The sequence below is a fragment of the Saccostrea echinata genome, unplaced genomic scaffold (genome assembly GCF_033153115.1).
Source record: "Saccostrea echinata isolate AGI-Se365-2 ecotype Australia unplaced genomic scaffold, CSIRO_AGI_Sech_v1 ptg000009l, whole genome shotgun sequence".
In the NCBI taxonomy this organism is placed as follows: Eukaryota; Metazoa; Mollusca; class Bivalvia; order Ostreida; family Ostreidae; genus Saccostrea; species Saccostrea echinata.
Window position 1 is genome coordinate 1,884,965 of NW_026889758.1, and position 72,089 is coordinate 1,957,053.

A 72,089-nucleotide genomic window follows, 5' to 3' on the forward strand; every position below is an offset into this window, starting at 1 on the left:
ACAAAGGTGAATTACAAGATACACCTCAAATGCTACAAAGTATTACACATCAGTTGGCAGTTAATGTATCACAAAATATTAAATAAAAAATAATGCTTATGTAGACATTGCTTTGCTGCTTCACAATACTAATGCAGTTCCCTCATAAAAATCTATCTACATTAATGAAAAGGGGAAACTTGTCGCAAGGGAAACTACTAAACCATCTGTCAAAATTGATAGCATTGAGAAATGGATGGATGCTTTTATCATATATAGCAGCATCTACTCAGCATTTCACCTTGATCCAGTGCAAGCATTATCTCAAATACATGCATAATGTTAGGCTGGGTGCATCGAGGGTTGGTGGTTTGGGTCTCAAAAAATATGACGAGCAATTCTGTCTTTGTCGTAGCCTCAATCCAACAATTCCATGGGGAAATGTAGACAATGAATTGTGGCTTATTTACCATAGTATTCGAAAGTAATAAAATGTTTACAGGACATACGGTGTGGTAAATATATATATATATTACCGGACTAAGCATTTGCCTACAAGACCGACCTTTTTTCTGTAAATTCATATATCATTATGATACAGAGATTTAAAAGAGTGTGTGTGTGTGTAGGGGGGGGGGGTATTCTTACTGTTAGACCTTAAATAGTTGAGATTATGAAAAAACTGATTTTATTGAAATGTACAAACTTATTTTAAAAGGTAGTATACAACTGCATACAATTTTCTCTTTTTCTGGCTATTTGACACATAAAAACGAAATACACAGTGTCAAAGATTTTTAAAAAATTAAAATGCACTTTAAAATGCATTTTTTTCTTTCCTGAAGCAACTCATAATGGTTACTCTTGTTTAATAATGAAAATAATTTTCCCCAACCTTATGAGCTATCAATAGATCTATATTCCATGATAAAGGAAATTCGAATTAGAAATAAACGATCATGACAGGGTTGTTATAGATTAAAGTTAATCTTGCATTACTGCATGAATGGATTGAATAAAGGATATTTGTGGATAATAAGACCATCATATGTACATATAAATTAAGATTTTTAGGCCTTATTTTTTTTCATCGGACAATCGGTCCTGAATCCTGAATTTTTTTACCGACCCAAACCAAATTTTACCTGTAAAAACCGGTCCGGTGACTATCGTATAGACTGAATTTTACGTGTGCCCAACAAATGCATTTCAAACCCCGTTCACAGTCCCCTGTCTGTCATCATACACATGTTTTGATTACAATTATAAAGGGGTTTGTGTGCGCCCAATATGATCTTATAACCATGTTTGCATCATATGTCGAGGTAACCATTAAGTTTCACAGTTCCCTCGGGCATCTTCATACCTTCGAGATCAAACTCAATCAGGTCATTACGGGTATAAGTATGGTCAGGTAAATACCAAAATTCCTACCTCAACATCAGTTACCAGTTTCGTCCTCGAGCACCATAGGCTCAAGTCTCCAGAGCAAAGCTTCCAATGCATAAGTTGCCCAGCACTAACTATCATTACTCGTATTCCACCAGACTTATGGGATTTGGTAAAAACACCAATTAATGTTGACAGGTTAATTAAAAGTCTTGAAGCATAACCAAAGAAAACCGCAGCACTTGAATTAAAACAAGGATTTTATTGAGGGATTTAAATTACATAACAATGGTCCAAGGATGCATTCCATGTAAAAAAAAATTTACACCAGTCACTGATCATCTTGTGAAATTGTTGGATAAAGTTAGGAAAAAGGTAGAGATGGGTAGAATTATTGGCCCTTTTCTGGATATTCTATTAGCTAATCTCATTATTTCACCTGTAAGAATAGTACCAAAGTCTGATGGAGGTGGTGTATAGTCATTCACCTTTCATATCCAAAGTTCAAAACCATAAATCACCTCATAGATCCAGATTTATGTTCTGTCCATTACTCAACATATTTGACAGTGTGGTTGAAATGCTTATCTTGTGAATGGGACCTTGCAAGTAGACATCAGAAGTGCTTTTAGATTAGTTCTTGTAAACCCTAGTGATTTTGATTAATTGGGTCTTTCAATTGATTCTTTATTTTACAATTTTACATAGATAAGTGTTTACATATGGAGTGCTCAATAACTTGCAAAATTTTGGAGAATTTTTCGACATTTCTGCATTGGTTAACAGAGTAAGATTCACTGGATCACTATCTGAATGATTTTATTTTTGCTGGAAGGTTAGGAACAAATAATTGTCAAAAACTAATGTCAGAGTTTATAAATTTGTGTGCCGAGCTTGGTATTCCATTAGCATAGGAGACCATTTGCCCTGTTTCTGTACTAACATTTCTAGGAAGAGAAAATTGATACAAATGATATTCTAATAAGGATCCCTCAGGCAAAAGTGGATATTCTAAAACAAATTATACAGGAATTTTTGGCAAGGAAATAAGTTTTATTGAAAGAACTAGAATCATTAGTAGGGATGTTAAATTTTTTTTTTTTTTTTGGAAAAGCAATAAGGTCCAGTAGGGCCTTCTATCGTCAATTTTATAAGAATGAGTGGTGCCTCAGAAGCTCACCATTATGTAAGGTTATCAACTGAATTGAAAGAGGATTTATATATGTGGTCTAAGTTTCTAAGAGGAGTTCAACTGGATTTCCTATTTTCCAGATAAAGAGTGGATAAGTTCAGATGTACTAAAATTATATAAAGACAATGCAGGAAGTGCAGAGCTTTGGTGTGGTGTATATTTTCAGGGTAAATGAGTGTTTTCCAGTGGCCATTAGCATGGCAAAGGACAGATATTCTTAGAGATATTACGTTTCTAGATTTGGTTTTAGCCATTTGTTTATGGGGTCATGAACTTAAGTGTAAAAGGGTTTGTTTCATATTGACAATCTTGCTTTAGTCAGTATAGTAAATAGGCAATTTCAAAGTCCAAGAGAGTAATGAAGCTAGTTGGGCAATTGATATTAATGCATATGGAGTGTAATTGTATTTTTAAAGCTAAACACATCATTAGGAGTACTAATAGCATTGCCGATTCTATTTCTCGCAAGTAGTGGTGGCGGTTCAGGGAATTGGCTCCGGAAGCAAAGGAAAGTCCAGAAAACATTCCAACCAATTTTCTTCAGATGATTTACAGTTGTAAGTAGAAAAGCTATTGAATGCCTCCCTATCAAAAAAATATAAAGCTAGCATATGATACTGGAATAACTGCATTTCAAAAAAGTAGAGATGAATTTAGTTTTTCATATATTTGGCCTCCACCCCCCAGAGCAGGTTGTACAGTTTATAACACATTTATCTCTTAAGAAGTTCACTCATCAGCTGCGAGATTGTAATTATCAGGAATAAGTTTTGAGTGCAAGTTCAGAGGTCTAGTTGATATTACAAAGAGGTTTTTGTTTTGATTTGTAAGATGTTAGAAGGCACGAAGAGGTTATCAGTTAAGAAAGATCAATGACTTTCAATTACCCCTTCCATATTGTGTAAGATAATTCAAATCTTATCATCAGTATGTACAAATTCGTACGAGTCTCGTCTCTTTCAAGCGGCATACATGTAGTTTTTTTGTGGGAGTGGGGGTGGGGTTGAAAGTTGACACTGTCGAAAGGCAATAGTTTTGATATCTTTATCCATAGGTCGGACATTAAATTTGATTGTGACAATTCTAAAATGTATTTGACCGTAGGCATCCCAATAATTGCATAGAAAAACTGATACTCTCCGGTGACCAGTTAGGTATTTGTTAGAGTTCTATCTGTAAGACATGCAGTCAATGGACCATTGTTCTGCCATTTTGACCTTGTCCTCAAACCAGATATCAATTCACAGCGGTTTTACATAAAGCAACAAATGTTCTTGGGTTTCAGAGCTGTAGCTATAAAGCCCATTCTTTTAGAATCGGGGTTGCTACTACTGCTCACCAACAAGGGTGTGACCCAGATTTTATTAGGGAAACAGGCAGATGTAGGTCACAAATTTATAAGTCTTATATTCGCTGCCCTATTAAGCAACTACGTTTGTAAAATTTATGCTTTTCAGGTCATTCTACTGTTTGGTGTGTTGGATCATAGTTAAGCATGCCTTTCAGGCCGCCTTGCTTAGGACAGGAGAGGTTCACTTAGGACTGGAAAGGTTGGGAATGGATATCTGGTGGCAAGGCTATTCAGGTTTAAAGGTAATTAATTTAAAGAAAATAGTATTGTTCTTAGCCAAATATGAGGAACATCCCGACTTCTTACTCATTCACTGTTGTTGGGAACGATTTGGACGAGCAAAATTTACCTCTGTTTAAGCTTATTAAAACAATGAGAAAAAACTATCACAGCTCCTTTCCAACACAAGACTTATTTGGTCCCAAATTTTGCCACGTCTTACATACAGACCCTCATTAGACATTTCTGCTATGGAAAGGGTCCGTGAACGATTGAATAGGGCAACTACCACGGTACATGTCAGGTAGTCCATCTAGGAGGGGCTCATATCAAACTTCCAGATCTCATTAGGAAACCACACTGCTTTTTGGATAATGATAACGTGCACCTAAATCCTTTAGGTAATTCTGTATTCTCGAACAACCTACAGGGGGTCTTGAATACTTTAACGGTGGGTATGGGTCAGTTTTTCTTGACATCCACTGTTAAGATGGGTGGTTACCATTACATGTTAGTCGTGAGTCAGTTGAATTGGGCTCCCCATGTGTGGGGTGACCTTAAACTTTTGTTGAGGTCATGTGGCATTTGTGCCCATCAATTCAACTGATGTGTCAAGTTTGTGACTGTATATGATATTTTGAGGACATTGAACTTTGAACTTTGAACGTTGGCTTGATATTTTTTTAACGTAAATACAAAATCATTTTATTTTATTGTTCGCGGTCAACCCGGAACAAATAATGCTTGAATCTTGAATTCTGCTGCTTTTTTATGCTTGCTGTTGCTATATTTGAATTTATTCAAATGAAATATGTGGAGATAACGATCAGCATTCGAGCTCAAAAGTTCATTAAACATTACAAAATAGGAGCAGAGCAAACACGGACCTCTAAGACATCAGATGTTGGATCAGGTGCCATGGAGCAGTGAGCAACCGGTCAACCGGTCACACTGCCAATACGTGTGCCTGCCAACCGGTCACACTATCCGTGTGTAAATAATGGCCTAACAATAAGTATGAAAAACGTCAGTCAGCATTTGACTTAATGAAAGATTGTATTTGCTGACAAGGTCATTGTATCGATCATAGAACTGACTTTAAACGAGACTGTTGATATTCTTGTTTGTCAATAACTTACCTCGTTTTAGAAATTGTTCATACGTAGAACATGCTCTGGTGTATCGAATCAACTGAGTGATGTTAATCCCGTATGCAGGTGATAAGTGTATATTGCTGCATAATTAAGGGAAGCTGACGATTGAAAAGTTAAAGTCAACACGTTTATCATAAAGCTTTGTTGTTAGATTACCATTAACGTCTTTTTCTAATAAAATATCCAAATGTGAAACAGATGTGTCAGACTCTGTGGTATCTTTTATTTCAAGCTCACCGGGATACATGTATATCGTTTTGACATAAGAATGGAAATGATGAACAGAGGTAAATACGTCGTCGATATATCTAAATGTCGAGTTGAAAACTTTTTGCATTTAAAAGCATTAATTAGCTTAAAGGTAATGACTGTTTGTGGTAAACTGGAACATCAAAATAATTTATGATGCTTTGCTTTGTATTGTGTTTCTGCTTGAATATTGAGTCTGCCTTGCTTGGCGACCCTTTGTTGCTTATATATTATGCCACGACCAACAACGCCAAACAATAAATGTTTAAATATAAATATTATAAATAGATATAAATATTATTTGCTGTTTTTCATTTCCGCTATATAGATAAGTATTGTTAATTGATTAAAAGTCGTCGATATATCTGAATATCGCGTTGATGACAACAGCAAGTGTTTTCTTCTCGTGTAGAAGCTTTTGAATAAATTCTACTTCATAGGAATATAAAGACAGGTCGGCTAATAAAGGAGCACAATTAGAGTCCATCGGAATTCCAACAGTTTGTTGGAAGACTTGGTCTCCAAAGTCTACGCAAGTATTTTAAATGAGGAACTCAAGCATCATTTTAATATCAACTTCAGCGTACTTGTGTTTAGAATCAGAGTGATTTTTAAGTAATTTTGCTGATGACCAATCACAAAATGTGAAAATAGTCGAGTTCCTTTTTTTTTTTTTTATTGAAGAAGCAGTTGTCTTTGATATCAAAAAGCCTAGTTTTTACTTTATTCGGGGGAATGGTTGTATAAAGTGTAGAAAAGTAGTACGTTTTGATGTAATTGACTTCTGAAAAATTTGTTGAATTTCAATTTTTTAAAAAGAAATCTTAAAAGTATTAAACACTGAAATATGATTTTGAAGAATTTTATCTTAAGAAAATGAACTTTGACTATATGTAGGGTTTCCAGACGTGGAATTAAAGCCAAGTTCTTCAAAAAAGAAAAAAAAAACAGTTATAATAATGAGCCTTACAAACAAAGACGATGTTGTTACAAGCCTTGTCTGCTGGAACCATAACATATTGTTCATTAGTCTCTCTAATTCTTTTATCACCTTCGTTTTAGTGAAAACGGAAGGATAGGTGGTTTGCATATTGCGTTTTAATTTTCTTATACGATTCATTAATATATTTCTTAAACACTTAATGCATTCTGATAAAGTGTTCAGGTCTTCCTTTTCATATTTGGCAAAATCTTCGAAAGAATTCATAATAGAAATAAAGCTCTGTCGCCATTTGAAAGATTGAGGCTTCCTGTATTTAGGACCTTTTACTATGATTGCATTTAGATCTTAATTTTCAGCTATATCAACATCATTAAGAGGAGTTTGTTTTAGATGTTCAGTATCTAGGCACTGTAGGGTTTGCTTCATGCATTTTTTGAAAGACATAACTATTAATACGCACGAAATATTTACAGCATAAAGGAAAATAGTTTGGAAGAAAAAAGGAAAGTTGTTATATATATTTAACCAGGACATCGATAGAAAAATTAACAGGAACTACCAATAATTTTCTATCATTTGACTGTGAATATCATTTTATCAAAGTACAAATTCCTTATTCTTAATTTGCTTAAGTTCCTCAAATTGTTAGAGGAAATAGTACAAATTTTATGTCCATGTACTGAAGTGAATACAAGTACGAATAATCTTAAATATTGCATTATGAACGTCTTTGTCTATTTTAGAAACTTCCTTATAAATGATGAGTTCTACACTGATATATATTAAATCACATAGACAAAAAAGAATTGTCTATAATTCCTTATAAGAAAGATCAAACTATTATTAGCCTCTTTCCAAGGATATGTATCATCTGCTGCACAGTTAAGTGCAATACCAAAAAAGACACGTTTACATTTCCAAAGAAAATTAATGTTTCATTTTCAATACTTGTTTATGATGAATTGGATATAAAAATATGTTATTTAAGTAAAAAATAAGTCATATAAATGTCTTAACTGATAAATAATCACTATGTTAAATGAAGCGTAACTATTTCATAAAAAATATAAATCATGCCCATGTTTTTTTGAGGAATAAATTCCAATTCTTTTCGGTTGTGTTCTTTATGTTTGTACCAATTAAAAACTCAGAGAAAATTACACTTTATGCGGCGTTTGACCATAGAAAAGAGTGCTAAAGCAGTCAGTATGTTGTCTGCAGGGGATTCCTTTGGAAAAATTTAAAAAAAAAAAAATTAAAACAGTTAAAAGATTACTCATTCCTCAAGTGAAAAAACTTGCCAATAAATTAACAAACATAAATACGTTTACTATAGATTGCCACGGCATTAAGTACGGGTCAAACGACAATTTGAAGACTGTTCCACAAAATGGGGCAACCGGAAGTTGTGTAGACTGGTTATGGACACTAAGGCACTGGATGACTAATAAGCGATATGATAGTCAATCGCTGTATATTTTTTTTAACTGGCAGACTGCTTCTGTTGCAATCTCATGGACCACCATCGGTAATCACTAACTTCATACCTGGGAAAAACTGTGCGTAATGCATGTCTGGAAATTGGTTTTCGGGCAAGAAGGTAATTTAAAAGTCTTGTCATAACACCAAGACATTTGTCAATCCCAATGTATTGAAAAAGAAGGCACATTAGATATACTAGTACTAATTAGGCAAATGTTCAATTCACAAATAAGTATAACAAGTGGTGTGTTTGCAAATTTGTCTAGTGTAAGTAACAAGAATTGTATATCATACCTCTGCTATCATAATGTCTCGAGGTTTAGCACTGCTTAGGTATTTATGTAACTTTTTTGTTTTTAACATATTTTCCTCACATGAAATTCTTCAATTATATTGAATTATATATATTCGCATTGTTTGCAAATAGTCGAGATCAGTTAATTGTGAGAAGTACCACAGCTGTGAAAATGCAGATGATGAACGAATACGAAATCAACTAGTGAAGGGTTATATAAGTGAGACAGTCCAATTGATGATTCCCAAGAATATTTACATTCTTAAGAAAAGTAAAATTTTATGATGTTTCATTGTAACAAAAGAAGAAAACCCTTAACATGCGCTGTTACATAACTGTAATGTTAGGAAACGAAACGCTAATAACAATTTAGATTGTTAGGAAGTGTTAACAACCCATAGAGACGTAATTACACTAGTTGATTGTTAATGTTAACGATCTATGGTGACGCAATAACACGATTGATGTTAATGTTAAGGACCTATGGTGACGCAATAACACAATTAATGTTAATGTTAATGATCTATAGTAACGTAATAACACTAGATCTATAGTTACACATTATAGCAGATATAGTGTTATCAACATACAGAAGAAGGCATTTGCTGTGGCCTTCTACTCAACATTAAGACATATCGACGACGTTTTATCAATTATCAAAAGTTACTTCCATTCATATGTCGACTCGATATATTCCAGTGAACATGAAATAAAAGACAACACAGAGACTGTCACATCCGTTTCATATTTGGATGTTTTACTGACATAAGGGCCAACTAACAAACTGAATTGTATGACAAACGAGATGACTTCATGTTTTCCATCGTCAACTTTCCTTTTTATGAAGTAATATTTCACTCTCATCTGCTTATGGTGTTCTGTCTCCCATCTTCTTTGATACTCAAGAGCATGCTCTGAGAACGATCAATTTTTAAACCGAGGCAGCCTACTGATGTTAAAGGGTTTTCAACGATCTCGTTTAAAGTCAGTATTTCGTAGATTCTATAATGACCTTGTCAGGAAATATACCCTATCACTGACTGACATATTTCATACCAATTATTAGTTACTTCACTCTTTTCATTACAGTCGGTGTCTATTTTGACTTAACAACTTATGACAAAATTTTTATACTTTTTATGCTTTTCATTCAAGAAAAAAAAAAAGAAATATTACTGTACAAAAAGTGAGTGCATTTTAAAAAGATTTTAGTGCATTTTTCAATTAGAAATGTTTACTGCCTTGATCCGAATTCAATCTTGAACATTCCTAAATAGATAAAGGTTTCAATATAATAGAATTTAAATCAAGTACTTCTAGCTGTGACAAATTAAATAGTCTCCGTGTTGCACGACATAAGAAGTTTGTTCCTACCGGAGAGTTATGTTAAATAGACCTGACTTTCAAACTGACATGTCTGGATTTGTATTAGAATTCATAAACAGTTTTTCCAAAATTTTTACTCACTGGGAATACGATCCTGAGATTTGTTGACTTTTCACATAATTCCTTTAGTTACATGCAGCAATATACCTTCATCACCTGCATACGGGGTATATATTTCTCAGTTGATTCGATACGCAAGAGCATGCTCTACGTATGTACAATTTCTAAAACGAGGTAAATTATTGACAAATAAGTTGATGAAACAAAAATATCAGCTGTCTCGTTTAAAGACATCATTTCGTAAGTTCTATGGTCGATACAATGACCTTGTCAGCAAATACAATTTATCATTGAGTCAAATGCTGACTGACGTTTTTCATACTAATTGTTAGGCCATTATTTACACACTGAATTGTCGACGGATTTTTCCGTTATTTCCCGATCATGACAAGGAGCACACGGCGGGTGTGACCGGTCGGCAGGGGATGCTCACTCCTCCATGGCACCTGATCCCACCTCTGATGTTTGGAGGTCCGTGTTTGCTTTGCTCCTATTTTGTATTGTATAATGGACTTTTGAGCTTGAATACTGTTCGTTATCTCCATATATTTCATTGATTACTTAAATTAAATCTCCATGTAGAAGTAGATTGATTGCATGTACGCAATGAAAGAAAATATTGGGTTTTGTTAAGCAAAATATGCTTCAATTCTCATTTTGATATATTTTAACATTTTTCTCGCATTATTATTTGATCAAATGACCTGTTAATTGCAATATATATACAACGATTTCTTGATAGGCGAAATTAAGCTTAAGAGAATAATCGAATCTTGAATCCGCCTTCTGATTGGTGAATTTAGATATTGAATCACGGAATGCGAATTTCGTATCTCGTATTTCTAATTAACTTTAACCACAGAATAGCCACATATTTTCTGGGTTTTTTTTTTTTACAGTTTAAGGCAGGCGGTATGGTAAGTAGGAAACTCCTTTGAAAGCGTTTTGTTATGAACAAATAGGGACCGTATTGTAGTTGATGATAAGTGCCAATTGTGAATCATAAGCCTGCAATATATTAAGTGACTAGGACTTGTAGTAATAAGGGTTACGAAATGGCAAGAGTTAATAACAGTGGTTACAAAGTGGCCAGTGACCAAGATTGTGAAACCAAGAAACAAAATGTATGGCTAAAACATACATGCTGAATGATATATCGGCAAAACATAAGACGTAAAAAAAAACAAAGGTAGTGAATGTTCCTTCGCCAAGCAGCCGGGACTAGAAGTGAAAGTTGCGAGTCTTTCGAATGAGACCTTAAAAACCGAGGCCCCGTTTTACGGTAGACATTGGCATGATTAAGAACCCTCACTGCTCAATGGCCCGAGCATAGGTCTAAATTTGAAGCCCTTCTCAATATGAGTAAAAATTCTCGAATTCTCGAATGGGACGTAAAGCAACATTCAATCAATTACACTCACTAGTCTGATACAATGATTCGAATATAAAGTAAGTCTTTCTTTGATGAAAATATATAATCCATAGTCCATGACTATGTATAGTGTATGAGACAGTTCAATTTATGACTACATATATCGAAAGATTTATACAATTATTTCAGATGCTCAAAGATATTGTTATGCTACAATTTTATATATAATGACGCTCCATATAAATCAAACACGTACTACTCAACTTGATCAATGCATTCTTTAATCTAGTAAAATGAAACATTTAGATTGAATTATGCATATATATGTATTGTCAATACTTAGTTGAGTGGTGCCTCAGCTGTGAATGCAACAGATTATGAACGATTCACACATGTAAGGGCCATTTAAATAAGAGGAAAAACGTACTGCCTAGTCCATTATTATATTTCCGGTCTTAAAATTTTTTACAGTGTTTCAATAAAAAAAATATCTTTTTGTTTTTAGGTTGAATTTATGTTATAGAGTTGCAGGCCGTGCACATTTTTTCAGAAAAATAATATGTACGAATGAAATATGAAGAGCAATCAAGCTCAAAAGTCCATTGAAACAGCACAAATCGGGAGCACAGCAAATACGGCCCACTAAAAACATCAGAGGTTGGATCAGGTGCCATGGAGGACTAAGCATCCTCTGTGGACCGGCCACGCCTGCCGTATGCCCCTTATCATGATCGGACAAACGGAAAAGTCCGTAGGCAATTCAGTGTGAAAATAATGACCTAACAATTTGAATGAAAACCGTAAGTCAATATTCGAATTAACGATAGATTGTGTTTGCTGACAAAGTCGTATCGACCATAGAATTTGCAAAATGTTGACTTTAAACGAGACTGTTCATATCCTTGTTTCATCAACTTATTTGTCAAAATCTTGCCTCCTTATAGAAAGTACATGCTCTTACATATCGAATCAAATGGGAGACATAAACCCCATATGCAGGTTATAATGGTGTGTTGCTACATAAATAAGGGAAGTTGACATTAGAAAAGTCATCACGTTTCTCATAAGGTTTTTTTGTTAGGTTATCATTAAAGGGTTTTTATCACGTATCTAATTTTTTTTTTAAATAAAACACTATTATATTCTTGAAGCATACAATTATCGTTTAATTATCAAATAACTTTGAAAAGAGTCATAATTAGGCGATAAAACGCCCGTAATATAGAGTTCTCGAAGTAAAAATCTTCACTAATTAGATAGGGGTCACGTGGCACTGAAACGTCATAGGTGTCAATGGTCAATTAAAACTCGTAAAGCTTATCGTAAGAAAAATCTATCAAATAGATTTTGACCTTAAATAATATACACTACACAATAAGGTCGGTGGAAATTTTGCCATCGACGATATTCTTTTAGTTATAGACGGTCAATCTTTTATGTATGAACGTCTAGCAAAGAGCAATAACCAAGAAAATATGCCGACAATAGGAGAGGACACCGAAGACGAAACCGTTGATAACTAGGAACTTCCGACTACATAGAACAAATAACTTAAGTTGGACTTCGTAAATGTTTATAAATAAGAGAATTTTAAATTCAACTTCATTCTTTTAATAAATTGTATATAAATATTCTATCTGTTCAAGAGAATATCATGTACTAGAAATGACATTTCGTCAACACTGTTCGATGGCGCCGTACGCCGTTACGAAGTTCACAACATTCCTACTAGCATGTACTAGATTCTATGCGACTTTAAAAATGCGTGTTGGGTATTGTTTTCCGTTTTAAAAAGGTATCATGTCCTTAAAATATTTTATAGTACAGAAAAAAATCGTGATCGGTCTTAAACGATTGTTCTGAATGGAGACAAAGCCCTCGCGTTTGCAGAAAAAGGCCCCCCTTTCACTTCTCGACCAAGTCCAGGAAATGTGGAAAAAAAAGTCTTCCTAAAACCTTTCTTGTGCGCATCTGTGCATCCGAAAGCCACAAATTATACCTTACTAACTGTCAATTATCCAATTATCACTTATTTATTTACTAACAGGTTTAATAGACACAACGAATGAGCCGTTTTGTATACACAATAAGTACTTTGCTTGACCAGGATTGACACCTATTACGCCAGAGCAATGGCGCATAGCTTCGGCGATCAAAATATGCATATTGAGAAATTCAAACTTTGAATCGCTGAAACATCAACAATATTAATTTTCTAGCAAAGATTTTTAAATATATGATTTTAATAACATGTAAACTATGTCATAACAAAAAATTTCGAGACGTGATAAAAACCCTTTAAGGTCTTTTTCTAGTAAAATATCTAAATATGAAACAGATGTGTCGGACTCTGTGGTATCTTTCATATCGAGTTCTAAGGAATATAACAAATCAACGTAGGAATGAAAATGAATATTGTTAATTGAAAAAAAAGCCGTTGATATATCTTTAGCAAGAGACTTCTTCTTTTCATGTAGAAGTATTTGAATAAATTCTGCTTCATATGAATACCAAAATAGGTCTGTTAATAACGGAGCGCAATCAATACTCATGGGAATTCCGACACATATTTGAAGACTTCCTCTCCAAAAACTACATAGATATTGTCAATCAGAAACTCTAGCATCTTTTTAATATCAACTTTAATATCAAGTTTGGAGTACTTGTGTGTACAATAAGAATTTTTTTTAACAAAATAATTTTGCAAATAAACAGTGACAAGGTTAGCAAATTTAAGAGTTCTATTTTTTTTTTTTTTTTTTTTTTTTTTTTGAAAAAGCAGCTATGATGTCAAAAAGTCTGGAATTTAATTTATCGTGGGGAATGGTTGTATAAAGTGTTGAAACGTCGTACGTTTCGATGTTAGTGATTTTGGTAAAATTTTATGGTTTCGAATTTTATAAAAGTTCCTTGGAGTTTTAAGTATCTAGATCTGATATACACCACTTCTATATTGTTGTACAGTATTCCTGTACGTTATGGATAGTGTCAAAAATTATGATTATAAAATAGCATAACAATATTAATCTTCACTGGGTAAGCCCTCAGCACAGGCGGCAGAGGTTGCAGGTAAGCTAGAATGTCCTTTAAGTAGCGAAACTAAAATAGGGTGAATTAAAAAAGAGTCACTTTTCAATTATATCAGTGGATTATTGGTAAGGTGTCATGGTTATCTTAACATGATCTAATCTTGATTCTCAACTGCTTTGAAAATCATAAAACATACGATTATATTAAAAAAATATTGTATATTTAAAAATATATTATATTAAAAAATATACTGTACTTAGAATTCTACTCATAAGTCAGTCAGAAAATGTGGTAAAATAACAAATAATTTATATAGCGATGTAGCAAACTGCTTTTGAAATACTCATATATTAGATTCTAATAGTTGCATATCCAGCACTTGAAGAAACCAGTCCTTATGTGTGGTAGCTTAGGGTCCAGACTGATGGACTATGTTGGTGTTAAACAAGACCCCTTATGCTACCTGGATACAATAATAGTTTTCTTCTACATATTAATAAAAAAATTGCATTAAATTTTATACTGTTTTTGACACTAGTAATAGAATTTGTAATAGATTTGATCAATATGATAATTGTCATATAATTATATGTTAAATCATATATATATCTACAGAATCATTTTTTCTGATGTGGTCATGATTGAAAAATTATTTACTGTGATGTAAAATTTAATTTTTGTCCAATATTTATATTGTTATGTTTTTAATAAAAGAGAAAACAATTCTACTCATTAGTACATGTTTAATTAAATTCAAGTATTTCCTGGCGAATTGAAATTAAGAAAATTCAGAGTTTCAGAGAAATTAAGGAAGTATCATTCCGGAAAGGGAATGAAAAATGCATTTTAGCTTTGCAGAGCACCACATTACAAAATAAAATATACAATTCAGCTCTGAGGTCTACTAATCAAATCATCATGTTCCAAGCATACCTCTGTATATTTCTAACACTGTCCCTGCCTTGGTTCGTGCTTTGTTCTGGAGAATCTTCTACAAACGAAACATTTAGATGGGTTCCACAGGGATGGGATGGATTACCTTTGTTCTGTCCAAATTGGTGCAAAGACAATTGGTTTGCAACAGACGGATGTTGTGCTTGTCACGCTAAAAGTATTTTGGATTATAAAACCAACTTTCTTTCTTTGAATATTTCAAAAGACGGATATTTGGAAGGGAATAGATTTGCTGAAAATATCGTTTTAGAATATACGTACAAACATCTACAATGCTTTCCGAGAAATATACGAACAAACTTATCACAAAACCGTATTTTAAAAGTATCGAACATGCCTTGCCTCCCAAATTTGTGTGATTTTCCAGGAATAACAAGAATAAATTTATCTCACAATCTTATCCTTGCAATACCAAATCTGACCTGCCTCGCAAACTTGACACATCTTGATTTATCATGGAATTCATTAACAGTTTTACAAAAACTTTCGCTGGCTGGAAATAGGAATCTGAGGTTTGTGAATTTGTCTCATAATTCCATTAGTTTTATTGAGCCAGACGCTTTGGCATCAATGATCTCTCATGTCATTAATCTGAGAGGGAATTTTTTAATATCGGTCGACGTCACAGATATTATTTTTGAAAGACCATTTTGTGTTATTTATATGTCGAACAACAGTCTTGGTATCGGTACAAATAAACACAAGTGGAAAATGAACAATAACATAACATATGGTCCAGGATTTGTAGATTTCTCACAAAATCAATTTAAAGAAATGCCAAATGTGAGAAAACTGGGTTTTGCTAGCCTCACTGATTTGGGAAAACTATTTCACTTCGGATTTGATGTGCGAGAAAATCCTCTTATATGCAATTGTAGAATTGCAAAACCTGTTTTGCTTTTCAAACAATATATTGGAATAATGGAGAGAGATTACTTTAATATAACATGTGGATCTCCAAATGCTTTACAAGGAAAAACTATACCAAGCATCATAAAAAATGGACAAATAGCAGACCTGATTTGTAATTATACTTCAAAACCAGTGTGTCCTTCACGTTGTTCGTGTATCGAACAACCAGACAATTCAAGTTTAGCAAAGCTAAACTTGAAATTAATACTTTATATGAATTGTACAGGAGCCGGACTAACACGACTTCCTCATATTCTTCCTGGGAGTGAAGAGATTGAATTTTATTTGAGAGGGAATTCAATTGAAGAAATAACAAAGGAACATTACATGGAACTCATTACTGTTCTTGACTTAGCGTTTATACCTACTTTTGAAATGGAAGCCCTGGAGAACCTTATTCATCTGCGTGTGTTCTCTATTCCAAGATCTCAACAACTGCATGGAATTCCTCGTGTACTTTCTTTCTTGGATCCCTGTGTTTTTCTTCAACGGGGAAATTTTCTTACGCATTGCACTTGTTCAAACCTTTGGATGTATGATTGGGTTCAAACAAAGCAAATTAAAAATTGCACTCCATATTCCTTTAAATGTTTAAAAGAAGATGGTGAGGATCTACTGACAAAGTATCTTCCTAATCTGGATTGTAGAGACTCTGGTCAAAATCATACATACGTTGTCTTATTGTCATGCTCTTCAGCAATTGTGCTTGCTTTCATCCTTTTTATTTTTGCTCACATCTGGAGGTTTGAACTGAGGGTTATTCTAAGAACTAGACAAATGTGTACAAGGTCTAAGATAATGCTGGACGAAGATTGTGTTGTTTACATTTCATATGATGAAAAGATCAAAGATTTAAATTCGTGGCTGATAAAGAGACTCGAACCGTTTTTGACAAGGAATGATTTGAGTGCATTCATCCCGGCACGTGACTTACCTTTGGGCTCTATTAGATCGGAAGAGACGGATTGGCAGATATCAGTCTCTAGATACTACATTGTATTCATGTCTGACCACTACTTCGATGAGGACTCATTACAGACACAGAATGACTGGAAGTGTATCTGGAACAGTTACTTGTCCGACCCCAGAAAGGAATTAGTGGTAATAAACTACGATCTGATGAACACAGCAGACGTTCCTTGTAAAACTTTTCAGGCAGTCATGCGTTTCGGCAATGTAGTGGATTTTGCTTCAGGAGAAAAGAAAATACTTTCAAAGATATCGGAAAAGTTTCCAAGTTATCATTAATTGCCAGATATGATAGTTTCAATTGAATGCTCAGTTAAAATACAGCATATTTTGGGAAAAACATTTAGCAGGATATCCTAAACTAGAATCAGTAAGTAATATAAGAGATTGTATAACGTAAAATATTTGATGTGATGTTAGATGTATTGCAGTTGAGCGTGAAACATCATTTCAATAGTAATATTGGAGTACTTTTGATGAATATTTTTCTTTTTTGAAACAAAGTGATTACATATAATGACAGCTGTAATTGGGGTATCTTCCAGTTTCCCAATTTCTTTGTGTTAGCAGTAAAAAGATTATATCTTCCAAGGAATACTAATATTAGTGGATAGATATTGTTTTTAAAAAAGCCTGTCTGCAAAAAACAAACTCCTTGGTATTGATATTTAAGATTTTGATGAATTATGTTGCAATTGTTACAAGAATATTCATTGATAAAATTATTATATAACTGGAAGTAGATAGAAAAACCTGACAAAAGTGGTAAAATATGTTAAATGGTTGAGTAATTAATTTCATTTTTCTCTTGGCAGAAAACACTACTGAAGACACATTAACTTTAAAAAAGTTCTTGCTAAAAGTCAGTACAAAACTGTATTTCCGTTTGATTTTGTAGGTCACTTAAGTACATCACTATGTTGTGTGTGACATGACAAAGTAATGAGTAACCTTGAAGATGTGACTAAGTAAATAACGAATTTAATCAGAAGCGATCAAATTTAATCTTTCATGATAGATTAAGTGTTATGTTTTCATAGAGGTGCTAACAATTAATTTGAAACTGATTGAATTTTGTTTGATTAGTTTATTCATGTTTCATTTAAGAGCTTAAATTCAATCATGTTTACATTTGAAATGTAGGAAATGTTGAAGACTGTGTCGGCAATATAACATAGCGTATGAATACATTTATATAATGTACTTTTTTCCAGTGAGAAATCTCCTCTTATTTACATATTTCGTATATACAAATTATATAAATTACTGGGGGATGACAGGTAAAACAGTTGTGTTTTCTGCAATTTTTATTTCAATTTTTTATGCCAAATATGGACATTTTGTTCAGGTTTATTTCTGAAGGCAACTTGTAAGAAATTTAAACTTTCCAGATTTTTGATGAGATGAATTTAAATCAAGAGCTTATATAAACCAAAGCAGGGTTTTGGAAACAGATGGGTATGGCAATGATTTTTTTCCCTAAACATCGTTACACGTACAGGTCTTAAAAAGGAAAAGAACAGCAAAGATAGTATTGTTTTGCCGCCTACCTCCAAGTCAAATTTCGAAAGTTTACATATTTGAATGATTTTTCACAATTATATAGATTTTTATGTGGATTTTCATAAAACATCAGTTATTTGGGAAAACAAAGAGAAATATCTCTTTAATTTGGGTAGAAATTGTTGTTCTTTTTTCACTATAGAAATCAACGGAAAAAGAATTTTTTTAACCCCCCCCCCCCGTGAAACAAAAATTCCTCTTTACAGGTATAATGAATTGTTACTTCACAAATTCATGCCAAAGCTTTTGTTGTTTCACGGGGGGAACATATGTTTACAGACAAAAAACTGCAAAAGTGATCATATTATTACCAGTTTCACAATCACAAATGAAATATGGTCTTTGATCAATCTTTTATGTTGAATTTTACGTAAGTTAAACATACGGAAAGATATAAAGCTCATTTATCCATTTCCAATACATATTATGAAGATAATAGTATGTCGAAACTGTTTTCCATTTATTGTTTAACCTGTATTGTTCCCCCGATCATGAGAATCTGTATTGAATCCCTTTTCACTGAGAGAATCATCTGTGTCTCGACCAATGAAACTTCACTTTTGTATCATGCGTCCTTAATCTATTTATATACATTGTTCCACTTGAGTATTCTGCAGCCGCATCTAAACCGTGAATTTTATTTACCTATCACGTCCCAAAATCTTGTATATCCACCTTGAGATCTCAGCTATTTTGTATTATTATTTTGATATAACTTGTTACAATATTTTGTTTCAGCCCTATTGTTTGCCATCTTTTTGCTTTTATAATCTTTTGAACTTTGAACAATTTTTCGAAGGTTGTGTTTGAACTAATCAGTATTTTTGTTATTTGTGAAAACATTGTTTTAGGGGGGAAATCAGGATAAATGTGATGAAATGTTATGTAACTAGAAGACAAAATGTTTGATGTTTGCTGATTTCCCCCTTTATTTGTGAATCCAATATTTCGTCATTTGTTATTTAAAATAAATGACATATTTCATTATCAGACAATCGTCCTGTTGTGTATGTCAGTTTTAGGTCATAGGCAAGTCAAGGTTTTCCGGAGAAAAAAAGGTTTAATACATGGGTTTTTTTCACTTATGAAATAGTGATTGAGAGTGATCTCCCGTGTAGAATTCTCTTAGCGGTGAAAACCAATAATTTGAATAAAGCGTATGTTTACAGAGGTAAACAAAAGCACGTGTACTTCCTTCAACGGGTAGAATCACCTATACAGCAAGAAAGAAAAGTAGTAATGGCTTTGTTGTAAATTGTATTCAGAGGACAAAGAGCCAACAGGTCGTCATTTACCATAGGTATGCTCAGTATGCTGGGAAGGGCAAAGACGTTACATGCTAAAAGGTTGTCCGACTGAGATCAGCTGATCAGTTCTCAGGTTGTATGAAGAAAGCAGCATTTAGAAACTACGAATAAAATTTGAAATAAATCCATGCCAATATTTTTATGCAATGTGTTTCAATCAATTCAGTCAATTATATGATAGAATCAATCAACCAGTCTGACTTTCTTGACCATTATGAATTATATGTAATTATAGCTGTTAAGGGAAGTAACTCATAGATAAAGATTGGTGCCGGTATGTCCTTGTTTTGTTTCTATATATATATATATATATATATATATATATATATATATATATATATATATATATATATATATATATATATATATATATATATATATATATATATATATATATACATTTTCAGCCAAAATATGTAGAAGTCATAGGAAATGAAGACACAATAATGTATAAAATACAAAAACCGTATGAAATAAGTGGATTTTGGAGAAATCGTATGGTGAAAAATTATGTAGGTTCCTTTTATCAACATTTTACATAGGAAATGCATTGAGAATTGCAAAAACACTGATTTGACAAAATCTAAAAAAGAAGGCTGGCTTGGTAGGTTAAACAATCCAGAATATAGCCTGTTTAGTACAATTAAACCTACTCAAGCGTTCTTGAAAAATTCTATACGATAACCAGGAACCTTGCCAATGTCCTGAAGCAAAAACAAGCTTCGGTGAGCTGTGTTTAAGGAAAACGGTATGAGACATAAATGCTTTTTTGAAAATCTGTCAAAGTTTTGAAGCCTGATTTCAATGAATAGAATTTTTAACCCCCTTTATGAAAAGAGTCGTAAATAAGGGGAATTATGTTTTGACACTGGTTTTAAAATTATTAATCAATTAATAATTAACTCTTCTTTGCATTCAAACAAGTTTTAATGGCCACACTGCCGTTTTTATTGAATTCAATGATGGGTGTAAAATGTAGGCGTGAATCGAATGTTAGCGTGCGTGGTTCTTTGAAACTCAGAAACTGATTTACCTTCTAGGAAATTAAAATATTTCAATAGAGAGTACTAAATGTAAAAAAGTGTCCATAGATGAAATGGAGAAATTGTTTGTCTCTACAAAAAAGTACAAGAAAATTTTTCGAAAATAGAATATATCATGGGCCCTATTTTTGATGACGTAAAACTGATCATACATTTTAAAAATTTGTGAATTACGACCTTAAGATAAAGGCTGTAAGTCCCAGGAATCTTTGCGTCACAAATATTCACTAAACATGATATAAAAGGTAAGAGTGTACCCGCACTTTCTAAAGAAAGTTCGGGTATATTGTTGTTACTCATGTCTGTCCGTCCGTCACACTCTTCTTTCTCAAACTCCTCTTACATTTTACCCAGTAGCCTAGTCATCTTTTGGGAGATGGTTTGTGGTGTCATGTAGATGTCAGTAAGGTTTCGGAATTTTCATTTTCACCCTGGGGGTCAAATGGGAGTAGAAAAATGACGTTTTTATGCAAAAAAGCCCCTGGTTCCCTGAACTCCTCTTACATTTTACACAGTAGCCTAATCATCTTTTAGGAGATGGTTGGTGGTGTCATGTAGATGTGCAGTAAGGTTTCGGAATTTTCATTTTCACCCTGGGGGACAAATTTTTTAAAAATAATATTTAACATGTTGAAACACCCTGATTCCCAGATCTTCCCTTATATTTTATCTATATATATTTGAATTAGCCTTAAATCATTTGAAAGATGATTGTTTTTGTCCTGTGGATGTGTAAAATGGTTTTAAAAATTGCATTTCCATGTGGATGGCAAATAGGGGCAGGAAAAAAATGGCCCCTCCCTAACGTATGGGGTCATGATTTGTACAAACTTGAATCTACACTTCTTGGGAATGTTTCCATATTAATCATGCTTTTGTTGTTCTTAAAAAGAAGAATTTTGAAGATCTTTTTTTCGTTTTATTCTTATATAAAACTTTGATCCCTTATTGTGGCCTGACCCTATCCTCGGAGGTCATGATTTGAAAACTAGAAATATGTCCATAGGACATAATTGCCCTGCCGAATGTATATTACTAATGCAACATGAATATTTGTATGAGTGTATGAAGTTTGATGAGAATATCTTGAAAAGTTTCTTTAAAATTGAAACTAAAATCCAAAAAATTGGATAAAGATGATAAATCCTCAAAAAATTATGTATAGGTACATATTTACATAAAAATATCTTAGATTGTTTCTTTAAAACTAAGCAAAATACAAATTAAAGAGAAGGGAGGTCAAGGTCACAGGAAAGTGCAAGGTGAAAAGGTTTTGATGCAGTTGAATACCTATCACTAATACATATCAGCATATTAGGTTTGATAAAAATATCTTGAATGATTTATTTAAACCTGAGCTTAACACTTATTTAAGAAAAGAGTCAAGGTCAAAGGAAAGGTTGAGGTCAAAATGTTGATGCAGTTGAAAAGCTTACATCTGTATGTATTTACTATTAGCATGTGAAGTTTGATAAAAATATCACAAATGGTTTATTTAAAACGTAGATAAACCCTAATTTTAAAAGTGAGGTCAAGGTCAAAGGAAAAGTCAAGGTGAAAAAAGTTGATTGATAAATATATCTTGAATTGTTTATTCAAAACTGATCTAGCCTCTAATTTAAGAAAAGTGAGGTCAAGGTCAAAGGAAAGGTTAAAGTCAAAAAGGTTGATGAAATATATGGAGATAACGAACAGTATTCAAGCTCAAAGTCCATTATACAATACAAAATAGATGCAGAGCAAACACGGACCTCCAAACATCAGAGGTGGGATCAGGTGCCATGGAGGAGTGAGCATCCCCTGCCGACCGGTCACACCCGCCGTGTGCTCCTTGTCATGATCGGGAAATAACGGGAAAATCCGTCGACAATTCAGTGTGTAAATAATGGCCTAACAATTAGTATGAAAAACGTCAGTCAGCATTTGACTCAATGATAAATTGTATTTGCTGACAAGGTCATTGTATCGACCATAGAACTTACGAAAGGATGACTTTAAACGAGACAGCTGATATTCTTGTTTCATCAACTTATTTGTCAATAATTTACCTCGTTTTAGAAATTGTACATACGTAGAGCATGCTCTTGCGTATCGAATCAACTGAGAGATATATACCCCGTATGCAGGTGATGAAGGTATATTGCTGCATAAGTAAGGGAAGTTGACGATTGAAAAGTTAAAGTCATCACGTTTATCATAAAGCTTGGTTGTTAGATTACCATTAACGTCTTTTTCAAGTAAAATATCCAAATATGAAACAGATGTGTCAGACTCTGTGGTATCTTTTATCTCAAGTTCACCAGGATATATCGTATCGACATAAGAATGAAAATAGCCATTGTTAATTGACAATACGTCGTCGATATATCTAAATGTCGAGTTGAACGCCACAGCAAGTGTTTTCTTCTTTTCACGTACAAGTTTTTGGACAAATTCTGCTTCATATGAATACAAAAAAGGTCTGCTAATAACGGGGCGCAATTGGTACCCATAGCAATTCCAATAGATTGTTGGAAGACCTGGTCTCCAAAAACCACATAGATATTGTCAATCAGAAACTCAAGCATCTTTTTAATGTCAACTTCAGAGTACTTGTGTGTACAATCAGAATGTTTTTTAACAAAATAATTTTGCAAATGACCAATGACAAGATAAGTATATTAACGAGTTCCATTTTTATTGAAAAAGCAGCTGTCAATGATATCAAAAAGCCTGGACTTTAATTTATCGTGGGGAATGGTTGTGCATAAAGTTGAAAAGTCGTAAGTTTTTAAGCTGTTAATTTTGGTAAAATCTTGTGATTTCAAATTTTCCAAAAGTTCCTTGGAATTTTTAAATATCCACATCTGATTTACACCACTTCTCGAATATATTGTTGCACAGTACTCTTGAAGTTTCTCCTTCACCACTGTTAATATCTTAGTGAGAAGTAAAGATAGAGGCTTGGTTGAACATTTTGGTTGATGCAGTTGAAAAGGAAACATCAGTCTGCATCAGCATATGAAGTTTGATTGAAGTCGGACATGACAAACATTATATGCCTCGGCCATATTCATGGCAGAGCATAAAAAACTGGAATCTACACTATATGAGGATGCTTCCATATCAAAATGACTAACAAGCAAATTCAAAGAATTGTGGTCCCCTGCTTTCCGTGTCCTAGTGGATGGGATGCCATTATTTATGACATATTGTTTCAAATATGCACGCCCTATCATATGTCATTCAAAAGTAATCACCAAAGTTAAAATTTTTGAAAATTAGGTAAAACATCAAGGTCAATTGTAAAAAAAATCATAGCATGCTTGGAAACATATTGTTACAGGTAATGTACATGTCAAATATGAAAGTCCTATCTCTTCTCAATCAAAATTATAAGGAAATATAACATTTTTGAAAAGCAGGTTAAACTTCAAGGTCAATGTCACAGAGTCAAAAGTAATAATATATTTATAAAGGTCTTGTCACAGGTAATATACATATATGATATGAATGCCCTTTTTTGGATCCCCATATGTGGCCCCACCCTACCCCAGTGGGTCATAATTTGAACAAATTTGAATCTACACTAAGTCTATGTAAAGAAAGTTTCAATATTTTGGGCCCAGTCAGTGGTTCTTGATAAGATTTTTGTTTAAATGATACCACCAAATTTTCACTAATTCTTGATCCCCCCCCCTTGAAAGAGGGTGTGATCCTACGTTTGAACAAACTTGAATCCCCTTTACCCGGAGATGCTTTGTGGCAAGGTTGGTTGAAATTGGCCAAGTAGTTCTAGTGAAGAAGACAAAAATGTGAAAAGTTTACAGACGGACAGATGGATGACAGACAAAATGTGATCAGAAAACCAGAAAAAGTCAAGTGAGCTAACTAAAAATTTATGATCTCAAGTACTTGGAAAGAGTTACAGTATTTGAAAAGCAGTTTTTTTTATGCATTGTTTTCAGAAGCTGAAAAGTATGACTTGTATCCATGTTGAAAAAACTGCACATTTCAGAAAACAGTATGATTAAAAAATAGTTAAACAAGGTGCTTTGAGTAACAAAATAAGCTAAACTGGTATAGTTAATTCAACCACAGAGCTTAGTCAATTTTAAGATGCACAACCTTTTCAACTCTTAATCATTCTTAAAATATTTATATCATTCATTTCTGATTCATGGGAGAACAAGAGATATGACCAGAAGTATATCTGTTGACTAATAAACATGTACATGTATATTGTGTTTTTTAAGTCATCAATGTTTGTTTATTGTTAAATGTCCCTTATTTTTCACTTATATGGAGACACCTGTCACCACTTAAAAATAATGAAGACGTACAAGTCGGATTTGAGGTTAACATTCATTTTAGGAGTTTTCAACAATTAAGACGTAAAGAGATACAGTCCCTGAAACGTTCTACTTTCCCATTTTTCCGTTCGCTCACCGTTCGTTCACGTTCGTTCAGCGTGCGTTCACCGTTCGTTCTCCGTGCGTTCACCGTTCGCTCTCCGTTCACAGTTTTGCGTTCACCGTTCACCGTGCGCTCGCGTTCACCGTTCACAAAGCGTTCAGCGTTCGCTCTTCGTTCCGTTCACTTTGCGTTCACCTTGCGTTCAGCGTTCACCTATCGTTCAGTTTTCATTGTCATTCGGAACTCCGAAGAGAAAGGACTTAAATTATCTTTTTGTAGGTTAGGAGTTACAGGTTTTTTAATTTAATAACTTACATATCGTGTTTGAAGAATCATTATTTCATGGGGGAAAATATCTACGATATATATTTTAATTATTCTAACTTAGCTGTTAGGTTATTTATTAAATTACTCTGGAAAATAAATGTTGTTATAAGCACATTCTGTACCTATGTAGAACGATGCTGAAATATTAAATTTAACTAAGGGCAATGTGCAAATACTTCAAGCACTGCAACAATTTGTTGTTTTGTTAAAGACGACAAATCGTTAATGGATATATAATTATCCAAGTCAAATAATTACGCAGCAAAATTACGAAAATATTTATTTATAACACTTTTTTAATTACTACAGAAAATATGATAGAACTAGTTCTGAGAGTTATACATAGTACTGCGGATATCGTGTTAATTTATTATCTTTGGAGCGAATTAAATTGATGGTGTGGTTAAAGGAAATATTTATTTAAAATGTAATGCACTACAGAATTTTCTCTACTATAATATGTAAAGTCTATAGTTATAGAGAAAAAAAATCTTTCTTCACCGTTACTTTATATGTTTGCCATTCGATATGATCAATACCCCACCCTTTTCCCCCTAAATCGGTTACTTAGTCAGTATTGTATTTCCAGAATATTTTAATTAACATTTTAAAAAAAAAGGTTAAGGTCTTTTTTAGAATAAAAATTTCAGTCCTCAACAAACAAGCATCTAAAAAAGTCACAAAACAATAGTAGTTCAAAATGTACACGTGTCGGCGGTGGTATTTGGAATTGGCAGAGAGTATGTTTCAAATTCAAGTGTTAATGCCCTATGTATTTTATTCAATTATTATTCAAATGTTGGAATCAAATCTAGAAATGATAAAAATAAATGTTATAACTTGTTGGAAATACTCGCACTTCGTCTTCGATGTGACGAAACTTTCACACCTGCACAGTGTCAAATGATTTTGATTGACAGGACAAGCACGTGGACTTCGTGTGGACTTGAAGCAGGAAAATAAGAACGAGTATGACTGTCAAACAAATGGATTTGATTTGTTGATAAAAAAAAAAGTTACTTTCACTGTCTAATATACTTAGAAAATAATTTCAGAGTTTTTGTTTGATAGAGGTACAAACATGTAGTGAAGCCTGAAATGGGAAAGGGGGGGGCTAAAACGGTATATTTCTCTCTCTCTCTCTCCCTCATTTGTCTGTTCAATAAAAACTATAACAGCATATTACTTGAATATCAAGTTCTGAAAATTGAATCTATAACAAATAATATGAATATGTATCTTTGTATCATCTTGTCCGAGTATAATCACGGCCGTCTACAGATAAATGTAGAAGTCTGCTCAGTAAACATGGCCGTAGGAACCGGGGGGGGGGGCTATGGGGGGGGGCGTGCCCCCCTCCCCAGTAATTTTGCCGATATATAGATTACTATAGTAAACATAGATACTATATGCTTGTGCCCCCGCAATAAAAAGTCTGATGACTTTTTTTTTTCTTTTGCTTGTCAGGAAATTTTTGGTAGTGCCCTCTCAACTATCAACTGAAAATGTATGGCTGTGCCCCCCCCCCCCCCCCCAAACCGAATTTGCTTCCTACGGGCCTGATAAATCATCATGTAAAATAGAAATGACACATAATATATTATTGTATTAAAAATTTAAAATACGAGCGTATAAATGCAAAACGTCCACTGACCTTTGTAATTATTTTTTTTTTCATTACTTTACACGAAATCGCCTTAACACAGAGATATATGAATGGCTGTTACAACCACTTTAATTCATTCTATAAGTCAGAAGTTTTCTCTGATTTGTTATCAAATAAGAATAAACATTTTTTATTTTCCAACTAAAAAAAATATCTCTTATACTTCAGCGTTCGGTAACAATTGCAATGTTTTAATGAGATAAAAACCGTGTGATTAAAAACTTAATGTGCATGCATCGTCTTTCTCAGGACAATTTTGGAGAATTTATTTTATTGACTTATTCATTCATTCATTTATTGGTTTACTTATTTATTATTGATTTTTTTTTTTTGGCACCTAACATTATAAAACAATAAAATAGTTTCAATGCAAGGAAAAGATCAGAGGCATTCCGAATATATCGTTCATCTTGCGTTCACCGTTCACTTTGCGTTCGCGTTTGCGCTCCGTTCGCTCACCGTTCACACATCGTTCACCAAGTTGCGTTCAGGTTCACACATCGTTCACTCACCGTTCGCTCTGCGTTCGTTCACCGTTCGTTCAGCGTTCGCTCACCGTTCAAGTGGGAAAGTAGAACGTTTCAGGGACTGTAACTCCTTCCCCTCGCCCCTTCCCAGACCCCTGTTTGTTCATGTAACTAATACTTTGTTTTGACATAAAAAAAAATGTGAATATATACAAATAGTTTAATGGTCCATCTCTTTGAATGATTTTCATTCCTAATTCTAGGAGGGTACATGGGTTGACCCAAATGCATCAATGAAATGTCAAGCAATCTTATCATTGAAGCACTTTTATTTAATTTGATGTAGTCATATTGTGAACATTTCCAGTTCATTAAGAGAGTGGGGATGACCTCCAGGGGTTCATAACCTTAAACCATTAGATGTACATAACATAAAAACACAAGAAACAAAATTATGTATAGTCAAATGGAAAAGTTTTCTACTATTTTGGAGTGACATGATCATTTGTCATTTTAGGGACAGGGAGCGGCTAGGGTGATTGGACCCCCCCCCCCCTGGAATTTGCAGAGTTATTTAAATAGGACTGGACCCCCCCCCTTTAAAAACATGGACCCCACCATCATTGTTTTTACTTTGTTTGTTTGTTTTCTTTTTTTCCCGGAAAAAAATTCCTGGATCTGTGCCTGTAACTGAATGTAATGTCGACAACGGGAGATAACTCTTCAGAATGTGAAATTCGTCTATTGTGGCATCCGATGATCTTTGATCCTTTTACCTAACCATTTGCATTCCTGTTACTTTACCCCAATCTATACTTAAACTTGTACATACCGACTGCCATAGGTCCTGTCAACTTCATGAAATATGATCCAATTAAAACACAAAATGAATTAATTTCTACTTACATACATGTAATGACGTGTACACCATACTGCACCATGTGCAATGTGAAAAAGATAATGGTAAAACTAGTACTAGTAGGGTGACGCAAGCCCAATGTGATGTAGAAATTTTCAAAAAGGTGTTCACATACATGTACATGTATAGTACAAGAACAAATTTTAAATTATCATAACAAACAAAGTTTTAATATAACTTTGCCATTTAGGCCTATTTCCAAAAACAGACAATTTGTGTGTGTGTGTGTGTGTGTGTGTGTGTGTGTGTGTGTGATTTGGGGGGGGGGGTGACAAAATTGATTGGGTATGGCTTTTCAAAGAGGTTTTTGCCTAATCAATTACTAAAGAAATGTTTGCACATTTTGATAAATTCATAAAAATGCTTTGTACTAAAATATAATACTTTGAGAAAATAAATTTAAAAAGTTCCAATTATGGGCCAAAAAATTACATCCCCCCTTTTATCAATACCTAATTTACATAATTTGTTGAATTCTGTTATTTCAGACTGGTAATGAATTAAGTAATTACCTATAAGAGGCTCATAGGTCACATGGTCACCTGAGCATTTTATGATCGAATTGACGAATACATTTACTGTGTAAATTATAGTTCTAATTATTTTGACTTTTTCCTTGGTAAGCCCAATATGAAGGAGTGTGCATTTAGAGGCAAACACCTTAGTGCAGGTATCACTGTCTCATAACAGCATCTAGTTTCTATTGCAATTTTTACACACACACACACACACACACACACACACACACACACACACACAAGATGAATCCCGTGGATGTTGGCTCTTAATTCGAATAAATAAACGGGCTAGGCTCTTTTCTATTGATCGTCTCTTTTATCATAGATCATACACTACGAAGTTTTTGTCCGTATTATTATCATTTTGCATACCATACTACACTTATACTGTAATGTAAATTTATAGCTTCATCTATAATCCATTAGTTTTCAATACATTTGTAAAAGATAAGAAAACTATGAAAAGTGGAGGACGACGCTAGATTCCACATACATGTAGTGTTATGTTAATTTTGAATTTAAACCACAATAAAAATATGTTACTCCTGTCGTAATATTTAACAATAAAAAAGATAATTATTGTTTTACCCTCGAGGAGTGTTTACATTGTGATAAAATACATGTACCCAATGTTGAACAAGAGGAAGATGTGCTAGGCTAAAAATTGCAAGACGAAAGGAACATAAATTACAGGATGTTTTGGGGGTATTCATGCGTTCACATCTTTTTCATTCCGATTTAAAGGCTTTTGTGTCACAAGATTTTAATACACTTTGAGAAAGCAGGTTTGGTACAATTATAAAATACCCAACCATGAAAATGTTTTCATTGGTCATTAATAAAATTCAAGTACATTGTGACTAAGCAGAACAAAATTACTTTGTTGCGGAATGAACAAGGAAGTAACCTTCCCTGATATTAGAAAACTTTTAAATAGAGGGCTTCATTTTACAGACAGAAGCATATGATACACATAAGTTCTACCAACCAAAGATATCATGATACCACCAGCAAGTAGATTTTCCATCACATTAGTGATGTTGTTTCGCTCATTGATACCGTGTAGTTCTGGGAAATATTCTACCAACGAAGTATTTAGATGGATTCCGCAAGGCTGGGATGGGTTACCGCTGAATTGTCCAAATTACTGCAAAGACACCGAGACCGATTGGTCAACGAAAGACGGATGTTGTGCTTGTCACGCAAAAAGTATTCTTGATTACAACAGCAAATTTTATCACCTGAAAATTTCAAAGACTGGATATCTAGAAGGAAATAAGTCTGCTGAAAATATAGCTTTAGAGTTTTCTTACAATAAGATGCAAGTCTTTCCAAAAAATATCTGTGATTTTCCAGGAATAACAAGGATCAATTTGTCTCACAATCTTATTTTTGGAATACCAAATCTCACCTGCCTAATAAACTTTACACGTCTTGATTTGTCATGGAATTTATTAACAGTTTTATCCAAGTATTCGCTGACTGGAAATAGGAATCTCAGATTTGTAAACCTGTCTCACAATTTCATCAGTTTTATTGATACGGGGGCTGTGGCATTGATGGCTGTACATTTTCTTAAATTGAATGGGAACTTTCTTACATCTGCCGACGTCACAGACATTATTTTCGAAAGACCATTTTGTGTAATGAATTTATCAAATAATTATCTGAGTATGGGTACAAATAAATATAAGTGGAAAATGAACTTGACGAAAACATATGGTCCAGGATTTGCAGATTTTTCACACAATCTACTCAAAGAAATACCAAATTTAAGAAAATTGGGAATTGGAAATATTTTTGATCTGGGAAAAATAGTACACTTTGGGTTTGACTTTAGACATAATCCTCTAATATGCGACTGCAGAATAGCGAAACCTGTAATGCATTTTAAGCCATTCATTGATCTTCTGAAAAGAGACTATTTTAATATAACCTGTGGATCCCCAGATGATTTCCGAGGACGAACAGTACCAAGTATTATAAAGAATGGACAAATAACAGACTTGATTTGTAATTATACTTCACAACCTGTATGTCACCCAGGATGTTCATGTATCGAAAAGCCACGAATAACGAGTTTAGCAAAGGAAAAGATGACACTGACGCTGCAGATGAATTGTACTGGAGCTGGACTAAAACGTCTTCCAAATATCCTACCTGATAGTGAAAAAATTGAGTTCTATTTGAGAGGGAATCCAATTGAAGAAATAACACAGGAACATTATATGGAACTCATCACTGTTCTTGATTTAGCGTTTATACCTACTTTTGAAATGGAAGCCCTGGAGAACCTTACTCATCTGCGTGTATTCTCTATTCCAAGATCCCAGCAACTGCACGGAATTCCTCGTGAACTTTCCTTCTTGGGTCCGTGCGTATTTCTTCAGTGGGAGGATTTTATTATGAATTGCACTTGCTCAGACCTTTGGATATATGAATGGATTCAAACAAATCAAGCTGACAATTGCACGTCTTATTCTTTTAAATGTTTAGAAAGAGGTGGCGACGAACTATTGATAAGGTATCTTCCAAATCTTGATTGCAGAGATGCTAATCAAGATCCTACATATATCCTTTTGTTGTCAGTTTCTTCAGCATTTCTCTTTTCATTCGTCCTTTTTATTTTTTCTCATATCTGGAAGTTTGAACTCAAGGTCATTCTCAGATCTAGAGGAATGTGTACGAGGTCCAAAAAACCTCTGGACGAAAATTGTGTGGTTTACATTTCATTTGACGAAAAGATCAAAGATTTAAACACATGGTTGATAAGGAGACTCGAACCTTTCTTAAGGAGGAATGAATTGAGTGCATTCATCCCGTCACGTGACTTACCCCCGGGCTGTATTAGATCGGAGGAGACGGCATGGCAGATATCAGTCTCTAGATACTATATCATATTTCTGTCTGTCGACTATTTCGATGAGGACTCTTTACAGACACAGAATGACTGGAAGTGTATCTGGGACAGTTACTTATCTGATTCTAGGAAGGAATTAGTGGTCATAAACTATGATCTGATGAAGACGACAGATGTTCCCTGTAAAACATTTCAGGCATTCATGCGCTTTGGCAATGTAGTGGATTTTGCTTCAGGAGAAAAGAGAATATTTTTCAAGATATCGAAAAAGTTTGTCAGTTATCATTAATAATAACCAAATATTTTGGATTCAAGTAATTGATTGAAAAACGTATTGAATCGTTTAAAAATGTATTCGAGGACAAAACCTAAAATTACAATCAATAACAGATTTACAGTAACAATATAACAGCTACAAAGATAGTATAACAGTATGAAATATGAAATAAGAAATGTGAAGTTTGTAGCTTACAGTGAAAATAAAGCATATAAAAGATAAGATATGAGGTTAGTAGCTATAGTGACAGTACACTGGACAAAATTGCTAAGTAAACACAACACTTGTTATTTCTTTTTTCTTTTTTTTTTTGTGAATTGAACATTTGCCTAATCGGTACTAGTATATATAATAAACCATCTTTTCCAATACAGTGGGATTGAAAAATGTCTTAGTGTCATGACAAGATCCTAAAATGACTTCTTGCACGAAAACCAATTTTCTGACATGCATTGCGCACCCTTTTTGCCCAGATATGAAGTTGGTGATTTCCGATTATGGTCCTTGAGCCTACACCAGAAGCAGTCTCCCAGTTAAAAATCAAATAATATGCAGCGACTGACTATCAATCGCATGCTAGTCATCTAGTGCCTTGGTGTCCATACCCAATCCACCCAACTTCCGGTTGCCCCAATTTTGTGGAACAACCTTGAAATTGTGGTATGCTGTTTACTTAATGGCTTGGGTATCTATAGTAAACATTTTTACATTTGTTAATCTATTTGCAACAATTTTTCACTTGAAGAATAAATATTTTTTCATTGTTTTAATTTTTTTTTTTTTTTTTTTACAAATTCTTCTAAAGGAACCCCGTGTAGAGACCATACTGCCTTTTTAGCACGCAATTCTAGGATCAAATACCGCATACGGTGTATTTTTTTCTGAGTTTTTAATAAGTACAACATAAAGAACATAAACACAAAGAAAAAAATAGAAATTTATTCCTCAAAAAGAGTATGGACGCGATTCCCATTTTTTCTATAAAATGGTCACGCTTCAGTTAACATTGTAGTTATTCATCAGTTAAGACATTTAAATGCCTCAGTTTTGCTTAAGTAGCATAATTATATCTCAAATACAACATAAACAAGTTTTGAAAAGTAAAATATTAATTTCATTTGGTGGTGCGTTAGCAATTTTGTCTAGTGTATATATAACATGTAAACTATTAGATGTGAAGTTTGTAGCTACAGTGACAGTATAACATGTAAAATATTAGATGTGAAGGTTAACATAGTAACATTGAGAAGATGACATATAAAATATAGGATGTGAAGTTTGTAGTAACATTGAGAAGACGACATATAAAATATAGGATGTGAAGTTTGTAGTAACATTGAGAAGATGACATATAAAATATTAGATGTAAAGTTTGTAGCTATAGTGACAGTATAAGATGTAAAATAAGATGTGAATATTGAAGCTTAAGTGGCAGTATGGCATGTGAAACACAGGATGTGAAGGTTTTAGCTATATTGAGAATTAAACATTAAATATAAGATGTGAAGTTTGTTTTAATGCAGTTCAGGGGAACACAAATATTTGTGAGCATTTTGTGGGGATAAAACACACAACTCGTTGTATAAAAAATCATATCTAACCACAAACCATGGGAGATCCTATGTATATCTAATGGAAATCCTTATTTTACTCTTCAAGTTTCTGTAATGTTTTGCTTTATATTCAGAAGTAAAAAGAGGGATGGTAAATAAGTGTGCTTCTAAATATGTACTACTCTAGCTCAGCCAGATATGTGTGTCATTCCTCCCTCCTCTGATATCAACTGTCAAAGGATGTCATTTTCAGCAAATTAATACAAAATAAGATTAATAGTCCGGGATATCTATTGTTACTAAAAAATATCCCTTTTTAGCTCATCTGAGCCGAAGGCTCAAGTGAGCTTTTCTGATCGAAAGACTTTGTACTACGACGATGAAAAAAAGCGTGAACCTTATTATCTATTGATATTCAAGAAATTTTGGAGTCCCATGCCTTCGATATATTTATTTGGTTTTCCTTGAAAAGTGTGTTTAAATTCATATGTGTATCTAGAACACACAGTTAAGATATCGGCAATTTATTTTCTATAATTAATCATTTATTTATTTTTTGTTGGAATTGCCATGGGAATTAGTTATGCTTTGTTATCAGCAGAAATGTTTTATATACATACGAAGCAGCTTTTTTAAAGAAAAAAAACTGCTTCATGAAAAGAAGAGGTCTTTTGCAGTGGTCTTCAATTCGACATTTAAACGTTTTGTCAATTAACAATATTCAGTTTCATTTCTAAGTTGATTTGATATATCCCATTGAACTCGAAATAAAAGACACCACAGAGTCTGCCACACCTGTTTCTTATTTGAATGTTTTACTAGCCATAAAACTTTATGATAAACGTGAAGACTTCAACTTTTCTATCGTCAACTACCTTCCTTTATTTAATATACCAGTGTACCATTATCAAATGGAGTTTGTGTCTTCCGGTTGATTTGATATGTAAGAGCATGTTCTTCATATGAACAATTTCTATAACGAGACAGGCTATTGACAAATAAGTTGATGATACAAGGATGTCAACAATTTCTTTTAAGTCAACAATTCGGAAATTCTATTGTCTATACAACGACTTATTTGGAAATACAATTCTGTCGTTAGGTGACAAACGTCTCTTATACAAATTGTTAGGCCATTATTTTCACACTGAATTGTCTACAGACGACAAGGAGAACACGGTGGATGTGACCGGCTGACAGGGATGCTTACTCCTCTATGGTACCCCTGATCCCACCTTTGTTGTCGGAGGTCCATGCATATATTTGCTCTTCTGCTCATAAATGGACTTTCATGTACGATCATTGTTCATTATCTTTACATCTTCTCATGAAACAAGGATATCAACAGTGTCAGTTGGAAGTCATCTTTTCGCAAGTTTTTCGGTCGATACAATGTCCCTGTCAGCACATACAACCTATCATTGATTCAAATGCTGACTGAAGTTTTTCATATTAATTGTTAAGCCATTATTTATACACTGAACTGTCTACAGATTTTTCCGATTTTTGTTTCCCGATCATGACAAGGAGCTCACGGCGGGTGTGACCGGTCGGCAGGGGATGCTTACTCCTCCATGGCACTTGATCCCACCTCTAATTTTTGAGGTCCGTGTTTGCTCTACTCCGAATTTGTATCGTTTCATTGGACTTTTGAGATTGAATACTGTTCGTTATCTTTATATTTCATTCTTTTAGAAAATGAGCAAAGGGCAATAACTCTTAAATATGTTTCTTCAATCATGCACTTCTATTGTAAAACAGTTTCTCTGATATCCACGGTTTATACATATTTATATAGTTACAGTGCTCTCCCGGTATTATCAGCCCCGATATTTATCGCCAATAAGGACACTTAAAATAATTTTCCTTTTTCTACAATAAGATCAGTAGGTTGATAAAAATGATATTAGATGAAAACATTTGAATACTCCCACCTAAAACACCAATTTCAACATGAAATATATGAAGAAAAAGAACAGTATTCAAGCTCAGAAGTCCATTAAACAATACAAATTTTGGAGCAGAGCAAACGTGGACCTCTTAAACATCAGAGGTGGGATCAGGTGACATGGACGAGTGAGCATGCCCCGCCCACCTGTCACACCCGCCGTGTGCTCCTTGTCATGATCGGGAAATAACGGGAAAATCCGAGGACAATTCAGTGTGTAAATGATGACCTAACAATTAGACAGCACTTCACTTAAGGTTAGATTGTATTTAATGACAAGGTCATTGTATCGACTACAGAACTAGCCAAATGACGACTTTAAACGAGACTGCTGATATTCTTGTTTCATCAACTCCTTTGTCAATAACGTACCTCGTTTTAGAAAATGTTCATACGTAGAGCATGCTCTTATGTGTCGAATCAACTGAGAGATATAAACCCAATATGCAGGGGATGAAGGTATATTGCTGCACAAGTAAGGGAATAATTAAGTTGACAATTAGAAAAGTTAGAGTCATCACGGTTATCATAAAGCTTGTGTTAGATTTCCATTAACGTCTTTTTCTAGTAAAATAGCCGAATATGAAACAGAGGTGTCAGACTCTGTAGTATATTTATCTCAAGCTCACCAGGATATATCGTATCGACATAAGAATGGAAATAACCATTGTTAATTGACAATACGTTGTCGATATTTCTAAATGTCGAGTTGAAGGCCACAGCAAGTGTTTGGAAATAAATTTACGAGTTCCATTTTTATTGAAAAAGCAGCTGTCAGTGATGTTAAAAACCCTGGACTTTAATTTATCGTGGGGAATAGTTGTATAAAGTGTTGAAAAGTACGTTTTAATGTTATTGATTTTGGTAACAATTTTTGATTTCAAAGTATCTAAAAGTTCTTTTGAATTTTTTAATATCCACATCTGATTAGCACCACTTCTCGAATATATTGCTGTACAGTGCTCCTGAAGTTTCTCCTTCACTGCTGTTAATATTTAGTGAGGTGTGAAGAAAGAGGATTGGTAGCTAGAACATTTTCTGGAACCTGCTATGTATCTTGGTAAGGATTTTTTTTTAAAGATTTTTATGAAGTTTAGTAGTCCAGTGTAGGTATATAATGTAGGTATGGTAATTCAAATTCATCTTGATTGTTAGGAATATTAAAATGATTTAAAACTGGCATACGATTTTGAGAAATTTCGTCCCTATAAAGGGATCTCAAAACTCATTTATACCACTGATCCTGATATCTTCAACTTTTATATTTATTGTTGTTAAAATCCATAATTAGTGTCACTTTTGCAAATATATTTCAGCATGAAACATTCAACATTTCTTTTGAAATTGTGGACATCAAATGCTTGGATCAAATTCAAGTCGATCAAGAGATTGAACGAGTTCAATAAATGTTCAGAGTGTCATAGTCGGTAACTGATATTGTAGAAAACCTCACAAGGCAATTCACAAGAACTATTCAGATAGATTCCTTGGCGCTGGTGTTTTACTTAATAAATATAATATTAACTAGTATTAATTGTAACGGGGACCGTTACAGATGTTCCCCAAACGCTCCCCAACACCCTCTTGGTGTCTTATTTCCTGTAAGCTTCATTAAATAAGGCAATGAAGTATATTGATCGTTTTTTGCATTTCACGCGCGCGCACGGGCATGCATATGCAGGATGACCATGTCATCTCATCTATACTATTAATGCATCTTTATATTCTCAGTATCAAAACATTTCGTCAAAAAATAAATAAGTTCCGGCTATATCAAGTATATTGGTCATCTTAGCATTGCATGCATGCGCACCTGCATGCATGTTCCTAATGACCATGCCATTTTGTCTACACTTATAATTTGTCTGTTCATTCTTAGTATCAAAGCTTTTCATAAAAAAATATAAAAGTTATGGCTATATTAAGTATATTGGTCATTTAACACATTGCACGCGCGCGCATCTGCATTCATGAGCATGATGTCCACATCATCTTGTCTACACTTTTAATATATCTGTATATTCTTAATATAAAAACTTTTCATAAAAAAATATAAAAATTACGGCTATATTAAGTATATTGGTCATTTAACACATTGCACGCGCGCGCACGTGCATGCATGCATGTGCATGATGACCATGTCATCTTGTCTACACTTTTAATATATATAAATATTTTGAGTATCAAAGCATTTCATCAAAAAGTATAAAAGCTACGAATATATCAAGTATATTTGTCATTTTACGCTTTGCGCGTGCGCACACGTGCATGCATGTGCATGTTGACCATGTCATCTTGTTTACACTTTTAATATATCCTTATATTTTGAGTATCAAAGCATTTCATCTAAATATATAAAAGTTACAGCTATATCAAGTATATTAGTCATTTTACGCATTGCACGCGCACGCACGTGCATGCACGTGCGCGCAAAATGACCTTGATTCCGCAAATCTACATAACATGCCTATTAACCCTAAAAAGGTTTCACCTCAATCGGATGAGTAGTTGACGAGATCACTCGCGGACAAAAAAGTACCCAGGAAGAAGAAGAAGAAGAAGAAAAATAATAATAACTAGAGCAAAGCTCGTTGCAAAGCAACGAGTAGGTCTTCCGTCCGATTTTCAGAAGCACTGCTTGTAAGATGGATAAATGAAAGTAAAGTATTCGTTAAAAAGAAGACCTCCAGACCAAAAATTATGTTGATCTGTATTTAGTTTTTTTATGATTTTTATGCTGATTTTCGTTAAATAAGGCAAATCAAGACTACTTCCGGTTTGACCGGAAGTGACCCCAATCGACAGAAAATTGGGTCAAAAGTCTTGTTTGAATTCCATCATTTGATTTTATGTTGATATCTGCAGAAATACGTCATTTATAGTTACTTCCGGTTTAGCCGAAGTTGACAAAAGAGACGATACTCGACAGGAAATACAATCAGACGTCCTCTGTGACATGCATAATTCAATTCAATACAGTGCTGCTATCCAATAAGTTGACAATACTATCCTATCCTATCGTGAATCCTGCATCCACAATCCTATCCTGTGATTTCAGTCTAATCCTATCCTATCCTATTGCTCTCAGTTTTTTTTAAATATTAAAGAGTTAATTTGACAAAATGAAAAAAAATTATAAAATGACCATCAAATAAAAATCAGTTATAGTTATGTAATTAATTTAAATGTAATAAATTTTAATGGAGAAAAAATAATCGAGATCGACATCCATTAATTTCCGACACCTCTCACGAATTAATTTGCGAGTAACCAGTTAAAATGTAAACAAAAGGATTGATTGATTGATTGTATGTTGTTTTACGTCCCATTCGAGAATTTTTCACTCATATAGAGACGTCACCATATACCGGTGAAGGGCTTCAAATTTTGACCTTTACTCTGCACTCAGGGCCATTGAGCAGTGAGGGATCTTTATCGTGCCAACGCCTTCCGTGACACGGGGCCTCGGTTTTTAAGGTCTCATCCGAAGGACCCGCAACTTTCACTTCAAAGTGCTGAGCGCATGGCGAAGGAACAGTTGCTACCCATTTTATCGACTTGGGTCTGTCGCGGCCGAGATTCGAACTCACGACCTCCCGATCACGGAGCGAGCGCTCTACCGACTGAGCTACCGTGAACGGTACAAAAGGATTGTAATAAAACGTAAGCAAGTATTGATCTAGCAATGAAGAAATTGGAACTTCGGAAGAATTAAAGAAAAAAATATAGTTAAACTTTATTTGTGTTTAATTTTACATACTAACAATGATCGGGAGACGTCAAGGTATTTGTGATTTCTTTTTGAATTTGTTCTCTATGAAAAGTAATTGGAGTTAAAATTAGAGAGAGAAAAAGGGGGAAACAATAAAGATTGCAGATACTTTTCTAAGGTTATGATAAAGTAGACAAAAGGAACAAAATTTAAACTCTTTATAAGAATCAGACCACGAATACCAAATCTTTCATGCGGGGCAGGTACACTGAATTATAACCATACCCATTGAAGAAACAATTTCTCTATCATGTCTATACATACTAAATAATGACAAAAGTATGATTTGTTTTATGTTTTAACAAGTGTATGTTTCATCTGTTCATGTAAAATTTATGCAAAACTTTATTTTTCCCTTAACTGGGCATCACAAAAATAACATATAGATCTAACTGCACCTATATCAGTTGTATATTAGATTTTACTTTAGACGTAAATCTTTATAAGAACTTCAAGATATGACAAGACCATAAACCGAAAACAGACAAGTCAAAATTTAGATCTAGAATATGTTGACTTTCATTTATTAAATAAGTTAAAATTGTCTTATTATATTCAATTTTAAATGTATGATAAAAATTTGTTTTATATTTATTATTAAAGTTATTTTTGTTTGAAATGTTCAGTTCATCATTTGTTTGTATGTGAATATTTAACAAACATGCAACATTTTCATCATGTTTGCTATTAAATAAAATCAAGATATTCAAAATGTTAAAATTTCTTATTTCACTTCAGTTTGTTCTCAATTTATGGTCAGTTCAGTGCCATACAAGTGTATCTTAATTAAAAAAAATATTTATGTGTGACAATTTAATCAATTTATGTTTAACAGAAAACATTTTCCTAAATCTTCATAGTCAGACAGGTTGACAGCAATAATTTTTGTAGTAAGCTCACACATATTCCTTAGATCTTATAAAACATGCATAAGAGTCCACAGTTGTTACAGTATTTATAACCCAAATTTAAGTAAATCTTGTTTTTGACCTTGACATTTGATCTTGAATGTTATTCAGTGTCTAAATGAGGAATAAAAATAATTGACCAAGTTCACAATATTTATTCAGGGTAATTCCTTTTTTTCAGTGAATATAAATATAATTATATATTTTGGACCAAATACATATTATCTACAATTTATATTTACAATGTATAACAACTGAATGTTCATTATCATGAGACAAATTCATTAAAAGTGTCCATGTAAAGTATACATGTATTTCAATGCCAAGCTCAAAGATACATGTACATCTAGTTTGTTTAAATTGAAGTTTATCAATGACTTATTACAATTGTATAATGTTTTACATGCATATTATTTGGTCTGCTTTTCCGTCGCTCAAATTGAATTTCAAATGTCAAAGTAGTTGTCAGAGAGATGGTCATAAAGTAACCGAACAGTTTCACAAATGTCATCAATGCACAGAAAACAAATACATCACACAATGATCTCCTTAATAAAGAACACCTTCTTTTCAGACTAGGGGGCTCTTGGACACTGGTTTGAAAATCTTTCATTATTTATTCCAGCAGCAGATGAGATGAAGTGCAATTTGTACAGCTGCAAATTTGCAGGATTGTCCTGAAGAAAAAAACACACACCATTATATGCATGTAGATTGTAAATTTTGTCATATACATTAAAACTGTATTTGATTGTGATTATCTTTCTCATTTCATGTACAATTGTCTTAATTTCACCTTTTTCTCTCCCAGAGTATTATAAATGCATTAATTTTAAAGAAATCAAGCAAAATCAAATCTTATACTGCAACTTCATAGTCATAACTCATATCTTAATTAAACAATCATAATTTACATAATTTACTTGTAGATTATAATTCATTTCATCTTGTCAACTTGCTAACTAACTAGTATGAGTACATGTTTGGATGTTTTTTTCTCTCTATTTTCTGCTTGTATTAATCTATTTAATATGTTTGTTAATTTCTTTTCATTTTTTGCTCGAAATTTGAATATAAAAAAAATGAAGATACATATAACATGACCATGATGACCAGAACAATTATATATTAATTTCAGTTTTACTGTCAACATTTTAAAAAGAAGAAAATCACTTATTCATAAAATCTGCAGACACTTCATCTCAACTTAGATAATGATTTTTACGTATTTTAATGATACATGCATAAACAAAAAAAAAAAATCTAATCATACCTACTTCTAAAGGTTAAATCCTTTATATTGTGATGACTGATGAGGGCAGGCAAAATTGGGTACCATTCTCTAGAATGAAGAATAATAATAAATGATTAATTTATTTACATGTTTTATGTTTAACTCACAATAGGTCATACATACAATGTACATGCAAGTGCTGAGGGAGCTTATTATACGCAGTCAGTACATTTAGCTACGTAGCTAAAATTACCTACCATAGCTTTATTTACTTACCTCAGGCAGCTTTATTTAGCTATTTCAAGGCGACTTTTCACAATTTTGCTTTTTATTTTAAAAAGACAAAAAGTCGCAAGAAAATATCTACTAATATTTATTCTAGGTATCATTTAAAAAGCAATCCGAGGCAGAGATAGTTTTAACATTGCTGCGTTTGATCACTTTTAAAATATGTATTCCCATTGTTTGAGTAACTGTACACACCTTGTGTGCGATGAGGCTGGATAAGTATGATTACTTCACATTGTGCTCATGTTAACCAAAACTGGTTTTCTTTGTTATTACACTCAAGAAGTAACTGTTAGGTCACAAATTAACTGTTGTATATAGCCCCAAAACTTTTAGAACTTTGATTGCAATTGCGCAAAAAAAAAAGACACATCTCCAAGATTGATTTTTTCATGAATTGTTTTCAGATGAGTTCAAAGTTGAAAATTATCACTGCATCAAAGTGCAGTTTTCTGCACTTTCTGGGAAAAATTCTTATTTAAGAAATAAGTTTGATTTTGTAGCTAAATAAAGCTACTTCAGGTAGGTAAATAAAGCTATGTAGGTAATTCAAGCTATGTAGCTAAATCTAGTGATTGTACCAGACCTGACAGTAGCATAAGAAATGATCATGAGGATTCTGCATTTAATTATTTTAAATTGCAATCAGATAAGAAAAAATATTTTTTAACCACAGTAGGGAAATGATTATATAGCAATAACAAACTGAAAAAGGTGTAATACATCTGATCATGTGACAAAGTATTTAACCCCCCTACCCGTCTCCTTTCTACACAACCTCTTTTTTCCGCATCCGATTTCTGTGTATATTACAATAGAATAAAATTTAAATAGTTCAAGTCATTGCTTAAAGGGAGAGATATGTATAAACATGCACACATTTACAGTGTGTAGTATACTTACATGGTCTTGCACCAAACAACTGCGATTATGATCTGTTATAGTCCGCCGCTGACGGTTCAAGTGGAATTATCAAGACAAACAGAGCACATTTAACAGAGAAACATGTTACTGAACTGTAACACAAGTAGGAATCGAGTTAATCATCCAAACATGCTGAAGAAATACGATCTTTTGATGTCCGATCTCTTCTTTGTTTACATGCGAAACTTCTTCCGGTGATCGTTCACGGTTAGATCGTACGCCATATTACTCGAAGGTAACAGAATAAATGTGTGTTAAGAAAAAAAAAATGTTTATTTTCTTTTGTGATTTTATAAATATTTCTTTTGTAAACGTTCTATGTCCTTTTGCGTTTCTGTAATTTATTTTGAAATATGAATTAACCTTTACTCCAATCTGAAGGCTGTAGGATACAGGATAGGATAGGGTTGGATTAACTACTATATGTTTCTATCGTGAATCCTCAATCCTGAATCCTATCCAATCCAATCCCATGTCAACTTGTGGGATAGCAGCACTGTACCAATATCTGTGAAAATAAGCTATTCTCTACTACTTCCTGTTTGGCCGGAAGTGACGTCATTTGACGCATTTTGATGATCTCGCAAGCTGCTACTTGTCATGTTGAACAATTTTGCTTCTTTGAAGTATTACAAATTCTAAATACTTTTTGAGATATCAGGAAAAATATTTTGGCCCCTTTAGATTCCTTATTTTAGGGGCCAGCCCTTTTTTCGAAATATCATTTAAAAGATCTTATAATTCTGCACAAATTTTGTTATATATGTTTTAACAAAATATTTCCGAGTAAAAAGATATAGTACAGAAAGTGTTCGAAATTTTGAAACTTTCGATACTACTTTTTTCAGGCCATAGCGAGCGTCGACGTGTGGCACTTCCGGTGAAAGTTAACTACGTATTACAGATCTACAAATATTGCTCTGTCTTCCCTAAAAGTTTCACGTTCCTGTGATGAGTGGTTTCTTAGAAAACCTGCGGACAAACTGACCCTCCAAAAATCACTAAATCGCAAAAATCTTGGGACCGGAAGTGACGTCATCAAAATAAAAAAATATGTATCAAGATTTTTTAATGTTCTATCAGACCTGAGAGTTTCATAAAAATCGAGCGAACCGTTTTCGAGAAATTGCGTGCACAAAATCGGTAAGAAAAAAAATAATAAGAAAAACAGTGGAAAAGAAACCGAAGAATAACAAGAAGGTCTTCCGCTGAAGACGGAAGACCTTAATAACTAGATGCGATCTCGTTGCGAGCAACGAGTGGGTCTTCCGTCCGATTTTTGATAAGATGAGATAAGAATTTGACTGAGACTTTCGTTCAAATATAATGATATAAATAAATTGTTAAGACGAACAATTTTGCTTCAGTAATCTATAACAAAATGTTGATCATTAAAGATTATAGATTAAAGACTTTCGGCCCGTCTTGGTCCCTATTTTGAGGGGCCAGCCCTATTTTCTTGATATCTTCTTACAGCTCTCATGATTTTGAACACTTTTTGTTCAACAACTATTCTACTTTTTTTTTTTCGTTTCCGAAATATCTGCAAAAGAAATAATAGGGGCCGGCCCTTCAACTCCTTAATGGGAACGTTTAGAAAAAATTGAAAGGTAACATATTGTTCAGAACGTTATTGTGAACATCTTTTATTCAATATTGCTTATCAAGATATTTCCCACTTTCGAGATATAAAGCGTCAAAGATTTAGCATTCTGGCCCCTAATGTCCCCTTATAACGTCAAAGATTTAGCATTCTGGCCCCTATTGTCCCCTTATAACGTAACATATGATGCCAACAACGTTATATAGTTAAGGAGTGTGAAGATGATCTATTCTGCCTTAGTAATGTATTACAAAATATTGATCGTTTAAGAGTTATTGACGAAAGACTTTCGGCCCCTATCAACCCTTATTTTGAGGGGCAAGTCCCTTTTTCTTGATATCACCTTAAAGCTCTTATGATTTTGAACACTTTTTGTTCAACAACTATTCAGAAATTCTTTTTCGTTTCCGAGATATATGCAAAAGAAATATTTAGGGGCCGGCCCTTCAACTCCTTAATGGAGACGTTTAGCAAAAATTGAAAGGTTACATATTGCTCAGAACATTATTGTGAACATCTTTAATTCAATATTGCTTAGCAAAATATTTCCCACTTTCGAGATATAAAGCGTCAAAGATTTAGTATTTCTGCCCCTCATGACACCTAATTATGTAACATGTGATTTGAATAACATAATATATAGTTGTAGTTTGCTCAGATAAACATTTTTGCTGAAGTAATATTTTACAAAATATTGATCGTTAAACAATTATTGATGAAAGACTTTCGGCCCCTCTCGGCCCCGATTTTGAGGGGCCAGCCCCTTTTTCTTGATTTCACCTTAAAGCTCTTATGATTTTGAACACATTTTGTTCAACAACTATTCAGAAATTCTTTTTCGTTTCCGAGATATATGCAAAAGAAATATTTAGGGGCCGGCCCTTCAACTCCTTAATGGGGACGTTTAGCAAATATTGAAAGCTTGCATATTGTTTAGAACATTATTTTGAACATCTTTTGTTCAATATTGCTTAGCAAAATATTTCCCAATTTCGAGATATAAAGCGTCAAAGATTTAGCATTCTGGCCCCTTATGGTCCCTAATAATGTAACATATGAGATTTTTATTATAATATATAGTTGTAGATTGTTCAGATAAACATTTTTGCTTCAGTAATGTATAACAAAATATTGATCGTTAAAGAGTTATTGATGAAAGTTTTTCGGCCCCTCTCGGCCCCGATTTGGAGGGCCCAGCCCCTTTTTCTTGATTTCACCTTAAAGCTCTTATGATTTTGAACATATTTTGTTCAACAACTATTCAGAAATTCTTTTTCGTTACTGAGATATATGCAAAAGAAATATTTAGGGGCCGGCCCTTCAACTCCTTAATGGGGATGTTTAGCAAATATTGAAAGGTTGCATATTGTTTAGAACATTATTTTGAACATCTTTTGTTCAATATTGCTTAGCAAAATATTTCCCACTTTCGAGATATAAAGCGTCAAAGATTTAGCATTCTGGCCCCTTATGGTCCCTAATTATGTAACATATGAGATTTTTATTATAATATATAGTTGTAGATTGTTCAGATAAACATTTTTGCTTCAGTAATGTATAACAAAATATTGATCGTTAAAGAGTTATAGATTTAAGACTTTTTGCCCCTTTTGGCCCCTAATGGGATGAGTCAGCCCTTTTTTCTTGATATCATATAAAAGATCTAGTAATTCTGCACAATTTCTGTTCAATATGTTTTAAGAATATATTTATAGTTTTAAAGATATGATAAAAAATGTCTCGAAAATTCACTCCTGATTCATGTCCTAAATTTTGACTCCTACCGAGCTTCCATACTAGGCACTTCCAGAAAATTTGAAAACTGAGGTGCACAACTAGAACATGTCCTCTATTATCACTGAAAATTTCAGCACTCTGTCTTTTGTCGTTTTTGAGTTTTTGTGTAGACAAAATGGTCACTAAAAATTCGATTAAAGGGCGATAACTTCCGACCGGAAGTGAATTTCCAAAAAATTAAAAAAATGAATAAGGTTTAGATCATGATACATCATCTCTGAAAATTTCAAGTGAATCCGTCCAACCATCTCTGAGAAATCGTCTGCACAAAATTTGGACAGAAAAAAATAATAATAACTAGATGAGATCTCGTTGCGAGCAACGAGTAGGTCTTCCGTCCGATTTTTCGATAAGATGAGATAGGATTTTGTCTATGATCTTTGTTAAAAATAATAATATATAGACTTCCCTAATTAGATTTCATTCTTTTGATTTATATAACATTATCAAAGAGCTATAGATGACATGCTTTTGGCCCCTCTGAGCCCCTAGTTTGAGGGGTCAACCCTTTTTTTGATATCAAATGAAAGGTCTTGTGATTTTGAAGACTTTTTGCTCAACAACTATTCAGAGATTTCTTTTCGTTGTGAAGATATGCTGAATGGAAATATTTAGGGGCCACCCCTCCAGGACCTTAATGGGGCCGTTTAACAAAAATTGAAAAGGTGCATATTGTTTAGAACATTATTCTGACCATCTTTTGTTCAGCATTGCATATCGAAATATTCTCCCTTTTCGAGATATAAAGCGTCAAAGATTTAGCATTCTGGCCCCTTTTGACCCTTTATTACGTGACATATGATCAGAATTTTATCATATATTGTTGTAAATCTTTAAGATAAGCATCTTTGCTTCAGTAATGTGTTACCGATTATTGATCATTAAAGAGTTATAGATGAAAGAGTATTGGCCCCTCTGAGCCCCTAATTTGAACGGTCAGCCCCCTCTTCTTGATATCAAATAAAAGGTCTTGTGATTTTGAAGACTTTTTGTTCAACAACTATTCAGAGATTTCTTTTCGTTGTGGAGATATGATGAATGGAAATATTTAGGGGCCACCCCTCCAAGTCCTTAATGGGGCCGTTTGACAAAAATTGAAAGGGTGCATATTGTTTAGAACATTATTCTGACCATCTTTTGTTCAGTATTGCTTATCAAAATATTCGCCCTTTTCGAGTTATAAAACGTCAAAGATTTAGCATTCTGGCCCCTTGTGATCCCTTATTACGTAACATATGATCAGAATCTAATCATATATTGTTGTAAATCGTTAAGATAAACATCTTTGCTTCAGTAATGTGTTACAAATTATTGATCGTTGAAGAATTATAGATGAAAGACGTTTGGCCCCTCTGAGCCCTTAATTTGAGGGGTCAGCCCCTTTTTCTTGGCATCAAATGAAAAGTCTTGTGATTTTAAACATTTTTTGTTCAACAACTATTCAGAGATTTCTTTTCGTTGTGGAGATATGCTGAATGGAAATATTTAGGGGCCACCCCTCCAAGTCCTTAATGGGGCCGTTTGATAAAAATTGAAAGGGTGCATATTGTTTAGAGCATTATTCTGACCATCTTTTGTTCAGTATTGCTTATCAAAATATTCGCCCTTTTCGAGATATAAAGCGTCAAAGATTTAGCATTCTGGCCCCTTGTGACCCCTTATTACGTAACGTATGATCAGAATCTTATCATATATTGTTGTAAATTGTTAAGATAAACATCTTTGCCTCAGTAATGTGTTACAAATTATTGATCGTTAAAGAGTTATAGATGAAAGACTTTTAGCCCCTCTGAGCCCCTAACTTGAGGGGTCAGCCCCTTTTTCTTGATATCATATGAAAGCACTTATCATTTTGCACAACTTTTGTTATATATGTTTTAACAAAATATTTACAGGTATAAAGATATGATAGAAAACTTACCAAAATTTGCGAGATGCTTGGGAGCCTATTTTTCGAGCCCAGGCGAGCTTTGGCGCCTTTTGCGCTGGAAAGATATGGACGCAAAAAAGCACATCTACAATCCCTCCTCTACCTTCACTGAGAATCTCAACTCAATATCTTTATTCGTTTTGGAGTGATTACCAGGACAAGCCGACCCTCTGAAAATCAGATAATTGTCTATATCTCACGACCGGAAGTGACGTCATCAATATAAAAAATTTCCAATAAGGTTCAGATCAATATCTATCAGATCTGAAAGTTTCATGAAAATCGACCGAGTCGTTTCCGAGAACTCGCGTGCACAAAATCGGTAAGAAAAAAAAAAGAATAATAATAATAATAATAATAATAATAATAGGGAAAAAGAAACCGAACGAAAACAATAAGGTCTTCCGTTGGAGACGGAAGACCTTAATAAGAAACAGAGTAAAAACAATATGTTCCCCAACTTCGTTTGGGGAACATAATTAAGGTAAACTGCATTCAATTCTCTACCTTAATGACACCTTGGGAGAATGTCAGGGACAAATTAAGAAGATTTTTTCCAGGGGATGGGGGGGGGGGGTAACATCAACCGTAACAAATCTCAGACTCTGAAATTTGTCTGAAAAATCCTATAACGGGGGGGGGGGGGGGGGGGGTAGACACTATTACTCTCCATAAAGTTTCGAATGGGGTCCATGTTTTCTGGGGGAGGGGTCCAAGATCATTTTTTCGTTACTTTTATATAGAAATTTAATACTTCTACACTGAAAATTCCAGGGGGAGTCCGGACACCCCCTCCCCCTCAATATTTGCCATGTAGAGTACGTACATATGTATAGGCATTGAACAGTTGGAAATATTTTTTTTTTCATGTTATTAGTGAGAATATAGTATTTCATTTCCACTACTTCTTTTCTATCGGTTTATTAGTTAAGATCAGAGCCTCTACATTTCGATATATCGACGGCGTATTTATATATATTTCGATATATCTTTAGAAAAATGAGCCCCAAGTCGAAGAAATTGTATCCGTTTTCTGTTGATTAAACGCGTGTTGACGACTGACAAACGCATTAACATTTAGGAAAATCATCACTGTAGGGGACAGAACCATGGCAACGAAATAAATTAATGCTTTAGAGTTCAGAAATAGGCGCTTAGTGGATGAGGGTATTTTTTTTCCAAGACTAAAGCTTTCGTCCCTGGCAGAGTTTATGTATATAGGTTTGGTACTTTTTTTAAACGTGGTTTTTCTTGACTGACACTTTCAGTTGACTGAAAGTGTCAGAATCTCTATTTTAACAACTTTAAAGTGTATTTAAAGAAGATTCAAATTTTTTTAAAATTTATTTTACATTTAACAACCCGGAAGACAAGCCCCTATGTGGCCGACCTCTCGCTCGACACAATTTTAAAATCACATATAAACAATTTGCAACGAACCTACATGGAAATTTATGATAACCTGTACAATTAAATGAATATAGAAAGCCAGGTAAAAGTGTCATATTTAGTATCGAATCTTAAAATATTTTTGTAGCATTTATAGTTTGATAATGGTCAACTGTTGAAGCACTAATCACCTGTACTTTAAAATCGGGAGGAATCTAACGGGGAATTAGCTCAAGTGGTAGAGCGCTCGCTTAGCATGTGAGAGGTACCGGGATCGATACCCGGATTCTCCAGTTTTTTTTTTTTCTCTCGCTCTCTTTTTTTTAAATCAGGATGTCATAGTACATATTTTATAATGACATTGTAACATAATGTGAATCTATTGGCGCAGTCACTACCGTCATATCATTGGAGAGGAAAATTGTATTGTATGTTTAAAAAAAATATCTTTCATAACAATAAAAATTATCTTTTATTGTGTTGGCTTAATATATTAATAAATTAATATAACTTTAGTACTATAAATGAGAATGCAAGTTTTATTCGCCCTTTGGAATTGTTACTAGGTCATTTGTATATTTACGTATTCTTCCACTTGTACTGCATATTCATGGGAAGTCTATTTCTGCTCAAACCATGTTCTTGGCATAACTAACTTAAATCGAAGATATAATTATAGGTTTCACTTGTCTCTTTTTATTAGAAACTATTCTATTTTAATATGGATAATTTGATCTTTACAGTTTGTAACTAGAAATAAGTCCAAAGGACTAGAACCTCCGTCACATTTCCAAAAATGACTAACGGCCGACGGTTTTTGAGGCAAAAATGTGATTCTTCGATCGACAGTTGGCAGATCATCGGCCATTGTCTTGTCCGATTTTACCTGTTTTTTGTCGGCCGATCAATTTTGTGTCCGTCTGGTCCAGTTTTTCTGCGTCGGTGGCCGATTTCTTCAATTGAAGCAGTCATTGAATAGACCAAACCTCGATCATCGTCCAACCATCCGCAGACAGTTTGTTAAATCGGTCGTCGTCGGTCGACATCTAAGTGTTGGGTTTTCGTACATGACTGCCGATGATTAAAATCAAACTGCAGCTCAGCGCTCAATGATCGGGCGACGATTGAATGACATAGATATCTAAACTTTTACAGTCATTGATGCTCCTAGGAATTAATATGACGACTCCGCGTCGTCCGATACTAGTGTCGACGGCGGGCCGATCATTTTTTTTTACGATACGAAAAAAATATGGTCGCTCGACCATCGGCTTAATTGTGACCTAGGTATAAAGAATGAAAAAAGGTCTTAACTTCAAATTAAAATATACATGTAGAAATATGTCCATAGGACATGAACGCCCTGTTTTATCAGGTATATTTCATAAATGGCGTATCTAGGAGAAAGGCCGAAATATCTGACGTTTTCCAGGCGTTTTTCACGATTTCGATATTTGACGTGCCAGGAAAACGTCAGAACCGGCGCCATTATCAAAAGTGGATATTGCGTGGAAAACTAGGAGAAGTGACGTGTTCTTTGAGGAGCTAAGTCGCCAGTGGGTTCCGGGAGAAGCTTTGATGTCTATATAGACCTTGATATATATTTATTTATAAAAAAAAACTTTAAAAAAAAACAACAACACTGTATATCATATGTGTCGAATCTATTAAATAGATACAAAGTCATGGATGGAAAATTCTATAAAGCACTAACAATGACCAACGACACGAACAATTAAAAATGTAAAATTTTCGGGACGCCCTGTCCATTTCTCAGGACAAAGAAAAAAAGTTAAGAAGTCATAAAAACAAAGGAAATAGAGAAACAAAAAATAACAAGCACTACAACTAAATTACCAAACACTATATATATATTTACAATTCTATTTAAATGTTTTGAAAGAAATCCGTACCCCTTTGAAATAAGTCCGGTCTGTCTGGTGTACTCTGGCGAAGTGCGATTTACATAATTGAACGGATTAATTATCACTTATTAATTACGACAAAGTTGTAAGAGTTTTTTTTTTAATTTCTGTTAATTGTGTTCTTTTTTAAGAAGAAAACCACGGAAAGTGTCACAAACTTATTTCGCCTGGGAGTGAGTGGGTTGGGGTGGGGTGGGGGTGGATGGGGGTTAATGAAATATATGAAGATAACGAACAGTATTTAATATCCAAAGTCAAATGAAACGATACAAATTTGGAGCACATCAAACAAGGGCCTCGTGATTTAAAGGTGGGATCAGGTACCATGGAGAAGTGGGCAGCCCTGTCAACCGGTCACACCCGCCGTGTGCTCCTTGTCATGATCGGGAAAAAACGGAAAAATCCGTAAACAGTTCAGTGTATAAATAATGGCCTAACAGTACGAGTACGAGAGTATGTAAAACATCAGTCAGCATTTGACTCAATGATAGGTTGTATTTGCTGACAAGGTCATTGTATCGACCATAAAACTTGCGAAATGATGACTTCAAACGAGACTGTTGATATTCTTGTTTCATCAACTTGTTTGTCAATAGCTTGCCTCGTTTTAGAAATTGTTCATACGTATGCTCTTGCGTATCGAATCAACTTAGAGACATAAACCTCATATGCAGGTAATAGGAGTATACTGCTACATAAGTAAATTCTACTTCATATGAATACAAAAATAGGTCTGCTAATAACGGGGCGCAATTGGTACCCATTTGAATTCCAACAGATTGTTGGAAGACCTGAATCCATAAACTAGATAGACATTGTCAATCAGAAATTCAAGCATCTTTTTAATATCAACTTCACAGTACTTTTGTACAATCAGAATGCTTTTTAACAAAATAATGTTGCAAATGATCAATGACAAGGTAAGAAAATTGACGAGTTCCATTTTTATTGAAAAAGCAGCTGTGTATGATGTCAAAAAGTCTGGACTTCAATTTATCGTGGGGAATGGTTGTATAAAGTGTTGAAAAGTCGTACGTTTTGATGTTTTTGATTTTAGTAAAATTATGTGATTTCAAATTTCCTACAAGTTCCTTTTAAGTATCCACATTTATTTACACTACTTCTCGAATATACTGTTTAAGTATCCGTATCTTATTTACACCACTTCTGGAATAATTCAGTTGTACAGTACTCCTGAAGTTTCTCCTTCATACAGTGAATATTTTCGTGCGGAGTAAAGAAAGAGGCTTGGTAGAACATGTACTGGAACCTGCTATGTTTGTAAGGATTTTTATGAAGTTTAGAAATCCAGTAAAGGTATGGTAATTCAAATTCATTTTGATTGTTGGGAATATTAAAAATATCTAAAACGGACATATGATTTTGAAGAATTTCCTCCTTAGAAAGGGAGCTATGGGTGTAAGTTGGATTTCCACCCGCAGATTTAAATCCTAGTTCCACTAAAATACAATTCAAATAATGAGCCTTACAAACAAAGACAATGTTGTTACCAGCTTTGTCAGCTGGGACCAGTACATACCAGCTCATGTAAATGAGCCTTTGGTCCCAGTCTATGGCTCTCATTTCACACCAACAGCATTCCATAGTACATGTAGCTTGAATGAAAATAATTAATGTTTTTGTTCTTTATGGTATACGCTGTATGCACTTCAAATATCTCAGCTATGTTCTGCATATGAAATTATTTACCTTCCTAAAAACGCAACTAATTAATTGTCAGTGTTGTATAAGTATTATCATTAGCGAAATTAAAATAATTACAATAGCTATATCGGGGATACATCCAGTAAAAACTGTATATGATTTGCAATTTCAAAATAAAAGACAATACAATAAGAGAAATTAAATTCTTTGATCTTTTATTTTTCTAGATTTTGTCTATGAATTATCGTCAAATTCTTGTTTTTTCTGCCCTTTTTTATTATTAAAACAACGCAATTCAAAGATAATTAAACCAGTTTCTAAGAAAAAAATTCAAAAAAAAATATTTATAAATATTACAAGGCTGAAAAAGATGAAATAAATGTGTCCTAACTAAGAACTGATAAAACCAGACGTTCATAGGCTACAATGTTCGCCCGAGAAACTTTAGTCCTGCTGTTCTTCTGTAGAAGTTTTCAAAAAGTTTTTCCCTTCTTTATTCTTATTGAAATATTTATTTTTTATCCTTTCCACAGCATGAGCGTAAAAATGAGTTATTGCCAAAATTAAGGGTTCTGACCACCTTCGCTGGGCCCCAGGGAAGGATATCATAACGTATTTGGAAAAAAGGAGTTGTATTCTATCATTGTTATAATTACAAAGTTCTGCCTTTATTCTGCTAAATTTATACACCCTCAGATAGGGGAGAGGCATTGGAGTTTCATAAAGGCATTTTTTTTTTTCAGATTTCCATATCCTTTAAACTTTGAACATAGGTAATATAAATATATATATATATATATATATATATATATATATATATATATATATATATATATATATATATATATATATATATATATGTATATATATATGTATGTATAAGCATTAGCTGTCCTGAGTTGTCTTTCTTTTTGCGTCCCTCACTGTTCGTTATCTTCACCTTTTTCATAAAAAAGAAGTCTTAGGGGACAGCAGAAATATGTCACCATATTAAGAATATGAACTTGATTAAAAAAGAATAATTTCCTTACATCGGGAAATACACAATGTCAGCGTTTGATTTTTATTTTATGACCAATTGAGTTCTCTTGTCCTTTTTATGTTCTATGAAAATAAAATCTTCACTACAATATCAATCTTAATCTTAACTCGCTAAATTTGAAACAGATGCATTGATAACTCGATTTGTTTTTTTTTTTTATTTTGGTTTCTTTGCTTTTTAGCATACACACGCAGTTATTATCATTAGCATCCTCAATGCTATCGGTTAGTTTTTACAGAAAAGAATCAATAGTTATATAATTACTCAGTCATAAATATTTATTAATGTTTAAAGAGAGAAATGATAATTAAAAAGCGACCAAATCGACGAAACTTTCTCATCAATCTGGTAACTTTTGAAAGTTTGTTTGTATGTTTGTTTGTTTATTTATTTTTTGTTTTTGTTGTTGTTGTTTGTTTTTTTTTTTTTTGTTTTGTTTTGTTTTGTTTTTTTTGTTTTTTTGGTTTGTTTTTGTTTTGTCTTGTTTTTTATATTTCTTTTTTTCTTTCTGATTTTTTTTTAAATCTTTATTTTTGGGGGCGTGGGGGTGGGTGGTGGTGGTTGTGTTGTTGTTTTATTTTGTTTATTTTTTTTTCAAAGCTGCCATAATGTAGATTTTTCCAAAAAGGAGCCGACAATTCGATATCCTTAGATCATCAGAAATGAAATTTATTTACAAGACTATAACTTATGATTCACCAGCCCAGGGGCTTGATTTTATTTTTAGTTGAATTAAAGTTTATGGTTCCATCAAAGACAGCTTTTGAAATACATTGACTGTATTGACCTTCGGATCCTTCGTTTGTAGAAAAAATCTACAGACTGTTCTCAGTGACATGGAGTCTTCCACAAACTCATTAGACCTTCTAACCCCAGCAACCATAGCGTACTTCTTCTACATTGAACATGCACGCAGACATACTTTTAATTAATGAGGACATTCGGAATTCGTGACAAATGATGAAAAGGCCCAAGTCTCACAATAAATCACGAGGAGTGTCTGGTATGTATCAGCTGACTTCTGTTTCTCGTCAAGAGTGAGATTAACCTAAGGATTGGCGGATTAATAAAGAAAACCATATGAAACAGTAAATGGCTGTCTTAAGAGGCGCACAAAATATAGAATTATTAAATTGCCTAACTGAGAAATAAAGTTCTGATGTAAACAGCTTGTGCTCAATTTTTTTCTGATTATGTCAGTCCATGCACATCTAAAATAGTGTTTTCAAGAGCGAATGAAATTTCCGTCACATGCCCCTTGTAAATTTTTTTTGAAAGCGAGCGAAATTTTCATCTCGTGTTGGTTTTAAAATCTCTGAAACTGAGCGAAATTTCCGTTACATGCCGCTTCTTATGTCTCTAAAATCGAGAAATTTCCGCCTTGCGTTGCTTCTAATGTTTACCATGCAACAGCGAGCGGAATTTCGTCCTATCTTTTTCGTATAACTGAGAATGAGCCATATTTCCGCACGTGCTGCTTCTTATGTCTCTGAGAAGAAAAAACAAAACAAATTTCCACCATTTGGTGCATCTTATGATTCTAACAGCGAGCAAATTTTCCCTCAGATGCTGTTTCTTGTGTTTCTGGGGGGGAAAGCAGAATTTCCGCCTCGTGTTGCTTCGGCGATCGAAATTTTCATTACGAGTTCTGCTTCTAAGGATTAGAAGGATCTTATTCTCCATTACTCTTGTAATATTTATGATGGACTGAAGAAGAGTTGGATAATGCTTTGTAAGAGATTAAACTTGTTTCAGAGAGTCATGAAAGGTACAAACTTCCTTTTACATAAACTTTTTCGAAGTTCCTCCATGCGTACGTCAGTATATTCGTATTTACACAATCTTGTCCGCCCTGTAAGTCCTTGACCTTTGCCCTTATCAACGCTTTAGTTACTTAGTTATACAGCGTACCTGCTGTACTTCTATGGTTTGTAAGCTTGATTCAGAGTCATATCTCAAAGATTAGGCATAAAAGGAAGAAATTATATATCTGGAGATTCGAATCTTTATATCTTGCCCTGTATAGAGCCCAACGCTAAAATAGTCATTGATATCAACTTGACACCAACAATGAAATGGACACTGATATATCAACACTGACATAAAAACTGTAACCAACGGCGATATCAACAATGAGATCAATACTGATATTAATACTGACATCAAACCTGATATAAATCACAGACACTAATATTGATATCAACACTGATATCAATACAGACATCAACACTGATATTAACACTGTTATCAGCACCGATATCAACACTGACATCAACACTGATATCAACAGAAATGAACGCTGAAATCAACACTAACATAAACAGTGAAAAACACTGAAATCAACTTCGATATCAACACTGTCAACCACACTGAAATCAACACTTACAACAACACTGACATCAACAGCGATATCAACACTGACATCAACACTGACACTGATATCAACACTGAAATCAATACTGACACCAACACTGACATCAACACTGAAATCAACACTGACATCAACACCGATATAAACAATGAAATCAACACTGACATCAACACTGAATTTTACAGTGACATGAACACTATCATCAACATAGAGATCAACATTGAGATCAACAGAAATCAACTCAGAAATCAACACAGAAATTAACACTGACATCAATAGTGACATCAACACTGACATCAACAGAAATCAGCATTGAGATCAACACTGACATCAACACTGATATCAACACCGATATCAACACTGTCATCACCATCGATATCAATACTGACATCAACACCGATATCAACGTTGAAAGGAACACTGACATCAATGACATCAACACTGACATCGACAGCGATATCAACACTGAAATCAACACTGACATAATCACTGACATCAACACTGAAACCAACACCAATATCAGCAACATCAACACTGAAACTGCCATTTTAACACCGATTAAATCTTTTATTTTAGCAATACAAGATTTAAACTTGGATCAATGTTCTGCACCAATGTCACTGATTTTCAGCTGACAGCTGAAACTATGGGTGACTATAGTTTGATCAGTGTTAATCAACTCCTTCCAAATGACGGTAATTCGCTAATATTATAGATTGATCTTATAATACAAAATTATGTAAAGAAGATCTCGTTTTTTTCGTGGTGGTGTTGGTGATTGTGGTGAGGGTGGTGGCGGTGAATTGGTTGTTCAATTGTGCACTTCGAAGAAGGATATTCAAATCATCAGATCTTAAACATCTTTTGAGCTTTGGTCATTTTAAATAGTGCAATATACCTGTCATTTTAGAGATTGATTTCAGCATTTAAAGAACACTCGTACTTTCATGATAGTGTAAAATATATGGGGGTTTTCGTGTATAGTGTATAATAACATGACCTGTTTGAAAAGGGATGAAAAACTTTTTTGATTCCTCTCTGCAGGATGGAAAATAACATTAGGGATTTTTAATCTAAATTCTGTGAGGAAAGGCGTCTATTAATCTCTGTGAACTTTGTCTTATTTTAATTTGTAAGTGGAAAAGATATAATTAGATTATTCAGTATCACCTGAAAGTAAAATTTACTCTTTTCCATAGAGGTGGATCAAAAATTCGTGAACAATGATAAAGTACTATAAAGAATGCACTAAAGAATGCTTTAATTCCTTAAAGAATGCTTAAAGATTCCAGAAAAAAAGGTGCAATGCGTTCGGAAGGCGTCACGAACTGTTTTCGCCCAGGGGGATGGGTCTTGGGGCCCATGCAAGTCTAGCACCTATTTTACACAAGTAGCATTCTGTAATACATCCAGTCTGATTGGACACATTTTTTTGTAATTTACGATATTATATGCTCTATGAACTAAAAATATCTCAGCAGCTATGTTCTGCATGTGAAACTATTTTCCTTCCTAAAAACGTAACTTATTAATTGTAAGTGTTGTATATTGATTAGCATTAAGAAGATTAAAATAGTTCAATAGATATATTGGGTTTACATTTAGTAAAACTGTATTTGATTTGCAATTTTAAAATAGGAGAAATCGCGGTAAGAGAAATTAAATTGTTTGATCTCCTGTTATCTACATCATCTCAACGATTTATTGACCAACCCTTGCACCTTTTCTTTCTTCATTCTTCTAAAACAACTCAATTAAATACATTTTAAAAGCCTAGACATATCTATGTGATTAAGCTCAAAAAGCAATGTATGGGGTAATAAAAAAAATAGATAATTTAACCTTCCTGTTGCATATCAATTTGAATAGTTCGATAAAATCGTTGTGCCAGAGTTTTTCTGTTTTTGTTTTTTTTTAATTCATAGATTTTATTTGTGCTTTCACATATACAGACTATACAATATATTAATTAACATTTAATACATACTTTCATTTCTATTCCTGATACTTCATATTAAATACATTTTCTTTGTAGTAAATATATGTTGCATTTCAAAAACAAACTTAAATTATATATGACATATTGTACATTTATATGAATCTTCACTGTGAAAGCTTTATATACAGAAATAAAATTAAAGAAAGGAAAATGGGGGTGAAAGGGTGCAAAAAAGTGAGGTGGGGGAACAGTATTAAGTATTTTAACATACTTGTAAATTTGTATATTAACTTGAGAAAAATAAATACATTATATCATATCACAAATAGTTTTCCAGTATTTTTCATATTCTGAAAATTTACAGTTTCTTAAAAGTATAATTTTTCAACTAATATTCTATCCACAATATATTTTCTAGCATTGCGATGCTTAGTTTAGGCACATTTTTAAACCTACTAGCAAAAATAAATTGCTTAACAGTAAGTATTAATATATTGTGTAGTCTAAACATGTTTTTGTTGTTGAATTTGCCAAAAAGTATATCCTTTCTATCAAAATTAATGGTAAAATGAAACTTATTTATAAACCATTCTTCAATGTGACACCATACATGTATTTTTTTAACGCAGAAACACTCGAAAAATAAATGTTCAATCGTTTCGACATCTTGTTTACAAAAGGAACATACAGGTAAATCAATTAGTTTGAGTTTATAAAGGTATTTATTTGTTGCGATAATCCTATGCAAAATTTAAAATTGCATCCACTGAAATTTTGCTTCTTTTGTGACTTTAAAAGGACGTTCAAATATTTTGTTCCAGTCTATAACGCCAGAAAATATTCCATTATGTTCCCATTTTTTAATGCCTTAATTGCTTCCTTTTTGTTCTTAATGAGTATACTATACATGTCTTTACAGCCCTTTGTACTTTTATAAAAAATATAAAGGGATAAAAGGTTGTGCCAGAGTTACTTATGGTTGTGGATAAAATAGTTGTGCCAGAGTTACTATATGATTTGATGGATTAAATGGGTGTGCCAGAGTTACTTTATGGTTGTGGATAAATGGTTGTGCCAGAGTTACTATATGGTTGTGGATAAAATGGTTGTACCAGTTTTACTTCATGGTTGTGGATAAAACGGGTATGCCAGAGTTGCTTTATGGTTGTGGATAAAATAGTTGTACCAGTTTTACTTCATGGTTGTGGATAAAATGGGTATGCCAGAGTTGCTTTATGGTTGTGGATAAAATGGTTGTGCCAGAGTTACTTTATGGTTGTGGATAAAGTGGTTGTACCAGTTTTACTTCATGGTTGTGGATAAAATGGTTGTGCCAGAGTTACTTTATGGTTGTGAAATCTGGGGCTTTGAAACCTTTATATTATTGAACGTATTCATTTAAATTTTTTAAAACATATACTTTACTTGAAAAGTAGCTAGTACCCCAAATTTTATGGTTTATGATTAAATGGGATACTTTTTGTTATTTGTACTTGTGTTCTCTAGAATGGTATCATACTAGTGTAAATTGAATCTTAGCCCCGAAAATAATAATAAAAAACCTGTGTACTGTTTAGGTATTTAATTCACAAGCTAAAATTGGCATGAACTTACGGATCGACAGTGTACATTTGACTTAAGTGGATTATTATATAATGTTCGAAATGATCAGTTTTGTTATAGTCTTAATCAAAATTGGCTTATCACTGTTGTAAAGCAAATACTACAGATCCAATTTATACAAAAATGGTAGTCTATTTGTGAAGCAACTTTAATTGAAATAAGACCAAAACTGAAGGAGGAGCTAACATTTTGAAGAATTCGACGTGCCTAGGAGGGATAAGCACCCCAAGTTGACCGAACACTCCCCACGTGAGCCGTATGTATTTATCAGGATTACAGGGTAATCCGTAGTCACATTAAGTATAAGAGCAATGACTTAGCAAATGGTATGTAGCATGTAAGAAAAAGTACGATCCAACGACAGATTGTATTTAGTATAAGAGCAATGACTTAGCAAATGGTAACATGTAAGAAAAAGTACCATCCAAAGACAGATTGTATTTACAAACAGCGTCATAATAGTGACCGTAGAATTAGAGAAAGAAATTCTTTAAAAGGGGTTGTTGAAATCCTTGTAACATCAACTTATTTGTCAGTGTAGATTTTCTCGGTTTAAAAATTGATCTTAATCAGAGCATCTTCTTACATATCGAATCAGTTGAAAGACATAAAAACCATATGCTATGGTGGCATATTTCTGCCCCCTACATGCAAGATAAATTACGTTAAATGCAACATAATTATGTAGACGTGCGACATATTTATGTCAACATGCAAAATAACTAAGTTGACATGCAAGTTACCAATTTCTTTAGAGAATCTAATTTTAATATTGGTAAATTTACTTACTAACGCCATTATATGACATCATACAAGCAAGATACAACAGGATTATCTTGGCATGCGACTTATTTATGTCAACATGCAATATAATTATGTTAACATGCGAGTTAATTATATCAACATGCGAGATATGTATGTTAACATGCAACTTATTATCTCGCATGTTGACATAAATACCATGCATTATAAAATATAACTCGCATTTTGACATAAATAAGTCGCATGATGGCATAAATAAGTTGCATGTTGACAAAAATAAGTTGCATGTCTACATAACTATGTTGCATGTTAACATAAACAAGTCGCATGTCAACATAATTCTGTTGCAGCTTGCTTGTATGATATACTGCCGTTACTAAGTATTTTTACCAACATTTAATTCAGGTTCTTAAAAAAAGAGGGTAACACTAGCTTGCATTTCAACATAATTATTTTGCATGTTGACATAATTATCTTGCATGTTGACATACTTTTCTTGCATCTATACTTATAAATTAATAAATTTTGCAAATAAACTCCGAAATGGCTGCACCAGAGTTCTTACTTACTCCTCTAAGAGTACACTGTATACAAGATGATGTCCGTAAACTATACTTAGATTTCACTCGCATAGTCAGTATCGTACATTAAATTAAAAGTCTACTTTTATTTTCTATAAACAGCCATGAAATAGCAAAAACGTGAGTACGGTGGCGTTTCCGGTTGGCGAATCTAAGATACTGGCAATTTTTAATGAAACTGACAACAAGCAATCATTTATTTATTTTATTAAACGTCATCACTGAGTTATTCAATCAAAACTTGATTTAAATGATATAAAAGAAATAAGTTGTGATAACCGACTAAAGAGGGAAATTTGCAAATTATTTTCGTCATTCACCGATCTTAATATTGACGGAAGCTTCTAGAACATCACATAGCATCGAGCCCGATGTTAAATGAGGAAAAAAAAAGCTTTTGTATGAATGGTTATTGAAATAATGGTAAATCATTGAGAACACTATAAGTTTTGAATATATTTATATATATCGAAAGACTATTTCATGTATGTAGTAGGTTTTTCTAATAAATTTATCGGTAAAATTTGTATATACATGTACATGTTTTCCTTACTGAGAGCATCGTGGCAACGAACCCGAAGTACAATTTGTACTTCGTAATAAACTTGCTAACATGAAAAGAGAAAATTAATGAATAAGGTATTGTTCAAATACAATTAAAGCTGTGTAAAATGTTGTGCTTTAATCAATACATTTCAGTTTTTTTTTTCTGAATACAGTCTTTTGTATCAAATACTCGGCCTATTTATAGGGCGTTAAAAACTAATTTTTACACAGAAGTAAACGACATTTTTTACAAATAAGGTACATACATATTTATAAACAAAGACCCAAGTATTTGTGAATCCCCCTCCCCCCCGAAAAAAAAATCATGCAGTTTATCAGTAAAATGTGCATATTCGCTGCTTTTATCCTTGACGGAAATGAAATAAGAGCATCTGAAGTACAATATCCATAACATGGTATAACAGATTTCACAATAAACGCCAATTAACGAAATTGTCATTTTTCAAGTTTTTACAGAAAGGGGCGGGGGGGGGGGGGTGTGTGGAGACATTCATCATTGAACGAAGTATTTCTTCCTGCTATAAATCTGTAGGCTGTCAGTAGAAACTACAGTTATATATTTTCTGTCGTTAGTGGTATAAATTCAATTCCCCGCGCTTGCGCGGGATTTCATCTAGTGTTTACATAATTATCTTGCATGTAGGGGGCAGAAATATGCCACCATACTATGCAGATAATAGTGGAATATTACTAAATAAATTAGGGAAGTTGAATATGGAAAAGCTGAAGTTATCCCTTTGTCATACAGTTTAGTTATTAGTTGGCCATTATCGTGTTTACTGAGTAAAATATGCAACAGATGTGTCTTTTATTTCGAGTTCACTGATTTATATGAAATCGACATTTGAATGAAAGTAACTATTGTTCATTGATGATATTAATAATTTATGCTTTTCATTCTTATATAAAAACAGGTCGGCTAATTAAAGAGCACAATTAGTGCCTATCGGAATTCCAACGGATTGTTGGAAGACCTGGTCTCCAAAGACTTACTAGATATTGTCAATGAGGAACTCCAGCATCTCTTTTATATCAACTTCAGAGTGTGTGTAGAATCGGAATGATTACTAACAAAGTAATTTTGTAGATGTCAAATCACAAGATATAAAAATTTTCGAGTTCAATTTTTATTAAGGAAGCAGTTATCTATGAAGTGAAAAAGCCTGGTCTTTAATTTATCGTGAGGAATGGCTGTATAAAGCGTAAAATGATACAAGTTTAGATGATATTGATATTGATCTTTGAAAAGTTTTGAGATTTTAAAATATTCAAAAGTTCCTTGGAGTTTCTGAGAATCCATATTTGATTTACGCCACCTCTTGAACATGTTGTAGCACAATACGTTTGAAGTTTCACCTTCGCAGCAGTTAATATTTTGGTGAGGAGTACGGATAGGGGCTTAGTTGAATTGGACCCTGATATATATCTATTTATAAGGATTTGTATGAACCTCTGTGAAGCAGGCATTGAAAAAAAAAACGATTATTTCAAAATTAAATGTTTGGAGGGGGGGGGGGGGTATTACGCATGATTAGGCTCGTCTTAATGGGAAGTTAGTAAATTATGTAACTTCTGACATTTAACACTTTAAATTATGATCTAAAATGTTAATTAAAATAATCGATAAAAAAGAATACAAAATAATAATTAATATAAATTCATATAGTATTATAGTATTATTTATTTATTTTAAAAAAATAATGAAAGAGCAAATCTGTAATGAATTGAATGGTCACTTAACATAAAATAGATTATACGTTAATTTCCCATTAAAATGACCAGTAACAAAAATATTCTCGACACAAATTTAACTCTACGTGAACATACAGTTTTCAAATTATTATTATTATTTTATTTATTTATTTATTTTTGTAAAAAGTTGACCTGTTTGGCTTTTTGAAGGAAAATGAAATACGGCTGAACTGACTGCAATTGGAGCCACATCGGGGTTCTCAATGTTTTAGAGCGGCCAGGAAACGTGATAGACGTAGCATCGACGTATTAATAACGTAGTTGGTGCATATAAATCGTACTGCAAGCGTGATAGGGTCGTAGTGTGAACGTGAGGCTAGCATAGTCAGTTATGCTTCAAGCTAGTGCAAAATCAAGCCATGTTTTCCCTCCGACTTTGCAATCGCTGTCACCACAATTCTTCCACGACTTTGTTAAGATGTAACTACGACCCTTAACCACCATGACAAATGTCAATATGTCAAAATTGTCGTACCTCGTCCACGATCTACCACGCGCAATGGCGATCCCATCGCTTTTCTAGTACTCTCCAGAAGACCTTGGCACAACTCTTTAAAGTTTTACGATTTAACTAAATTTTAAGCTCGTAGTGCCAGTGTGAAGGGGTTTTGCCATCGAAAAGCCTCTTCTGATCTTTGAAAAAATTAAATCCACCTTTGGATGTTTACTACTCTTCAAAAGAATCATTTTAAATTTTCTGAACATTATCATGTAAAATTGAGAATCCCTATGCAGTCCTACTCTAGTCCCAGAGGGGCAAGATTTGAACAAATTTGAATATGCACTTCGCTGGGATGCTTGCATATACATGTATATTTTTGACTCATCATGCCCAATTGGTTCTTAAGAAAAAAATAATATTGAAAAGTATTTCGTATTCCTTGCTGAATTTGGACCCCAATTGTGGACCCACCTTATCCAAGGGGCATTTATTCGAACATAACTGAATCTGCAGTGCCTGGAGATGCTTATTGATAAAAAGTTTTTACCTCCCTATATACAAGTATCTCTAAATCTTTGACTCCATTGGGACCCAACCCTATCCCATATTATTAAGGAAGCTTTCTTTTAATTTTTTTTTCTTTTCTTACACAGTGGTTCTAAAGAATAAGATTTATGTAAAGGTGTCACAAAATTTTCACTATTTCTTAAGTTTATAGACAAAATCGACAAATGGATAGAGAAATAGACGTACGCCGGACAACGGGTGATCAAGAAAAAGCTTACTTGAACTTTTAACTCATGTAAGTTATAATAATACCATGAATTCTTTGCAAACGAAAATGAATTCTTTTCAGAAGAAGGTCAAGCGCTATATATGACACAACAATCCTATTCCTGCTCCGAGAAGATGAATTTTAATTCATTACAATGAAGTTTCAAATGAAAAAAAACAGTACTATTATGGAAACATTTCTGGCTTAAATTACAGCATATATATTTTTAAATGCATATTTTAAATTTTTAAATTATTACAATCTAGACTATTATAAGTTTACAGTATGGCGCTGGCACACTAGAGAACTCTCACTGTTCAATGGACCCGATGTCAAAGAAAGGTACAGGTCTGAAGCCTTTCACCGACTGGTGACGTTTCATATGAGTCGAAAATTCTTTACAAAATCAACAACCGACCTAAAAAGTTGCTGTAAGGTAGGTGCAATTATTTTTCACATCAACAGTACTACGTTTCACAAAATGTGTGTCATATTCTTTACCTTGTATAGTAAATCTGACAGTTTGCTTAACATAGAAAAATCTGTATCATTTTCTGTGCTAGTTCTTTCAATATTCCACATAAATGGTTCGCAACGCAAACACGATCTGAAGCAAGCCATGTTTATTCCATGTTAAAGGATTTATTTTGGGAAACGGAAATTGGAATTTCATGTTTACAGATCCCGAGAACAAAGTCCGGTCATTTATTTTACCGTTTATTTCATTTCCTGGTTGTCTGAGACACCTGTTCATCACCTTGAAGGTAGTTTTCCAAATTCTATGACGGTATTCGGAGAGCTGCAATTATGACATGCTTAGAAGCGTTAAATAACATTGTCATTGAATTTAAACAAATTAAAATGCGGTGAATGAATTTAGAATTACGACACTAAAATTTAAAGCATTGCTCATCTATCTATCATATATTGTAATAAAAATGTCATGATGTCTGGATATCAGCAAATGATAGAGAGATGTTTAACTGATCTATAAAATAAATGATAAAACTATGTCAATAATAATAATAAGACAGTTCTCTTAAATTGCTTTTTCATGACAAATAAAGGCACGTATTTGTATTAATTACAGTTGAGATATGTCGAAGACAAATCAACTTCCTGTATACACTTTCACTGAAATTACTGTCAAGAACCATTATTTTATTTGAATCTTTACCTGAACGATTTCTATGCTTCTTATTTCTGTTGATTGTTGAATCATTCTTTTACGGTAGAAACTTAAAGAATACGTAATAACTTTAACATAAAGTGTCTAAAGACACGCTTGTGAATCATAACTTTGATCAAACGTGTCCATTCTAATAGATAGTATTACTCACGAACATTAAAATTATCTTTGAAGTGGATACAATTAAAAGGTGAAACAGGAAATAAATCAAAAGATCTGATAGACAATGATTTCCTCCTTTCTTCAAATATAACGTTTCTAAAATTAAAAAAAAAATAATAATGATTCAATTTGGTCATCTTTCGTTTGTTTGCTTTTTAAAAAAATCATTTTCCACATCAGCAGTACTACGTTTCACAAAATTTGTGTCATATTCTTCACCTTGAATAGAGAAATTACACCAGAAATGGTGCTGAAAATATATATTTCATATTTGGTAGAGGACCTATATATGTTTGGTTATAATAGAGATGAACTTAAATCCACAAGAAGTATCGGAAATGGCATATGCACATGTAACTTCTATTGTTGCACGATTCATGATTTAATTTATTATGTAACGTTTCTGGCTTCGTTTTTGTACCTACCAAGTTTTTCTGTTCTAATCAGTGTTACTTCACCTGCCGTCAGCAACAAACTGACTGATCAACCTTACTGCCTAAGATTAAATACCCTTCAGGTCACATGACCTCCTAAGAACCGAAGGGATCAACGCAAACATAATGTTGCGGCAGAGAAACAGATGGATAATTCGATCCTGATTACATTGCTTCATATCCGCTTGATACCACAGAGTCTGACACATCTGTTTCATATTTGGATATTCTACTAGAAAAAGACGTTAATGGTAATCTAACAACAAAGCTATACGATAAACGTGTTGACTTTAACTTTTCAATCGTCAACTTCCCGTACTTACGCAGCAATATACTCTTATCATCTGCATATGGGGTGTATGTATCTCAGCTGATTCGATATGCAAGAACATGCTCTACGTATGAGCGATTTCTAAAACGAGGTAAGTTATCGACAAACAAGTTGATGAAACAAGAATATCAACAGTCTCGTTTAAAGTCATCATTTCGTAAGTTCTATAGCAAATACAATCTATTATTAAGCCATATGCTGACTGACGTTTTTTATAACAATTGTTAGGCCATTATTTTCACAGTGAATTGTCGGCGGATTTTTCCGTTATTTACCGATCATAACAAGGACCACACGGCGAGTGTGACCGGTCGGCAGGGGAAGCTCACTCCTCCATGGCACCTGATCCCATCTCTGATGTTTTTGGAAGTCCGTGTTTGCTCTGCTCTCGATTTTTATTGTTTTCATGGACTTTGAGCTTGAATACTGTTCGTTATCTCCATATTTCATCCCACAAGTCCAGGAAATACGTCTCGCATTCCTCTTAATTCATTAACGACAAAACCGAATACAAGAAATAATTAAAATATCTACAAAGAAGTTATTATTCAAACTAAACCTGCTTTATGCCAATGCAAAACACAATTCATGTTAATATCTACAACAGAAATCAGGCATATGGCTACCGGTATTTAAATTATGTACAATATTTCAAAGGTTCTATATTTTGAATTTCACAACAATATCATCAGGTAAGCGTCTCCTAAACGCTGGTCTCCTTTTGAAATTAACGCCTGCATTCGCTGTGTTATTTGCAGCCAAATGCTCGTTGCCATCATCTACAGGTACGTTTTCACTTTCATCTTGTATCTCAGGTTCATTTTCAGACATTTTGTTTTCTTCTATACTCAATAGTTGCGATTTACACCTTTGCATATGATTGCAATTAATAACACTGCTCTTGCCTATAAATCTGCATGCTACTGGGTGAAGGAAATCATTTTTTCTAAACCAAGTAAGGACCCCCTCCAAAATGATGTCAATTTAGAAGAGCATCCAATTTTCTGGTCGGAAAATATACAAAGACCTTTTCTCGAGGTTCAAATGTAGACCATAAAACTTTTGCATCATGATATTTCTATTGGCTAAACATTTCTCTTTAAGTATGCTCTCCAACGATTTTGTGCGCAGTTTCCAGACGTTGATGCAGAAACCAGGCGCACCCATTGGAAGGAAATTATTTGATATCCGGTGGCATCTCGTACATCAGGTCTTATGGACTGGTTGGCTCCAGTCCTAGCAACAACATATTTGGAGAGAAGTTAATTGTCGTGTGCTCTGTGGACCTGTAGGCCATCAATATGTAAGGGGGATAAAGATCTCACTCATGGTGGTTTTCTTGAACAAAGGTACAAAGCATTGCAAGCAGTTTCCCGATTTAGGATAATAGGGAGTAGTGCGTGTTTTTTTATTCCTAGTAAAACAATTTCCTTTCATATCGGCGACCTTGATCAGAATTATTATTGAAGGCACATCAAATCTACTAATTACTTGTTCCATAATTCTGCTTGCTATAGTTTCAACTTCTATATCTGGTAGAGAGAATGCCTCTGTCCACTTGGTGAAGTAATCGGATACACCAGTATATTGCAATTTTCTCTGTCAGTTTCTAGTAACTTGCACAATATATGCGTGGCAATCCTCTCCATAGGAGTACCTGATCCAACAACCTGCATGGGAGCTCTCCGCTTAGAATTTGGATTTTTTCGATTAGTTTACTTTTCACAACCATATATACCGATGAACATCTTTTTGAAGACTTGACCAATAAAACTTTTGCTTTAATTTGGCCAATGTCTTGGCCACGTCTAAGTGCCCTGATGCATGACTGTTATGGTACATTTTGACTTCTATGCTCTTCATCCCGTATTAAGGCCTGGTAGATTTCTTTGTCTGAAGGGATCAGTACTCACTTTCTAGCTAACAGTCTTTTTAAGGCATAAACGGACGAACTGATTCCACAGGGATTTCTGTGAAAAGAAAGACAGTTTTTCCATTTTCTACCCAAGAACGCACCAACTGAATGTCTTTATTTTCAGACTATACCATCAATTTCCTGTATTGAGTTTTGATTTGTGCTCACAGTTTGCACTTGCTGCTCCCTTCCTGATTCGGAATGAAGTCCACACTGAGCACATGGTATCCTGCTGAGAGCGTCCGAGTTTCCATATTTTCGACCTGACCTGTGTTCAATCTTCAAATGTAAGTACTAATCACTTCTAGCCACCGTGACATCAGACTTTCTGGATTCTTAAATCGCAAAAGCCATCTCAGTAATCTATGGTCTATTCTGACAAGAAAACAGCAACCATAATGGTAGTGACGGAAATATTTAATGAAATAAACAACAGCTAACAACTCTCTTCTATTGACGCAATATCGCCTTTCTGCTTCAGACGAGTTCTACTTGCATAGGCTATCACGCACTCTTTGTCATCTAGTATCTGCGACCGCACCGCGCATATTGACGTTCCACTTGCATCAAGTGTCAAGGATGAATTGCTTGATTACATCAGGGAGTGCTAGTATTGGCGCACTGATCAATCGATTGCATATCTCAAAAGCCTCTTGGGTTTCTTTTGTCTATGGAACTTTCTTCCCTTTTCAGTTAGTCTATGCAGGGGTTTAGCCATTGAGACAAATTCCTTCATAAAACCCCTGGAGTATCTGCAAATTCTCAAGAAAGAACAAATTTCTCAGACATTACTTAGAACTGGCCAATCGGAAACTATCCTTACCTTTTCAGGATCAGTAGAAATACCCTCCTGTGATTTGATACTGTGAAATCACTAACTTTCGGGGGGGGGGGGTAATTTTCGTTGTTTTCGAGGCATGAAGAGACCCATGAATTCATGTTCACTACGAAATGTAAAATGTCATATTCATAACTACTCAACAATTCTTCATCCACGAAATCAAATCCCCACAAACCCATAGTTTTTCCACAAACCATGAAAATTTGACCCCACGAAAATATGTGATTTTACAGTATGCCCAAGGTATAGACCTGCCTGTTCCAATCGCTTGAACACTTCTCCCAGGATTTCTAGCATGTCTTTGAACAACTTTCCAGCGACATTATCATCATGATATACTAAGCACTTGTCCCATTAAAGTCCCGCAAGTTCTGCCTCCATGACACGCTCAGAAGTTGCAGGCGCGCAGCACAGAGGGCATAACCTTTAACTGGTATAACCCTTTGCACATTACAAAGACAGTTTTCTCCTCTTCCATGCCAACTTTCCAGTACCCACTACTGAGATTAAGTGTAGAGAATATTGCATGTGCATGAGAGGTGATCAAGGGTATTATTATAACGCATCTTTCACAATAAGTTCGTTTAATTGACGATAGTCGACGGAAAAGGTTCCGTCTTACTTCACCAAGACAACTGGTGACGCCTATGGACTCATGATTCAATGTCGCCCTTTTCTAGCATTTCGTTGACCTGTTTTCCACCTCTTGGGATAAATGGAGAAGAATTCTTCTAAGTGCGTATTTGAAAGACGTTTATTGCATGTCCAGTATTTATTTTGTGTTTCACTACATTTATACGCCAAAAATCATAATTCAAAGTTGCAAACAAGTCCTGATGTTCATGAAGAACACTTTCTACCCTCTACAACTGTGCAGAGAACATATTTATTTTGCACCTGTCTAGCAATTCTTTCAAATCACTTCGTAATTCTATGGCATTCTTTTTTTTACTTCCCCACCAGGAGCCTTTTGTTCTTCCACCACTGTTATTTTTGCAATAAGAGTACCAGTACGTTGCAATAAGAGTACCAGTACGTTGTAATAAGAGTACCAGTACCAGTACGTTGCAATAAGAGTACCAGTACGTTGCAATAAGAGTACCAGTACGTTGCAATAAGAGTACCAGTACGAATTTGTTGAACATCGTCGGTGACATTCAGGAGACACAAAGGTACAGTATCATTTTCTTTACTAAAGTGTAAACCTACTAGCGCACGTCCACTTTCTAGAAATTTTCTGTCCGCCTTTATTCAGTAGTCTGCACAATCGAATTTTTTTTTTCTCCCGGGACTTTGCTTGAAAACTACTTCATTTCTTGGTGGAATTCATAAGTCAGTCCCAGGAAAATTGATAGTTTTCATTATTTTATTTTAAAGAACTTGTTTGAAGGTCTATTACTGCATAATAAGTTTTTAAGAAGTCAGCTCCGAGTATTGACGGTGCTATCCTCTCCAATCATTTCAATATTCTCCTATAATTTTCCTATCTGTTTGACAAATTTGCCTCTCACAAACTGAAAAAGTTGAGATCCACCATCTTTCGTTATTATTTGCACATTATCCTCTTATCTGGGTCGGTCGATTAGGTGATCATACTTTTTCTTAGACAGTAAAGTAAGAGATGCACCAGTATAAATCAAAAATTTGGTTTTCACTCCATTCATTCCAGCATCTATAAAACTGCTTGCTTCTTCACACAAGTTTCTTACCCCCTACATCCGACTAATACTATTTTGTCTCCTCTCTTGCCTACTGCGAAATCGTGGAATGGCCCTTTGTGGAATGATCAATGCGCTTATTAGCATTATCGATTCTTGTCTTCAATTAAGGACAATTTCTACGAATGTGTCCTCCCTCAGAGCAGTGGTAACACTTAATCCTCATATTGTTCAGTCTATTGGCAAACTTAGCTAATCAACTATCTATTGGCAAACTAAGCTAAAAACTGAGTCTTCTGATATACTTCTAACACTGAGAAGGTCTCTGATGCTTTCTGACGTATCTCTTTTAATTGGGCGCGGTAAAGCTCTGTTTGATTGGGTGGCGCAAATCTCACTTCAAGTGTCTTAACCAACAATTCGTACTTCTGACCAGTCTCTGTCAAAGAAACATTCACCACCACACCATTTGTGTCTCTATTTTTCTTCCT

General features: G+C 33.8%; 1 long non-coding RNA gene and 1 other non-coding gene across 2 annotated transcripts; one reads left to right on the forward strand and one right to left on the reverse strand.

The window, feature by feature from the left end:
• Positions 1–41,043: 41,043 nt before the first annotated feature.
• On the reverse strand, positions 41,044–43,066 carry LOC133183150 (uncharacterized). Its single transcript, XR_009720594.1, has 3 exons — positions 42,885–43,066; positions 41,733–41,801; positions 41,044–41,136 (listed from the first exon to the last, which is right to left on the reverse strand). It is a non-coding gene; the product is annotated as an uncharacterized LOC133183150 (long non-coding RNA).
• Positions 43,067–49,844: 6,778 nt separating this feature from the next.
• On the forward strand, positions 49,845–49,917 carry Trnaa-agc (transfer RNA alanine (anticodon AGC)). The gene has a single exon. It is a non-coding gene; the product is annotated as a tRNA-Ala (tRNA).
• The last annotated feature ends 22,172 nt before the right edge of the window (positions 49,918–72,089 follow it).